This window comes from Lathyrus oleraceus, chromosome 5, assembly GCF_024323335.1.
Source record: "Lathyrus oleraceus cultivar Zhongwan6 chromosome 5, CAAS_Psat_ZW6_1.0, whole genome shotgun sequence".
NCBI classification, from domain to species: Eukaryota; Viridiplantae; Streptophyta; class Magnoliopsida; order Fabales; family Fabaceae; genus Lathyrus; species Lathyrus oleraceus.
In genome coordinates, this window is record NC_066583.1 from 626819577 (window position 1) to 626891665 (window position 72089).

A 72089-nucleotide genomic window follows, 5' to 3' on the forward strand; every position below is an offset into this window, starting at 1 on the left:
TTCTTTAGATCCTTCCTTGGTTGTTCATTGTTTTGTTGACTTGGTCCTTCATATTCCTTGCCACTCATCAATGAAATGACTTTGCATGTTTCAATGCTTTTAGTACCAGAAGTAGATGTTGGTGTTTCATTGGAACTTAGGAGTGCTCTCATGGTCCTAGAACTAACTACATAAGTAATCTGCCCAACTTGGTATTTCATATTTTTGAGGGTCACGCCTTGAGTTCGAAACTAGTTCTTTCTTTCTTATATAAAGGACTTTGAATTAATTTCCAACTGACTGTGACCTTGAGTAACCACTGCATTGTTTGGTACAGAAAAGCCAATAGGAATTATGGTGCTGGAGGCTTTAATTGATTTTAGGTGTTACTCCATGAGAAGTTTGGATAATTACGTTATCCAGGGTTGTATGTGTTGTTGTAGAGGTTGTTATATTTCTTGTTGGCCACATAATTAATAGAAATACGGTTTTCTGAACATTATTAACCAAGTGAGTTCCCCCACAATAAACACAATCAGTTTCATTGGCATCCATTAAAATTTTGACTGGCTCAATAGCTTGCACGTCAAAACTTGTCAACAACTTGCACGTCAAAAATTATCAACATATTTTTCATCATTTGGTGTATTTGGGCCACTTGAACATCTAAGGTTTTGGTCTTAGTGACTTCATGGACATCAACTGCCTTCTTTTGGAAGACTACAATGGCTGCTCATGTGACTGGCCACTGGTAGGTGTTGGCAGTAATGTTCTCAATCAATTTGCACCCTTCTTCATATGATTTAGATACAATGCACCACAATAAGATGCATCCAACATGTTTCTTGATGGTCACATTAGTCCATTATAAAATGTTTCCAACTGAATACAAATTAGGATCCCATGGTGTGGATATTGCCTAAACAACTTCTTGAATCTTTCCAAAGCAGCACACAAAGACTCATCATCTCCTTGCCTAAATGAAGTGATTTCATTTCTCATTTTTGCAATCTTGACAGGAGAAAAATACTTAGCTAAAAATTTTCAGCCAAGGCATTCCATGTGATATTGGAATTATGCTCTAAGAAATTTAGCCAACTTTTGGCTTTATCTCTTAGGCTTTGTTTGGGAGTTTGGAGGGGAGGAGAAGGGAAGACTTTCAAAAATGATTTTTTTAAAAAATATAGCAAAATATTTGATATGTTATTAAAAAAATGATTTTGTACATAATGATAAAAAAAGTGTTAATCATTACTATATTTTTAATTTTTAGAATACATAACAACATAAAAGATATTTGGAAAATTTATGTAAGCCCTCAAAAAGTCTCCAAAACCCTCATTCAATATCAATTTCGAGTTCCCCCAAATTAGGGAGTTTTTGGTGTTATGAATAAAAGCAAACCCTCTAAAATCCTCCCAACCAAAATCCTTCAATTCTTTCCACTTAATCCTTCTTTATTTTTAAAGCCCCCCCCCCCCCCCCCGGTTTCCCTCGAAATTCCCAAACAGACCCTTAAAGAATATGGACGGACACAACCTCAATCTTAAAGCATCACCAGTAATCCCAAGGATTTTGAAATTACTAGCAACCTCAAGAAACTGCCTCAAATGTAGATGTGTATCCTCATTAGAAGCTCATGAATATTGGCAATTAGCTTATCGAATTTGGCATATCATAGGCTTGAAGTTAAACTGTGCCACTGTGATATCTAGTCGTATGATTCTTATATTCATGAAATTAGGATCAAACACAACATAATCTCTAATGTTTTTTTCTCTATCATTGGCAATGCCAATAATGTCATTTTCTGTCATGACTATTTCTTGCTCTAGTTTTAGTTCTTCAAAGTGTTCTTCAAAAATTTTAAACAAATGAGCTGGAAGAGGGCTTCCTAGTAAGTGACTGATAGCTTAAAATATCCTCAGTAATCTAAATGTTTTCTCAGGTTCAGAGTGTCCTTTGTTTACTAGGGTCAGCAACCTGTGCATGCAGTAACCACACATCTGTCGTGTCACTAGAAGACATAAAATGTCAAAATATCAAATGTATTATTCACAAAAAAATTAGAGAATCAAAGTGTTAATGACACAATCTCAATCCCCGTCAATAACCCAAAAACTTGTTGCTCTATTTATAATATATGTTGCAAGATTTTAACAGCTAGTACCATTATTTATTATATTAATATTAATAATACTAACAACAATTAGCTTTCATAGCTCAGTTGGTTAGAGCACCCGTTTAGTAAGCGGGAGGTCTTGAGTTCAACTCTCAATGAAAGCAAATATATGTATATTTTTTAATTTTTCCAATAAAAATTTAATGATGTTTTTATTTATAAAATTTTTTGATTGACAATTTTTTTGGTTAATAACCCAAAAACTTGTTGCTCTATTTATAATATATGCTTCAAGATTTTAACAGCTAGTATAATTAATTATTATATTAATATTAATAATACTATAAACAATTAGCTTTCATAGCTCAGTTGGTTAGAGCACCCGTTTAGTAAGCGGGAGGTCTTGAGTTCAACTCTCAATGAAAGCAACAAAAATATTTTAACAACTGAAGTGATTTTAATATCACTATCTATTTGGAAAGATGATATGATTTTGGAGATCAGAAGAAGTTTTAAAATAAGAGATCGATTCATCATCATCACCGATTTGCATTACTATCAATGTATATCAATTAAATCCTTAAAATAAAACCATTAAAAAGAGAACAATGGTCCGGGGATTAGTTATACAAAGGGAATGTATTAGCACCCTAAACATCCATGGTACTCCATGGGAATCTCTTTGAAAATTTGTCTTTTGGTTTGAAAAAAAGTGTGTTGTTTATAAAAGATTGGAGAGATGGGAAAATATTATGTTTTTATGATTTTAATGTTTACCAAGACTTTTGAAGTCTCATGCCTATGTACCAACAAAGTGCAATGGAGGATCAAAACCTCATAATTCATGGTAAAAATAACAAAGGGAGTTTATTTTTGATTCATTTTTATGAGAAAATATATTTTGTCATTTTAAGCATAGCTCTCACAAATGGAAAAGAATTGTCATCAGTACTCTGGGGATTGGAGAATTATATCTCAACTATGAAAATGACTCATGTCTAATACCTTGAAAAAAGTTTTGAAAGAAAAAGTGCACAGGGGCACAAAATGATTTGAATGAGTTATGCATTTTTTAGTCTTTTGAAATTGGTCTAAACATGCTTAAAATGGATTAACATTTATTAAGAAAAAGGTTTTGAAAATCTCTTGACAAAAGTCAAGGTTTATTAAGAAAGTAGTTCAAGTTAAAAAAACAAAAAGGTTTTTAAAAAGAGAGAAGATTTTGAAAATTAAAGAAGGAGGGATGAGAAGAAGAGACTATCCTAAAGTATAAATTAAAAGCTAGGGAGGAGAGATCTAACAAAGAGATAGCAAACTTTATGATATAAGTCAAGCAAGAATTCACTCATTTGGATTAAGCCTCAAGCAAAATAAGCAAATAATAATCCATGCATCAGATGAAACCAAATTAACTCAACCAAGTCTTCAGAGGAAGTCCAAAGTCAAAGGTATCAGATGAATCCCAAGATCTTAAATCACAAGTCCAAAGCAAAGGTCAAGGTCCTAATTCTAAGTCCATAACTCCACAATGGTGCCAAGGATAGTAACCATAAGTCCATGAGTCAGGATAACCAAGTTTCTTTTTAGGTTTTTCTTATTAGTGTTTTCTTTACAAAGATATAAAAGTAAAGTCCAAATGGACAAAGAACAAATGACATAAATAAAAAATAATATGATAGAATGCTACACATAAAGTATAAAGTAAATAACATAAAAATAAATGAGCATAAAGTAAATGACTTGGAAGTAAAAAGTTAATACAAGTAAAGTGTTAGTAAAGGATGTTAGTAATCAAAGATGAAAAGATGTTTTGGTCACTTTTTGGAGAACACTCAACTATCCACTCACAAGCATGAAAATATGAACCCATGCACCATTCATGAGAAGGGCTCCAACTTGGATAAAATCAACAAGTATGCCACTAGCTCTCACAAATGGAAAAGAAGCAACATTTTCACACAATACCATGAGGAATAGGAGACTTACAATCTCACTTATAAAAATACTTTTCTTCCCTTTGGGACAAATTTTGCGCTGTATATCAATTAAATCCTTAAAATAAAACCATTAAAAAGAGAACAATGGTCCGGGGATTAGTTATACAAAGGGAATGTATTAGCACCCTAAACATCCATGGTACTCCATGGGAATCTCTTTGAAAATTTGTCTTTTGGTTTGAAAAAAAGTGTGTTGTTTATAAAAGATTGGAGAGATGGGAAAATATTATGTTTTTATGATTTTAATGTTTACCAAGACTTTTGAAGTCTCATGCCTATGTACCAACAAAGTGCAATGGAGGATCAAAACCTCATAATTCATGGTAAAAATAACAAAGGGAGTTTATTTTTGATTCATTTTTATGAGAAAATATATTTTGTCATTTTAAGCATAGCTCTCACAAATGGAAAAGAATTGTCATCAGTACTCTGGGGATTGGAGAATTATATCTCAACTATGAAAATGACTCATGTCTAATACCTTGAAAAAAGTTTTGAAAGAAAAAGTGCACAGGGGCACAAAATGATTTGAATGAGTTATGCATTTTTTAGTCTTTTGAAATTGGTCTAAACATGCTTAAAATGGATTAACATTTATTAAGAAAAAGGTTTTGAAAATCTCTTGACAAAAGTCAAGGTTTATTAAGAAAGTAGTTCAAGTTAAAAAAACAAAAAGGTTTTTAAAAAGAGAGAAGATTTTGAAAATTAAAGAAGGAGGGATGAGAAGAAGAGACTATCCTAAAGTATAAATTAAAAGCTAGGGAGGAGAGATCTAACAAAGAGATAGCAAACTTTATGATATAAGTCAAGCAAGAATTCACTCATTTGGATTAAGCCTCAAGCAAAATAAGCAAATAATAATCCATGCATCAGATGAAACCAAATTAACTCAACCAAGTCTTCAGAGGAAGTCCAAAGTCAAAGGTATCAGATGAATCCCAAGATCTTAAATCACAAGTCCAAAGCAAAGGTCAAGGTCCTAATTCTAAGTCCATAACTCCACAATGGTGCCAAGGATAGTAACCATAAGTCCATGAGTCAGGATAACCAAGTTTCTTTTTAGGTTTTTCTTATTAGTGTTTTCTTTACAAAGATATAAAAGTAAAGTCCAAATGGACAAAGAACAAATGACATAAATAAAAAATAATATGATAGAATGCTACACATAAAGTATAAAGTAAATAACATAAAAATAAATGAGCATAAAGTAAATGACTTGGAAGTAAAAAGTTAATACAAGTAAAGTGTTAGTAAAGGATGTTAGTAATCAAAGATGAAAAGATGTTTTGGTCACTTTTTGGAGAACACTCAACTATCCACTCACAAGCATGAAAATATGAACCCATGCACCATTCATGAGAAGGGCTCCAACTTGGATAAAATCAACAAGTATGCCACTAGCTCTCACAAATGGAAAAGAAGCAACATTTTCACACAATACCATGAGGAATAGGAGACTTACAATCTCACTTATAAAAATACTTTTCTTCCCTTTGGGACAAATTTTGCGCTATGTTAAGCAACGTAATTAGACTTATATAGAAGTCACAACTATCTGAGGACGGTCAATTATAATGTTTGTGTTAGTACATGCTAGAGAGATGATATGTAAATCATTCTCCTAAAAGACATGCCACACAAAAAAGAAAAGAAAGGGGATGATCAAGCACAAAGGCTAGGAGGATGGTCCATTGTTTCAATCCACACTTCATGATACCTAGGATGAACTTATGCATCAACCAAAGTACCTTAAAAGATTCATGATCAATTAGGAGGTGGATTTGAAGAGATAAAAGTTCATCAAGTACCAATCCACACATCATGAACAAGATGGACACAAGTCATCCAATTGATCAAAGGGAAAGAAAAGAGATGAAGAAGAGAGACACAAGAGAAGTCACACCCAAATTGAACCAAAAGTTTGATTAAATCATCATCAAAATCAATCATCCATTTTGGTGGATTAGGGTTTTCACCCCATCAACACCCAAGATCCATTGAGTTTGATGAGACTTGAAGACCAAACCATCATGATCCAAGGCCAATATAAGTTCACAAGAGTCGCAGAAATAAAAATGCAATTAAACAAAATAAAAGTGCATCAAAGGTATTTTTTAAATGAATTTTAAAATAGAAATAAAATGGAAAATCCATAAGGTCCTTCAAAACACCAAATAAATGGCCAAGAAAATTATGGAAAATTGGAAACAAAATAAGAAGTACATAATAATTTTTTCAGAATTTTAAAATACAGAAATGTATTTTTAAACCAATTAAAACAAAGGAGAAAAGAGAAAATTCATGAAAAATAGAAAATCAATGAAATAAAATATGGAAAAATAATATCAGGTGAAGAAAAATAAAAGAGAATTTTGGAAATTATTATGAGATTTTTTGGATAAAAAATGAAATTACTATGAATTTTTAAATAAAAAGAAATTTAAAATAATAAAAGAAAAATAATTAAAATCAGAAGAAAACACGGAGCGTTGGATCACGCCTCATTAATTGACGCGACAGATCTAACTCTCCAAGTGTTAAAGAACACGATGGAACGCGCCGCAAGTCAAACACATGATCCAATTTAAATCCAACCAATCAAAACATTTCATTCTGTCAACGTGTCTGATCAAACTCAGACAACCTGTGAAAGCTCCAGTCGTCTTCTTCGATGAGCTCTCACCGGAGTTTCATCGTTTGGTAAATTCAAGATACGAGACCAGCACCATTGCGATCCTCTTCTCATCTCGAATTCAACCTTATGATCCAAATTCATTTATGTGAATTGAGCAAAGGGAATTTCAGAGAAGTTTCAGAAACAAGTAAGCCACAAAAAATTAAATTAAATGATGAACACGATTAATCAACACCAACTAAGTTAGGGGAAAGCATCAGAGAGTGAAGGACTACAATGTGGTAACTTATTTGAGTTAAAATGATGCTCAGAACTACCTTGTCCAAATGGTGATTAGAAGTTGATGAATCTCGATCTGGTTAGAGCACTTCAGAAGGTCTTAGAGCTTGTGATAATGGAATCAATAAATTGAGTTGAAACAAACTGAAAGTCAAAACATAATAATTGAATTTTCTGGAAAATTTTCAAGTTGCAGCAGGGATTTCTTGGCTCTCCAAAGCTTGGAAATGAATGCAATAGCTTCTCTATTGATAGGGAATGTCATTGGACCCAAATAAGTGTGAAATGATGCAGATTTCGCGCAAAATGAATTTTGATCAGAGTGTGAGAAAAGTGTGACTTGAAACTCTTCAAAACTCAGCCAAATGATGCGTTTTAAGGGTCAATTAACTTCTGGAGACTTGGTTAAACATGTTTAGGTCCAAAACACATGCTAATTTGGTTTGGAATTGAGATTAGTAAAGTAAAAAACTCGGGCAATGATAATTTCTTCAGTTACATGTCACCATGTTCAACCCAATGGGGCATCCTACTCAGAAGGCTTTTTGATCCCATTCTTTTTGCAATGTGTTAACATCATGGACAAGATTACAATGTGCCAAGAAATGTTGCATTTGGATGCTTGAGCACAAATTTATGTCATGTTGAAGTTGGCATGAAAAACTAATCATATAACTTCAAAAAATTTGAGTGCTTCATGGCTGAAAATGACATGTAATGTCTCAATGGATTCCATGGCCTTCCAAGCATATTATGACCTTAGTTCTTGAAGAAAACTTGTAAAGGGCATCACAAATGACATTTTGAAAAAATAATAAGCCTCAAATGTTGGAAATTGAAGAAGTTATGATCCTTGAAAGTTGGGAAAAAGTCACTTGAAAATAGTTATGTCCATAAATGACCTATAATGTCTCCAAACTTTTGATGATCCTCCAAGAATAATTGTCTCTTGTAATGTAAAGAGAAGTTGTAGATGATGTTGAGAAGAGTCATATGCAAAAATAAGCATTCAAAAATGTTGAGAATTGTAGGATTTGTGATCCTTGGAACTTTGATTTCAAAATATTGACTTTTTGGTCAAACCTCTTGTAACAAGCCCTTGTACTTGAACCTTTCTTGCATTTCAAAGCACATGGGTGATCATACGAACTCAAAATAAGGTGTCCTTTATTGTCTCTTGATTAAATTTCTCAAAGCTTGAAGTTGCTTGTTGAAGAATGCATAAACACATGAACCTTTGATTTTCTTTGAGAAGTAAGCCACAAAACTTTGAGATGTCATTGGTTAAAAAAAGCCCTTACCTTGCATAATAAATTTAAGGGAAACAAGACATATTTTTGGTATTTTTATTAGTGGTTAGATAAGCAATTAATCATGTAAACGCAAAGGTAAAGCAACAACAAAGAGGTGCTTGGTGATCCCTGCAACAAGCAAACCCAAATATGGATAAGGGGAAGGACCAAGATGTGACCTTGTTTGTGTGCAAATGATGTAGATGACATGTGAGATCTTAGGGTTAAAAATTAGGGTATGACAGATGCCCCTATTTAAAATTCTTCAATTTGGATATATGAAGGTTGAAATCTTTGTCTCGACAAAATTGAAGAGACTTAAATATCAAAGATCTAATTTTTTGCCCTAAGATACCGCAAAATGCTTATGATATGATATGAATGCAAACAAAGATCTCTGTGGGGATGCTGGAAGAGGCTCGATAGGGTTTCTACCATTCTTGCAATTTGATGTTGGGGAGACTGTTATACATGTAACAAAAGAAAATCTGGCCAGGAGAAGTCACTGAATTCCATTCTTCAGGATCTTAACATCCTTGAGATTGCTATTAACATCCTTCTTTTGTATTCACAAGTCGAGGATAATACATTTTTTTTTTTGTAAATTTTCAAAAATGTTATTGATTAGATATTTTTGCTTCAAAAATCATCATAAAAAATAAATGAAATTTCATAAACTGAAACAAAATAAGAATAACGAACAAATGGGCAAAAGGCTCAAATTTTATTAATAGAATGGTAGTCCGCAAATGGTGTGACTCCATGCATCATTACAAAATTGGAAAATGGTAAATACATGGAAAGAGCTACATTGAAATACAATGACCACTATTCTCTCTAACAGCTTTGAATTCCACTATGCTCTAGACTTCAGTCAAGGATGACTGAATAGGAACCTATGACAAGCGTTGTTGCTTCAAACGATCAAGTTTGGCTTGATGCAGTTACTTGCCATAATCCCTAACTTTTGCCTAGATTTACCTTTCGGGTTCAATCTACCGAGATGATTACTTTCTCTTTATGTCTCTAATTTTTTCCTGAACCACCCTTTCGGGTTTTCAATCCACCGAGATGCTTATTTTTGCCTAAGTCGCCCTTTCGGGTTTTCAACTTAGCGAGTTGTTCTTTTATTTTTTAGGCGAAGTATTTCTTGATTGCATTGACATTCACAGGATGATGGAGCTCCTCACCATTCATAGTTGTAAGAATCATCGCACCACCAGAGAAAGCTCTCTTAACAACATATGGGCCTTCATAATTAGGAGTCCACTTGTCCCTAGAATCAGTGTTGAAAGACAAGATCTTCTTGAGCACAAGGTCACCTTCCTTGAATATGTAAGGTCAAACCTTTTTGTCAAATCCTTTCTTCATTCTATTTTGATATAACTGGCCATGACACAAAGCCATCATTCTTTTCTCTTCAATCAAGTTCAACTGATCATACCTACTCTGACACCATTCAACTTCAGACAAATTTTCTTCTATCAAGACTCACATTGATGGGACCTTAACCTCTATAGGGAGCACTGCTTCCATGCCATACATAAAGGATAAGAGGGTTTCTCCTGTTGAAGTGAGGACAAATGTAAAATATCCATGTAAAGCAAACGAGAGCATCTAATGCCAATCCTTATACGTCACAATCATCTTCAAGATAATCTTCTTAATATTCTTATTCGTAGCTTCAACAACCCCATTCATCTTGGATATGTAAGGAGAAGAGTTATGATGTTCAATCTTGAAGTCATCACAAAGCTGTTTCATTATCTTATTATTCAAGTTCGATCCATTATCAGTAATGATCTTACTTGGAAGACCATATCGGCAAATAATTTAACTCTGGATAAATCAGACCACTACATGCTTGGTCAAATTAGCAAAAGATGTCGCTTCAACCCATTTGGTGAACTAATCAATAGCTACCAGGATGAAACGATGTCCATTTGGAGCTTTAGGTTCAATCATACCAATCATATCAATTCCCCACATAGATAAAGGCCATGGAGATGGGATAACATTGAGAAGTGTCGAAGGCACATGAATATTATCAACATAGATCTGACATTTATGGCACTTTTTCACATATTTACAGCAATTAGATTCCATTGTCAGCCAATAGTAACCTTCCCTTAACATCTTTTTAGCCATTGCATGTCCTTGGCATGAGAACCAAAGGATCCTTCATGAACTTCTTGCATTAACATGTATGCTTCGTGTCTATCCACACATTTGAGCAAAACCATGTCAAAGTTTCTCTTGTACATCACATCTTTATTCAGAAAGAAATTTCCAGTTATTCTTCTCAAAGTTTTCTTATCTTTGTTGGATGCCCCAAGCGGGTACTCCTGACTTTGGAGGAAACATTTAATATCATAATACCAATGCTTATCGTCTTTAACTTCTTCTACTGCAAACACGTGAGCATGTCTATCAAGGCGCATAATTATGATACTGGGGGCGTCATTCCAATGATTTACTTTATACATAGAAGATAGAGTAGCCAGAGCATTCACCATTTGATTCTCTTCGTGAGGTATATGATGAAACTCTATTTTATTGAAGAAAGTTGATAACCTACTTGCATAATCTTTATAAGGAATCAAGCCAGGATGACGAGTCTCCTATTCTCCTTTAATTTGATTAACCACAAAGGTTAAATCTCCATACACATCAAGGATTTTAATTCTCAAATCAATGGCCTCTTCAAGACCCATGATACAAGTTTCATATTCTGCCATATTATTCATACAATCAAATATCAATCTTGCAGTGAAAGGGATATGAGAATCCTTAGGAGTAATAATGATTGCCCCAATTCCATTACCATAAGCATTAACAACTCCATCAAACACTAAACCCCACAGGGATTCGGGCTCTGGTCCTTCTTCAGGCAACATTTCATCATAATCTTTAGCTTTTAAGTACACAACATCTTCATCAGGGAAGTCAAACCTGATGGATTGATAAACATTGATTGGCTGGTGAGCCAAATGATCTGTAAGAACACTTCCTTTAATTGCTTTCAGAGTACGGTACTCAATGTCATATTCAGACAATAACATTTGCCAATGAGCTATTCTTCCATTCAAAGCAGGCTTTTCAAAAATATACTTGATTGGATCCATTTTGGATATCAACTAAGAGGTGTGATTAATCATATACAAGCATAGACGTTTGGCATCCAATGCTAAACCACAACAAGTCTTCTCAAGCATAGAATACCGAGACTCATAGTCTGTAAACTTCTTACTTAGATAGTAGATGGCATGCTCCTTTCTACTAGTTTCATCTTGTTGTCCAAGCACATAACCCATGTACTCTTCTAACACAATCAAATACATAATCAAAGGTTTCCTTCCACTGGAGGAGACAAGATAGGAGGTTCAAGGAGATACTCCTTAATGTTGTCAAAAGCTTTCTGGCAGTCTTCTGTCCAAATGCAACCTTGATATTTACGGAGAAGCTTGAAAATTGGCCCACATGTGGCAGTTATGTGAGATATAAATCTGGATATGTAATTCAGACACCTGAGGAACTCTCTGACTTGCTTTTCTGTCATTGGTGCAAAAATTTCTTGAATAGCTCTGACTTTATCAAGATCTACTTCAATACCTTTCTGGATGACAATGAAACCTAATAGCTTTCCTGAACGGATACCGAAAGTACATTTATTACGTTTCAATCGGAGTTTAAACTTTCTCAACCATTGAAACAACATCATCAGATACTCAACATGATCTTCTTCAGTATTCGACTTGGTGATCATATCATCAACATAGACTTATATTTCTTTGTGCATCATGTCATGGAAAATAGTAGTCATAGCTCTTTGGTACATTGCACAAGCATTCTTTAAACCAAAAGGCATCACTCTATAGCATAATGTTCCCCAGGGTGTAATAAATGTTATCTTTTCCATGTCCTCGGGTGCCATTTTGATCTGGTTATAACTGGAGAACCCATCCATAAAGGAGAAGACTTTGAACTTAGTTGTATTATCTACCAACATGTCGATGTGTGGCATAGGAAAATCATCTTTCGGACTAGCTTTGTTCAAGTCTCTATAATCAACACACATCCGAACTTTACCATCTTTCTTTGGAACAGGTACAATGTTAGCCACCCATTGAGGGTATTCAACAGTAATAAGGAATCCAATATTAATCTGCTTCTGAATCTCCTCTTTAATCTTGACAGCCATATCAGGGTGAGTTCTTCTCAACTTCTGCTTAACCGGTGGACATTTTGGCTTCAACGGTAATCGATGCTCCACAATATTAGTATCAAGACCTGGCATATATTGATAAGACCAAGCAAAAATATCCACATATTCTCTAAGAATTTCTACCATCCTCTTCTTAACATCTGGGCAAAGTAGTGCCCCAATCTTGACTTCTTTCTTGTTATCTTCGGAACCCAGATTAATCACTTCCAATGACTCTTTATGAGGCTGAATGATCTTCTCTTCGTGCTCAAGCAATCGAGAAATCTCATTAGGAATCCCTTCATCATCCTCTTCTTCTATTTCGAACATAGGGAATTCAAAGTTGGAGAGGGCATAAGGTCATTTTTTTCAATGGGTTTAACAATTAATCTGCACAAGATTTTATGCTTAATTTTAGAATATGATTAAATAAATGCAGATTGTGATGCAGATATAAAAGTGATTATTATCTTGTTTTTTATGTTACCATTTTTCCAGAAGAAGCAAAAAGGAAAAAAAATACATGATATGGATAAACAAAATAACACTTTATTAATGTTAATGAAATTTGAAACAAAGCCCTCATAGATTCACTTTCACCTTGGGCATAGTGAAAGGATTTTTTTGAAAACAACAAAAAGACATATTACTTCGATAAGTGAATAACAAAAGGAACATCAACAATAATCCAGTTCTGGAACATCGATCCGCATGTCACAAAGTCTGGCATTCCTTGCTCTTCATCATCTTCTAAAATTGTGGCAGCAGTCTGATCTCCAGAATGAATAAAGCTAACATTGTGAAACACTTCCTAAATTCGCTTTAGATCTTTTTGGGTTGCACCAAGTGAAAAACCCAAACCAGCTATGTTCTTTTTCTCTGCAAGCTCAACAACTTGTCTCCACCTAGACGATTGACCATTCTTCAACACATGTTGGGCGTCCTTCAAAGATGACATGGATTCATCGTTCTTCTTAACAACAATATTATCAACAGAAAGGGATTGAAACGATGTTCCCTCAGCTTCGTCGGCATCAATGTATGAAAATGAAGAGAGATGACTCACCAGCATGGCCTGCTCGCCACCTAGGATCACTAACTTCCCGTTCTTCACAAACTTCAGCTTCTGGTGTAAAGTTGATGTAACTGCCCCAACCTCATGAATCCACAGACTTCCTAAGATACAACTGTAGGCGGGATGAATATCCATTACTTGAAAAGTAATCTAAAATAAGAACGGTCCTATCTTTATTGGGAGATCAACATCCCCAATTACAATATTCCTTGAGCCATCGAAAGCCTTCACAACAACTCCATTGAATCTCATCATAGCACCTTGGTAAGCAAGTTTAGACAGTGTAAATTTAGGCAGAACATTCAAAGAGGACCCAATATCCACCAGTACATTGGACAAGGCATCTTCTTGACAATTCATAGAGATATGCAGGGCTAAATTGTGGTTTTTCCTCTGCTCGGGCAGCTCTTCGTCACCGAAGCTTAGATTGTTACATGCGGTAATATTGGCTACAATGTCATCAGATTTATCGATCGTCACGTCATGGTCCACATAGGCATACTCTAGAACCTTCTGCAAAGCTTCTCGATGAGCTTATGAACTCATCAGTAGGGATAATACGGATATCTTGGACGAAATATGCAATAATTGGTCTACCACATTGAAACCACTCTTCTTGATCAATTTCAGCACTTCATCTTGATCAGCATTCTGATTCGCACTGTTGGATTGGATGGCTTGTATAGCAGGAGTTTTCTCTGAAGTTGATTTCTCTATCAAAACATCTTTGGTCCTCTTAGGAGTTGCATCAACAAATATTCGATCACTTTGTGTCACACCACTTACATCGACGATGTTCACAACTGACGAAAAAGAAGGAATATGCACTTCTTTGTCGTCTTCCACCATAGTAACATTTTACTTGTAAGGCACAACTTTATCAGACTCGTAAGACGTAGGACCCGCCAAACGAATAACCAACGGAGAAACATCAGTCTTCCGACCATCATATGCAATCACAAATGGTTATGGGAGGTTAAATGGGGAACCGTGACGTTCACTTCTTGCTCATCTTCATTTTAATCTCTTGTAACCCGAATAAGGTTTTGATCCAGCATTTCTTGTAAGTCTCTTTTCACAATAACACATCCTTGGGGATCTCTGGAACAAACTTGACAAGAAGCATAGTCAGGTTCATTATAGCTCAATTCACATAAAGTAGAGTGCATTTAAACGAAGGATCTTCTGATTAGATTGACATTAAAACTCGGTACTTTCCTGGACATCCTTCGACCATATTAACAGTCGTATTGCCATGTTTGGGTAACAAATTAGCTTGTACATTGGGACTAGAATCTTCAAATGACAAGATACCACTTTTCATTAACCTTCTCACTTCGGATTACAAAGAAAAATAATTCTCAATATTATGGCCAGGTGTTCCTTGGTGGAATGCACAATGTTGATCATGGTTATACCACCACATAAGCTCTTTCGGAACAGTTGGTGAAGTTCTTGTTTGCACCAAATTCTTATGAATTAAAGTAGGAAACAACTCTGTATAAGTCATTGGAATCGGGTCAAATGATTATGTTGGTTATGTTGATTTATGTGTTGCTGGAAACGCGGTTGATAACTCGGTGCTACTTGAATAACCATAGTAGAATTAATCACTGGAGTTATAGATGCCACATGTTAATGACGTTGACTATTCCTCAGAAGCCTTCTATGTTTCTCTTGCGAGATAGTGTTAGCATCATGTTCTTTCTTCTTCGGTAGCCTATCCCCATACTTTCTGGAACTCTCGGCCAAACCATTTTCTTTCAATCGTCCTTCACGAACTCCTTCTTCTAATCTCAAACTCATATTTACCATTTCAATAAAGCCACTAGGCGCACTTGCAACCATCTGGTCGTAATAGAACGGACTAAACGTCTTCAAAAACAACTTTGTCATTTCCTTTTCTTCCAACTGAGGACTAAAATATGCAGCAATCTCGCGCCATCTCTGCGCGTATTTCGTGAAAGTTTCTTTATCTTTTCAGGACATAACACATAGTTGATCCCTGTCTGGTGCCATGTCGATATTATATTTATACTGGCGAATAAAAGCCTCACCTAGGTCATTGAACATTCAGATCTGAGTAATGTCGAGTCGCATATACCATTTCAGAGCGGCACTAGTCAAACTGCCTTGAAAGTAATGGATCAACAATTGATGTTTGTTAGTCTGAGTCGACATCTTACGAGCGTACATCACCAGATGACTCAGAGGACAGAAGTCACATTTATACTTTTCAAAATCCAGAACCTTGAACTTATGCGGAATCTTCACATTAGGAACTAAACACAAATCATGAGCATTCTTCCCAAACAGATCTTTCCCCTTCAAAGCTTGAATCTCTTTCTGCATAGCCTAAAATTGATCTTGGAACTCGTCCATTCTTTCATAAACACCTATTGTCTCTCTCTAGTCAGCGTGAAAGACAGGTTCTTCAACATAAGGAACAACATGAACCACAGGAGGTGGTACTGACATCACTGGTTGAGCCACAAGAACTCCAACAGCAGGTTGGTACCCTTCAGGCGCGAAGTTAGGAGGCATGCCCTAAGGGAAAGTAGAAGGCATGTGATGCTGCGGAGCACTGACAGGAGCCACAGAGATGGGCCTAGATATAACCTCGGAATTCATGGTCCTCTGAAGTGGAGTCTGAGGAGGAGGAGGTGGTTGATTCTAAGCAGCCACCAAAGCTTCCGTCATAGCAGTAAGCCTCTCATAGATGTCCCTCAAGGTTGTCACCTCTTCACGGATTTCATGATTCTCTTGCTCTAGGAGGTCCATCTTGTTCAACTGATTAGCTTAAGTATTGTACTGGTGCAACAACTTGTCTGGATGAAGACCAAGAAAGAAATAAGACCCATGGCGAACCTGATCAAAGCAAGACCAAGATGCAACATGATGCATGATATGCAAATGTGAATGTTATTATTATTTCCCAAGGAACTTTAAGACAGAAATTGCAAACATCATCATAATAATAACACATTTTGATGTACTAAAAATATCATTTTATTAATAGCGTAAAGGATTACAATCAGAAACATAACTTCAATTATCATAAACGGAAATAAACTAGATTTATGGAATCATGTCCGATGATGAACCAACTCTAAGTTGATACTTCCTGCGAAGCCTTTTGATCTCTCTTTCATAACCACTTTTCATAACATCCTTCTCTATCACGAGCTGGTCTACAATGCCTTTCCAAACGCCGAAAGTCGGAAGATGAGTAGATGATGAACTGTTAGAGGAAAATAAATCCTCTTGACCCCTTGATCTCTTCATAGCACGTTGCTAGAGCAATTCTATCAAGTCGTCATTCTCCTTTAGCTGCTTCTGCAATTCTACTTTCTCAAGGTATGAGGTGTAAAAATTTCCTTCCCAATCATCCCTCTCTTGCTTCATCATATCCAAAACCTCTGGCAACTCCTCTATGCCTTTAATAGTGGGCTATTTGACCATTACTAAGGACATAGGTCTTTCATAAGCGTATGGAATCTTTAATTCCTTTGCTCTCTTCTTCACCCAACTAGTGTAAGGCTCAAAAGTCGTAGAAATCTTCAATCCAATCTCACCTTTTCCTTTCCTATGAACATTGTGCCAAGAACGTACCATCCTAAATTGCAACCCTTGAGTGTCTTTCCCTTCTTGGAAAAATAAACCTTTTAACAAAGTGTTATTAGGTTTGTCCTTCATAGAGAACCCAAGTTAACGTCTCGCCAAAGCCGGATTGTAGTTTATTCCTCCTTGTGTAACAAGAAAAGGTAAATTAGAGAACTCCCCAAAAACTATCAATAACCTCAACGTCGTCATAAGCAGAAAAATACCAAGTTATGTCATCATTGGTGAGAGACATAAGTCTTTGGGACCACCAAAATCAATTCTTGTTTTCTATGAAGATAGGAGACTGCGGCAAGTGCAAAATAAACCACTTGTACAGTAAAGGCTGTAGCGGTAAATTCATGACCATCAAGCTATGGATAAGCTAGACATCAATTAAACCAGAGTCGCCACCGCACTTTTATTGTTTCCAAGGGAAAAAGGGAAAAGTATGAACAAAACCCAAAAATAAGAAGTTTTCAAATCAAAACTAATAAAATGCCAGAGATTACAGGTAAGGGGGTTGGTTACATAGAGGGAAGGTGTTAGCACCCAAAGTGTCCTAGGTACTCCTAGGGAGCCCTTTTTTGTGTGCATATGTGTTTTTGTACAAAATGATGTTTGCAATAAATAGAGTGGAGGGATGAGAAAAGAATTCATTAATTATATTTTTGTGTTTGACAAGACCTTCGGACTTGTGCCTACGTACCAACAAAAAGATGAGGGATCAAAATCTCGTAGTTCATGGTATAAATTTCAAAGTGAATGAGTTGCTTTTTAACAAAATTTTGAATTTAACAAAGGCACAAGAGGCCTAAAAAGGTTTGAATGAGTGTTAGTTCTTTTTGGCTTTTGAAATTTTAAGTCAAGCATAGTTAAGTTCATTTACAAGTTTGATTAAGAAAGTGAGTTTGAAAATGCAATGGCATAAGGCCAAAGTTTCTAATTTGCAAAATAATGTAGGTTTTAGAAATCACAAACAAAGAAGATTTTCAAAGGAGGGAGAGATTTGAAATTAAATAAGTGGGGAGGAGATGAAGAGACTAATCCTAAGCATAAATTTAAAAGTTAAGAGTTGAAAAGATCTGACCAATGGGCTGCAATCCAATAGACAAGAATGTCATATAGTAACCCAAATTACCCTTAGACTTTAGAATCAAGCAATATCAATACACAAATAGCAAGGTGAAGAGTAAGGCATCAAATAAAGATAGCCACATTCAAGCTTAGCAACTCCGTGATCTTCTTTATAATTCCCCATGTATCAGATGACTTCAAAGATAAGCATTAGACATAGGTTCAAAATAACAGCTTCAATATGATCATGTTGCCGATGAACTCAGATGGGATCACAATACTTGCTTCAGATGAAGTTTCAAATAACAAGCACTTGGTTTTCATGAAAGTTGGCATTGGCCAAGTGATTTGCATAGGGAGTGTTGCCTAATTCTAAGTCCAATGTCTCAGAGCAAATCCAACAGTCCACACAAATGTTTTTTAGGGTTTTTTTTGTTATTATGTACATTTAGGTCAAAGACTACAAACACAAACAAGTATATACAATCACAATATAATCACAAGATAAGGCTCAAGTGAGCAAAGTGAAAATGAAATTAAAGTAAACAAGTTAAATGGTATGAATAATGGCAAATGAATAAAGACTAAAGATTAAAGTGCATAAAAGTAAATGGCTTGAAATTAAATGTTAGTTGTTAGTTGATTAGAAGTTACTATTGTTTTTGCTTTTGTTTTGTTTAAGTCATTCTTTGGAGAACACTCAACCCACTATTCACAAGCATGGATCCTTGAACCAAGACATCTTCCAAATAAAGGAAAAAAGGCCAAGTTTCCACACAATACCATAAAAGAGGGGAGACTTACAATCTCACTTACTAGAATGTTATGCCTTTCTGTGTCAACAATTTAGCGCTATGTTAAGCAATCGTAATTGGACTTATGTATAAGTCACAACTATTTGAGGCTGGGCAATAGAAATTTTAGTGTTAATGCATGTTAGAGATATGGTATTATGAACCATACCCCTAAAACATACCACACTTAAAAAGAATATGCAAAAGGGGTGGACCTAATCTCATCCCCACTTATGTTGATTTTGCAATCAACTAGCCTTAGGATATAGAGACATCATAGGTCCATGAAATGAATGAGAAAAGAATAGGATTGAGATGAAGAGGGATGGGGAATGGAATCAACACAAATTGGTCAAAGGAGGACTTTTATCAAATTAAAATCATTCATTCATTTTGGGAGATAAAATGTACATTTCATCAATCCCCTAAATCCAATGATTTTAACTCAACAAAGTCAAATCAACCTTGACCAAGGCCCAACAACACAAGTCAAACTCAACAAGTCAAAATTAGAAGCTCAACACAACATACTTTGCATTTAAATAATTAAAATCAACTAAAATAGGCATTAAATTAAATTATGGTTTGTCAAATTCCTAAAACCTCATCAAAACACCAAAGAAATGACCATGAGATTTATCATAGGTTAAACAGGGTCAAAGGGCCTTGGAGAAAATTTTTCATAATTTTTGGAAACTTAAAACTATTTTTAAATAATTAAAAATATTCATAAAATCAATTAAATCATGAAAAATATTAATAATGATTCAAAAAATAATTTTAATTCAGAAAATGAAATAGGAATTTATTTAAATTTTTTTGGTGAAACTCTCATATTTTTTGGATCAATATTAAAATTAATATGAATTAATGAAAATAGAACAAATAAAATGAAAATCAAATAGTCAGAAAAAACGTGGACCACTTGATCTCCCTCATTAATTGAGGTGGCAGATCAAGTGGCCACCAGAATGCAATCTACCATGGTCTTGGGTCAGCGCGCCACACAAACGGTCATTCAAACCAACGCATGAGATTATATCATTTCAAATGGATCATGTGGTTCTGATGATTGCCAACTCACCACCGGAGCCAGAGCTCCGGTCTCCTTCTCCGGTGAGCTTCACCGGACTGGTTCAGTCACAACCATCACCAAAATTAAAAAGGAGGACATGATTTTAAAGTAAAAATGGCACTGAGCTCGAATCTGGTCTCAATTCATCCTAACTCCAGGTATATTGAGAGATACAAGGAGTTGAAATTTGATGTGCACGATCTGAGTTGCTTCAATTTGACCTCAAAGCAACTCAATCTTGTTGCCTACATTGGTAAGACTTCAGACAACCAAAGATCCAAGAGAATTATGGAGAATTGAGTGAGAATCGAAGAGGTTAAAGTTTCTGGAAAATACCTTCAATGTAGGTCTGGATTCGATTATTCTTGCTCTTGCTTGTGCTTGATCTTGCTTTGAATACTTGAAGGAGTAGATTAGAATGGTAAAAAGGCTTTGGATCCTTGGAGTTTTGAATCTCAAAAGAGTGAGATTCAAACTCAATTTCCAATCGAAATTCTCAAGGTTGTCCTTTGAAATGGAAGGGTTTGAAGGTGTGGATTCAAAGTTGGCGCACAGGGTCCTCAATTCTGATGCATATGACCTCTATTTATAGCCAATTCAATTGATATTTGCACACTTGAACATGGAATCCAAAAATAGCAATGAGTGATGCATGGGTGCATGGGCGTGTACATGCCCATGAAATCATGTCATTTGGTCCATAATTGAATACAAATAAGTCTGAGATCATGTTGGAATGTCATGCATTGGTGTGTGGGAGTTTGAAGTTAATCTTGCCAAATGATGATGCAATGTTTAAGCCATGTGCGGCCCATTCAAATCTTGTTCAAAATGGATGAAATTAGACTTTTTGGAAAGTTAGATCAAGAGGAACAACTTTCATGTTGGAAACTTTTTCATTTGAAGCTTGGATCATGATGAATTTTAAGGTGGAAGTTGGGAAAATCAAACATGTCAAAAAAAATTCTAAGTGTCAAGCCATATGTTCACTTATTCCACCTTGGCTAACTTTTTATGTGAGCTTCAAATGAGAAAAGTTCCTTTATAAAAGTTATATCTCCATCAAATTACTTTAAAATAGTCACAAATTTGACCCCATTTGGATTTAATATGAAGGAGTTATGCATTTTTGAACTTGAGGAACATCTCTTATCCAATGACATTGGTCCAAAATGACCTATAATGTATCCTCATATCACATACTCATAAAAGTTGAATTAGATATTCCTCCAAACATAAAGGTTGAAGTATACATCTTGAATTTAAGTGTTCAACTTGGAAATCATTCATCTCATAAAAATTGAGCAAGTTATGGCCTTGGAAAGTTGACCTCCAAATTAGGGTTTAGACAAAATGACCTATAATCTTTCATCATAAAAAATGACTTTACAAGCAAAACTAGATCTAGACCTAAACATTAAAGTTGTTTGTAATGTCATATAGAGTAACTTTTCTCTTGGAATCATTTTCATATGACAAAAATTGTAGGAGATAGGATCTAGGGAACCCCAGTTTTGATCAGTTGAATTCCTCTGGTCAACCACTATGAACCAACTTGCTAGTTTGCAATTCTCTTGACTTTTGGGGATCATGGAGGATCATATATGAAAAATATTATGAAATTTGAAGTATACCTTGAAGCATTTGATCAAGTGTTGAAGAAGCTTATTGAAGAAGTTACACAAGATACCCAGATGGACTAGGGTTTCCAAGGCAAATCAATTCCAAACTCTTGATGAATTCTTGATAAAAATAACATGTAAAGACCATGGGGATTCATATATGATGATTATAGCCATAGTAAACCAATCTTGATTAAGCTCCTTGCACTGAGGGTCTTAAACCCTAGATGTGAGTTTGATAGATCAAAGGTGAGCACACGCCCTACCTACAAAAGAGTTAGTTTATACAAAGACATATTTTTGGTATTTTGGTTAGTAAAAATGGTAAGATACAAAGTATGATACAATCACATGTGCTTGGTGATCTCTCCCAATGTAAACCCAATGAAAGAGGGGTAAGGAGGATGCCAAGATGTGATCCCAATGCCAATGCATATGATGAGAATAACATAAGGGATCTTAGGGTCAAAATTGGGGTCTTACAAAAGAGTACAACAGACAATAGTTTCACCTCCTTTAGAAGTCCTATGATGAATGGATAAATAAGTGTCACCGAGCAAAGTTGGAACCGGATTCCTAATCAAGAAGATCCTTATAACATTAACATCAACGAAGTTGTCAATATTGGGAACAAGACCAAACCATAGATGAGTAATGCAAGAATAGTCTCAAATGCCACCGTGTTACCAGCATTAGAAAAAGAAAAGGCTTTCTCAATGAAAAATTTGGAAGTCAACCCTTTGACACTTCCCTTGATAGTGAGATTGGCATCTATGCCAGACTTCCTCAGGTGAATAACTTCAGCAATAACTTGGGATTTCAGGATTCCTACCATCCCACTAAAAGGAACTCTATCAGAAAATGATACGCCCAAAAGATGAGCATAATACTCCATGGTAGGCAACAAATGATAATCAGGGAAAGTGAAGCACCAGTAAACAGGATCATAGAACTGAACCAAAGTACAAATAAGACCATCCTCAACATCAGTAGATAGAAAAGATAGAAGTTTTCCAAAATGGTCTCTGAAACCCTTAGGAACATCCACAAAAGATGCTAGCTTCCTTAATTCCATAAGATTGGGACATCTAAAATTGTATTTCTGAGTATTCCTTCTTCCAATATCCATGATTAAAATATATGCGATGTTTGCAAAAAGAGTCTCTAAGTTCCTTGAAAACTGAGAAAAATTCTTATGAATGCCATGAGTGCATGATGCAACAACCACAAACAATATCACACAAAGTACACAAACAAGGTCCAAAGGTTCGGAGTCACGAGCATGAAGTTAAGGGTAATAAACAACTCACAATATGTGTATTAAGGATATAATTACCTATAGAACAAGGTTCTAAATTTTTTCCAGAGTCATAATTCCATCTTTTGGATATTACCGGTTTATACGACTACTCGTCAACCAATAATATTCTCAAGAGAAACTCGTCCGAGTGTAGTATCATGTAACAACTAATTCAAGTCTACACCTGAATAGCCATCACACTACGTCTTAAAAGGCCAAGATGGGTTAAGGGTTCTAAGGTCCTCAGTTTCTCGGGCTCCCCGGTCAAAAAAAGTAATGTCAACTACGACTACTCGTGTGACATCAGTAATCCCAAAGGGGCCTCCATTGAGCAGGGGATATCAAGTCAGCTTATTAAGGATTAACTCCATGTAAGCCAAACATAACTATACCACCCTCCTATCATAAGACCTCTCAAGTCCGGGTATAGGACTTATCTCACCACACAGAGATCACCAAGCACCAGACAGAACAATCAATAACAAACAATAGCAAACATAATATATCACAAAAAAACAAAGATGCGATTAACCCACTAGGGATACTCCCTACCAGAGTTGCCACTTTTATGTAGCGGTAAATTTTTTGAGATTAAGCTATTGATTAACTTAACTCATAAATCAAGAGTCGCCACCGTACTTTTATTGTTTCGAAAGGAAAAGGGAAAAAGTACGAACAAAATCCTAAGTTTTAAAACAAAACCACTAAAAAGAGAACAATGGTCCGGGGGTTAGTTATGCAAAGGGAAGGTATTATCACCCTAAACATCCATGATACTCCATGGGAACCTCTTTGAAAATGTGCCTTTTGGTTTTAAAAAAAAGAGTGTTGTTTATAAAAGATTGGAGAGATGGGAAAATAGTATGTTTTTATGATTTTTGTGTTTGCCAAGACTTTTGAAGTCTCATGCCTATGTACCAACAAAGTGCAATGGAGGATCAAAACCTCGTAGTTCGTGGTAAAAATGACAAAGGGAGTTTGATTTAATTCATTTTTATGGGAAAATGCATTTTGTCATTTTAAGGATAATACTCAACTAGTCGCCCACAAGTATGAGTACTTTGCATCATCATGAGAAGAGCTCCAACTTGGATAAGGATCAACAAGTATGTCACTAGCTCTCACAAATGGAAGAGAATTTTCATCAGTACTATGGGGATAGGAGAAGTATATCTCAAATATGGAAATGACTCATGTCTAATACCTTGAGAAAAGTTTTGAAATAAAAAGTGCACAAGGGCACAAAATAATTTGAATGTATTATGCTTTTTTAGTCTTTTTAAATTCGTATAAACATGCTTAAAATGCATTAACATTTATTAAGAAAAATGTTTTAAAAATCTCTTGACAAAATTCAAGGTTTATTAAGAATGTAGTTCAAGTTAAAAAAACAAGAAGGTTTTTAAAAAGAGAGAAGATTTTGAAAATTAAAGAGGGGGGGGGGGGGGGGGGAAGAAGAGACTATCCTAAAGCATAAAGTAAAATCTAGGGAGGAAAGATCTAACCAAGAGATAGCAAGCTTTATGACATAAGTCAACAAAAAATTCCCTCCTTTGGGTTAAGCCTAAAGCAAAATAAGCTAATAATAATCTATGCATCAGATGAAACCAAATTAACTTAACCAAGTCTTCAGAGGAAGTCCAAAGTCAAAGGTATTAGATGAATCACAAGATCTCAAATCACAAGTCCAAAGAAAAGGTTGTTAATACAAGTTAATTCAAGTAAAAAGTTAATACATTTTAAATGTTAGTAAAGGATGTCAGTAATCAAAGATGAAAATATGTTTTGGTCACTTTTTGGAGAATACTCAACTATCCATTCACAAGCATGAAAATATGAACCTATGCACCATTCATGAGAATTCCAACTTGGATAAAATCAACAAGTATGCCACTAGCTCTCGCAAATGGAAAAGGAGCAAAATTTGCACACAATACCACGAGGAATAAGAGACTTACAATCTCACTTATAAAAATGCATTTGTTCCTTTTGGGACAAATTTAGCACTATGTTAAGCAATCGTAATTGGACTTACGTAAAAGTCACAACTATCTGAGATGGGTCAATAATAATGTTTGTGTTAATACATGCTAGAGAGATGATATGTAAATCATTCTCCTAAAGACATGCCAAATAAAAATTAAAAGAAAGGGGATGATCGAGTACAAAGGCTATGAGGATGGTCCATTACTTCAATCCACACTTCATGATACCTGGGATGAACATATGCATCAATCCAAAGTACCTTAAAAGATTCATGATCAATTAAGAGGTATATTTGAAATGATGAAAGTTCATCAAGTACCAACCCATACATCATGAACAAGATGGGCATAAGTCATCCAATTGATCAAAGGGAAAGAAAAGAGATGAAGAAGAGAGACACAAGAGAAGTTACACCCAAATTGGACCAAAAGTTTGATCAAGTCATCATCAAAATCAATCATCCATTTTCGTGGATTAGGGTTTTCACCCCATCAACACCCAAGATCCATTGAGTTTGATGAGACTTGAAGTCCAAACTATCATGATCCAAGGCCAATAGAAGTTCACAAGGGTCACACAAATAAAAATACAATTAAATGAAATAAAAGTGCATCAAAGGTATTTTTAAATGAATTTTAAAATAGAAATAAAATGGAACATCCATAAAGTCCTTCAAAACACCAAATAAATAACCAAGAAAATTATGGAAGATTGGAAATTAAATAAGAAGTATATAATTTTTTTTAGAATTTTAAAATAAAGAAAAGTATTTTTAAACCAAGTAAAACAAAGGAGGAAAGAGAAAATTCATGAAAAATAGAAAATTAGTGAAATAAAATGTGGAAAAATAAAAATCAGGTGAAGAAAAATAAAAGAGAATTTTGGAAATTATTTTGGGATTTTTTGGATAAAAAATGAAATTACTATGAATTTTTAAAGAAAAAGAAATTTAAAATAATAAAAGAAAAATAATTAAAATTAGAAAAAACACAGAGCGTTTGATCACGCCTCGTTAATTGACGTGGCAGATCCAACACTCCAAATGTTAGAGAACACGATGAAACACATTGCAATCCAAACACAAGATCCAGTTTAAACCCAACAAATCAAAACATTTCATTCTTCCAACGTATCTAATCAAACTCAAACAACCTGAGAAAGCTCTGGTCGTCTTCTCGAGTGAGCTCTCACCAGAAATTCATCTTTTGGTAAATCCAAGACACGAGACCACCATCATTGTGATCCTCTTCTCATCCTGAATTCAACCTTATGCTCCAAATTCATTTATGTGAACTGAGCAAAAGGAATTTCCCATAAGTTTTAGAAACAAGCAACCCACAAAAAATAAAATTAAATGATGAACACGATCAATCAACACCAGCTAAGTTAGGGGAAAGCATCAGAGAGTGAATGAGTATATTGTGATAACTTGTTTGAGTTCAAATGATGCTCATAACTACCTTGTTCAAATGGTGATCAGAAGTTGATGAAGCTCAATCTAGTTAGAGCACTTCAGAAGGAAGTTCATGAAGGCTCATTTGGTACTCATGCCGGCGGACATGCAATGGCTAAGAAATTGTTGAGAGCGGGTTATAACTGGATGACCATGGAATATGATTGTTTCAAATATGCTCGGGAGTGTCATAAATGCCAGATTTATGCTGATAAGGTGCATGTGCCGCCAAATCCTCTAAATGTGATGTCTTCGTCGTGGCCGTTTGCTATGTGGGGCATTGATATGATTGGAAAGGTTGAGCCGACTATTTCCAATGGGCATCGCTTCATCCTTGTTGCCATCGACTATTTCACCAAGTGGGTCGAAGCAACGCCAGTTGCGAAGGTCACCAGACATGTGGTAGCCCGATTCATCAAGAAAGAAATCATTTGTCGTTATGGGATTCCCGAAAGAATCATTTGTCGTTGCCCGATTCATCAAGAAATAAATCATTTGTGGTTGCCCGATTCATCAAGAAAGAAATCATTTGTCGTTCGGGCAAAAGTTAGGGATTAAAAAATGAAAAGATTGTACACCTGGTAAGTTGAAAACCTGAAAGGGCAACTTAGGCAAAAATGGGTATCCTGGTGGATTGAAAACCCGAAAGGGCGATCCAGGCAAAAGTTAGGGATTAAGCGAATGATTGCGTTCTGAGTAGTTCTGAATATCATCTCGTGTCGATAACCCGAAACTTCTGAAGGATAGGAAACAGTCCAATCACCTTTTTCAGAAAGCTGATCATCTGGAGGATCTTGAAGACGAGCGATTCATAGCAGAATTGGAACCCGATAGAAATCCATTTCACATTGCCATTAGATTAATTTCTGTTTTTATCTGTTGTGCAATTACCTCTTTCCAGGGATTGCTTCCTGATGTAAATACCTATTCAGAGGCCACTCAATCAATAAAATCATGTTATTCAGTACATCTCTGTGTTCATTTTCATTTTACTATTTTGTTTGCAAAAATGACGTCCGAATTTTTGATAAACATTGCATCATGAAACATAACAGCTTTACAGGTACATGCTTAATAAACATTTAAAATTGCTGTAAATTTTAAGTGTTTTGGATCGTCTATTCAGAACAGGTACACTCAGGGTATTTCCTTAAGGTTCCCAGCAGATGATCGTGGATGTTGTTTTTCCTCAACATTTGGTATTTGGTATCTTATCCCTGCAAAGTTGGTCTGTGATACGGTGAACTGACTTTGTGTTTTTGCTTTGAAAAGCTATGTTGCGGATAGCAAGAGTTGCCACCGACTTTTCTTATATCCAATAAGGAAAGGCGGAAAAGAACAGGAAAGACCTTGATTAGATTTTGAGTTCGGGAGGTACATTATACAAAGGGAAGGTGTTAGCACCCTTTGTATCCATGGTTATCCATGGGCTCTTAATTGCTTAACTCACTTATGTTTTCCTTATTTGAGAAAGTGTTTGAGAAATATGGTGTGTTTAGAAAATATTTTGAAAGGAGAGTTTAACTTTGTAATGATTCTTGTACTAATGTATACAAAGTGTTTATCTCGTTTGATTTTGAAAGATGTTTAGAAAAATATAACTCGGCGATGATTCTGGTGCGAATGTATACCAAGTGGTGATTTTCTAAAAGATGTTTTGAAAAGTGTGAGGTGTGAAAAGTATTTTAAGCTGTGAGCAAGCATTTAAGAGTTATACCTAACCAAGGTCTTTATAGGTATTTCCTATCCTTACGAGGGTAAAACTGTCCTTACTATTGAGAAGTAAGTAGTCTTATCCTTTGGATGTAAAGGGACATCGTGGGGTCGTCGATTGGTCATTAAAGGCAACATTTGTAAGGATACCTTAGCATTCAAAGGGACGATCATCATTTAATCGTAGGCTACAACAAAGGGTCATCGAGGGACAAAGTCATATATTCGAAGACAACGTTCGAGGGGATTCAGATATATTATCTTGAACTAATTTATCTAAGTTCGATTATTTGTCTTTCCATGCAATCCTATTAGCATACATGTAGACAGTTATATTCACGGTATGGAAAAATTAAAGTGCAAAAAATAAGACTACGTTATTACATGGCTTCGGGATGGGGGTACATAATTTAAAAAGGGATATAAAATATCTAAATCTTAATTAACGAGTACAAAATTAAAAGGGCATACAAACTAATAAAACCTAATTAAACTAAAAAAAATTAGATTTTTATTATTCAAAATAGCCCATTTTAATTAATTAAGTGATATATGAAAATTTAATTAATAAACTAGATTAAATTATATCCTAGTTTAAATAACTAATATAATATATTAATTAGAAAATTAATTAATGGGTTTTATTTTAATAATAGAAAAATAGTGGTGAATTAATTATAGTGGAAAGGGAGTAAACATAGTAAAAACACTGAAAAGCTAAAAAAGGGAGCTACCAACAAGCCATATTGGTTCATTCGTTATTAATTCGCCTTCATTAAAATATATATTAATTCTACATGGATTTTTCCCTTTTGACACAACACCACCATGCATGTTACAACTTTCTCTCTTACGGCAAGCTACTTTATTTTTTCTCATGTTGTTTCTTTCATGTGAATATAACAAACCTGTAACTTCATCTTATATCAAACCACACACATAAAATAAGATCATATGTAATCATCATGCAATAATAAAAATAGCCATGCACAAATCAAGAAGCTTATATTATTTTACTCATGTATTAGTTCTCTTTACTGCAAGTGATAATGATAAAACAAACTTTACACATACATGTTAAAGACAACCAAGAATTTATATTATCACCATTATATCATCATCATCATCATTATGTAATAACAACATATGAAATAAACATAATCATGCTAGAAACAACACTCATATAATAATAATTAAATGGCAGATATAATTCTTTAATCATGCAAACAGAATTTCTCCAACATGCTATGACATATCAAGAACAGATGCATACTTGAATAAAGCAATATCAACATCCACCAAACCATGAATACATCATCTCAATATATATATTAAACCAATATTATTCATGCATGAATTAAGGAGTATTGCAAGGTAATCATGTTGGATGCAAATTCCCTAATGAACACTTACTGGGGATTTGATTCTTCTAGCTTGCTCACTGTATGTGTGTTGTTCTTATTCAGGCTATGAGTGCTTTAGGGTTGCTTCTCTTTTCCCTGCCCGTGAACCTTCTTGCTTCTACCTTGCCTTGTGTATCTTCTTCTGCTGTATCTCTCCTCTTTTCCGTCTTCCCCCTCTCGCTGCAGCCATATGAAGTATTTATAATGGTGTGGATTAGGGTTTAACCTTGCTAAATATTTGGATCCCTTCCTATACTTTAGGATCTCACCATATAATTTAGGAGAGTTAGCTCTAACATTTTGCACAATTTAAATTTAAATTTTTGTTATTAAATTAGAGCCAAAATTATTTTTATAAAACAAAACCATCATATGATAAATAATACTATGATTATTTATATATTTTTGGTTTGGATTTGGTCTTAAATATCTATTATTATAAATAAATATTTATACAAATATTATTATAAATAATGAATAATTTAAATAACTTTTAACAAATAAAAATTAATTTAAATTTAGTTACATAATTGAATTAAAATTTAAACCTATTTCTATTTTTACTTTCATCATTTAAAAAAATCAAAATTATTCTTACTTATATCAACCAAAATTATTTTATAATTTATGGGCTTTTAAAAAATGTTACTCTTATAAATAAATTTTATTAAGTAAAAAACGTGAATTACTAAATAAATACTATTTATAAATAATGAATAAATGGAACATGAGTCACTAAATTATAAAAAATAGTTATTATAACTTAATGAGCTTTAACAAATAAAATTAATTTAAAATTTTAATTATACAATTAAAATTCAAATCTATTTTTATTTATCATTAAATTAAAACTATTTTATTTATATATATAAAATTTATTTATATCATACAGATAACCAAAATCATTATTATTTTTTATATCTGTATCACATAATAAATAAATTAAAATTTATAATTTATATGAGAATGTATGCTAATGAATGAATGCAAATGTGAAATGAATGTCATGCATGAATCAATTTATCATAAAAATTAACAGGCAAATTTTGGGGTATGACATGGTCCAAGCATTGGATTCTTCAATCCCCAGCAGGTTCTCACTACTGTACTTCCCCAAGCATTTGTTTCAGATTATACATTCACCAGTAGAGTCGATAGTGTCAGACTGTATATCCCCAGCGGAGTTGACAGTGTCAGACTGTATCTTCCCAGCAGAAGCGGTTGCTCCTCAGAGTTCGATGCCAGATCGATGATCTCGACGCTAGACCCATGGTCTCTTTCCTTGAAGCAGAATCTCGGTACCGTATCGGTGTTTGTTTCCCCTGCTGAGTCATCTCTCTTGCAGATTATGGTTGCCAAAACCACTGTCGCTTTCCTCAGCAGCAAGTTTTCAGTGTCATTCTCTCCCCAGTCAGAGCCTCGGTATTTTGTTATTTGCCAGAACACCGTGGGGCGGGTCATTTCCCCACAGAGTTCTTTGTGTTGTGCATCTCCAACAGCCTTGCTAGGGTCCAGAAGATGGTGATCATTTCCCCAGCAGAATTCCTTGCCTCAGCTTGGCGTTCTCTCTAATCAAGCATTTCGCATCCCTGCATGTAGAATCATATTGCATTGCATCCTCCCAAATTATGTAGCATTTCCATTTTCATGGAGCATTACGACATTGAAAAATTCAAACATACGCATGTAAAGCATAAGGCATTCTCGGTATCCCAAGTGATAAGCCAGAAGTTGTTTCCAGTACTCAGACTAAAGATTGTTCATGACTTATCTTTATTATTCCCAACAGGGGTCGTTGGCCCACACGCCGCCTCAATTATCATTTTCCCTATTTCTGCCGATACTGACAGGCATGAAAGTTTCCGGTATTCAGACCGAAGTGACATTCAGGCCAGTTTTCCGATGTTCAGATCGAAGAAGTTTCCGACGTTCAGGTCGACGCAACTAGTGGCATTCAGGCCAAGTTTCCGGTATTCAGACCAAAGTGACATTCAGGCCAGTTTTCCGATGTTCAGATCGAAGAAGTTTCTGACATTCAGGTCGACGCAACTTGTGGCATTCAGGCCAGTTTTCCGGTATTCAGACCGAAGTGGCATTCAGGCCAGTTTTCCGATGTTCAGATCGAATAAGTTTCCGACATTCAGGTCGATGCAACTTGTGGCATTCAGGCCAGTTTTCCGGTATTCAGACCGAAGTGGAATTCAGGCCAGTTTCCCGATGTTCAGACCGATGTTTGATAATCAAGTATCGTCTGATGCTCAGATCGAAGTCATTTCCGGTATTCAGATTGATGAGCGGCATTCAGGCCATGGTTATTTCTGTGTTACCATTTATTTTGGTATTCAGGCTAACATTCCTTGTTTCGGTGTTCAGACCGACTCTCACCGTACCAGACAGATTCTTTTTCAAGACCACCTCTAGGCCGATTCTGACAGGCATTGTTACTTCATTTTTTCACTTCAGTGTAAATTTTCGGGCTTTTATCGTATTCAATCACTTGATATCTCGAAAGTGCAAAAGTCGTTGCTATCTTCCTTTTGAGTTTCCAGTTGATTGAATAGGGGCAGCTGTAATACACCAAAATTTACCCTTCATTTTTCCTGGAAGCATGGGATTATGTTTTACACTTCATTAGCATCATATTAGGTCATACTCATTGCATACTGCATTAGTGACATGGAGATCAGGTTTTGATCGATCACTCCTTAACAGAAGGAGCCCACACAAAGCAAGATTGAGAATTGGACTTCATTTTCTAAGTATACAAGTCTCAAGGGTCTCAGGGGGGTCCAAGTATCTTATTATGGTCCTTAATTCATCAGTGAAGGATTCAAAGCTATCGGAGTGTTCATCTGGATTTAATCATAAATTAGGGTTTCATGGCTACCTGCAACAGGCAATGTTTGGTTGGAAGTAGAGGACCTCATCCATGTCATGATTAGAGAGGCATCTTGGCCTAGGAAGATTCATGATTATCTCAGAAAGATCCATTGGCAATCAGTGCAATCAGTTCCTATCATTTTGCCCTAAAACTAGGGTTTGGTATAAAATCAGTTTATTTCTGATTCTTTGGGTGAAACTATTTTCCATGGCCCTCCATATGTCCACAAGGGTCTACATACAAAAAAATCAGCTCTTTATTTGAGCTAGAAGTGCTTCAATTGATCAATGGAATCGGGAATCAGATAGTTTGGGAAAAGTCAACTGTGGGGCCATAAAAGTCAACTCCTGACATTTTGAGAGTGGAATCTCAAAATCCATGCCTAGGGGATCCTACATGTGAAATTTGATCAAGGTTGGATCATGGATTCATCATTTAATCAGGAATTGGAAAAGTTACTTAATTTGGAAATGGTTGACTTTCCATTTATGGCAAGTTTTCATGATCGTTGCACTCACTTTAAGCCCATTTTGCATCAAGATAAAAGCTCCATTTGAAAATTTCTCCAACATGAAAGTTGTTCCTCTTGTTCCAAGCTTTCTATAAATATAAAGTTTTCTCCACTTGGATTGGAATTGAGAAAGTTATGCTTAGTCAAAGTAAGACACATTTTTAGGACACTTAGAAAAATTTCTAAGTCCAAAATCTTCAAAATTTGCTAAGACTTCTTGGCCAGTTTTCTTGCACTTCAAGGAATTATTTGAAAATACTTTCTTCATAAAAATTGTACATTGCCATGTCCTCTTTCACATACGTTTGGAATCATCTCATTTGGATCCATGGTTTGAGAGATACATTCATTTAAAGTGGGCACCATGACTTGATTTTCTAGGCAGATTTTGGGCCTGGCTGGCCCAATCAGATTTTCTAAGCATGCTGCACAAACCAGTCACGTTTTTTTACCTCTTTTGGCCATGCATTGGACATCCATTCACTTAAGTTTGGCCCAAAATAACAATATTTTACACCTCACTTCACACTTTTATTCTTATGGATAAATCACTTATTAAAAAGCCCATGAGAACACCTAATCCACCCTATTTAAGAAGCTGAAACCCTAACCCTAAAGGAGCATTGGAATTTCATGGCAAGGAGGCAAAGCTTCATCATATATCAGATTCCATTCCACTTCTATTTTCCATTAGATAATCATCTCTTCCATGGCCATGTTTTGATATATTTGCGCTTGCTTACCATGTTCATCACCATTAATCCATCCATTTTCATATTTCTTTTTCTTATTTAAAATATTTTCTTCGTCCATAAAATTACCCAAAAATATTTTTAACTTTTCTTAACGTTTTATTTAATTTTATATAATTTTTATTTTCGTATTTTTTTAATATTAATATTAATATTTTATTTTAATTATTTATTCTAACTAGTCCATTTTAACACACTTTTTTTATTGATTTTATTTTTATGACTTAAAATTATTGTTAGCATTTGATTTTTGGGATGAAGGTTCACCACTGTCTCATGGTCAACCTGACTTTTTCTTGGAATTTTATTTCACATTTTCAATTTATTTTGGATTTATTTTTTACCTAGTTTGGTTAATTGACTTTTGGTTTGACCTCGGTTTTATTTTAATCAATTTATGTACCAATTTTCGTTATTTTTAAACTATTTTTGGGGGATGATGATTTCCTGACCCCACCTCATTTAGTTTAATTTTTCATAATTTTCTTGATTAATTTACTATTTATTCTTGATTTATTTCTAACCTAGTCTCATTAATTGACTTTTGGTTTGACCTCGGTTTTATTTTAATTAATTTATGTACCAATTTTCGTTATTTTTAAAAAAAAAATGGGGGATGATGATGTCCTGACCCCACTTTATTTATTTTAATTTTTCATGATTTTATTGAATAATTTACTATTTAATCTCGATTTATTTCTAACATAGTCTCATTAAATGACTTTTGGTTTAACCTCGGTTTTATTTTAATTAATTTATGTACCAATTTTCGTTATTTTTAAAATCTTTTTGGGGGATGATGATGTCCTGACCCCACCTCATTTAGTTTAATTTTTCATAATTTTCTTGATTAATTTGCTATTTATTTGTTATTTTTTAAGTTGACTTGAATTTTCAGTTGACTTCTTTATGACCGATGTTTGACTTAAGGATTGCTTATGGAAATTGAAGAGATCTTTTGATACTCCCTTGTTCATCTCATATGCCATGTATTAGAGGCCTTTTACCTTGATTTTATTTGGTCCTTACCTCATTTCCTGATTAAATTATGCAGTGGATCCTTCGTGTGTATATTTTCATCTGTTTGATTCATCTGTTATCTTTTATACTTGTTTCTCTCATTCATGCTTTCTATTGCTTGATTATTTAACATGTTCATGCTCCCATGCATTGTTTAAATGCTCCATTATTTGATTCTTTGGTTTGATTATATATTGTTTATTTATCCGATGATTGATAACTGTTGCCTACTTGTATGATGTATGAGGCATATATTCTTATTGTTTGTTTGCCATGAACAATCCCCATTCATAACAAATGTACCCCTCTCCCATAAAGTGTATAATATTTATTTCTTTATTTCTTTAGTCACCTGTTAATACAAGAATTAAAACGAACATCCGATAACCATTTCAAAATAAGATCAAAAGCTCGATTCAACGTCGAGTAATCATTTTCAAAACTTAACAGAACCAGCACGCATTCATCCATCCTCTTGTAAGTCGATTGCCTCAGGCATTGCCATCTACTTGTAAGTCGATTGCCTCCAGCATCGCCATCTACCCTTATCTGTAACTCCTCTCAGCGCTCCATCTGTCGACTCTTGTTCCGTTTAGGTAGCACCCATTAAGCAGAACCCTTTGTATGATAACATAGGTAGAATTCCCCTATTCTTTGCATGCTAACATTAGGTAGATGTTCCCCTTTGTAAATCCTAACACATAGGTCCATATTGCATGACAACTCTAGAGCAGAGCTTCCCCATTTTTAGACCTTCCGTGCGTCTCCTATCTTGTGGCATGTCAGCCCGTTCTATTGCAAAGAGGTAACTGCCTAAGACTCGATTCAGCGAGCTGCGACACCTACTGCTAGGACGTTGAACACACTGCCCACCCTCCTTTGACACAGCTGGTGTCCTCTTTTGTAAGTCCATGTTCAGATGGCAATCCTTAACCTCTAGTTAGCCGAACTAAGTTTTGCTCTGATTCTTATTCCAGATGAGATACGTAGGCATAAGACACGACGTCTTACCGAGAACACTTCTCTTTAACCCATAGGTAGCCGAGCTACGAAGACTCTGATTCTCATACTCAGATGAGATACGTAAGCAGTGGATGCGACATCCTTGTGAGTCATTTTCTTTTAACCTTCCTTTTAGTAAATAGTACTTTAGATATACCTACACCCTTTAGACTAGAACAACACTTATGAAAAGGGCACCCTAGGAGTACCTAGGATGTTTTGGGTGCTTAAAACCTTCACATTGCATAACCAACCCCCTTACCCAGATCTCTGACATTTTTACTAGTTTTTGATTCGATAAAACTTTTAGGTTTTTGTTCGCTTTCTAACCATTCCTTTGGATAAATAGAAGTGCGGTGGCGACTCGACTTGTATGGTTTACCTTGGATTTAGTCAATATCTCTAATGGTAACGAATACCCCGCTACAGCATTCTTGACATCCAACTGATGAATTTGCCAAGATTTTGAAATAGCAATACTAAGGACAGTACGAATAGTAGCTGGTTTGACCATGGGACTAAAAGTTTCTCCACAATTGATGCCAACCTGTTGACCTGCACCATCACCTACAAGTCGGGCTTTATGCCTCTCAAAAGAACCGTCAGATTTTTCTTTATGTCTAAAAATCCACATAGATCGAATCACATTAACACCGGTGGGTCGTGGCACTAAATCCCACGTCTTATTTTTAATTAGAGCGTTATATTCATCATCCATGGCCATTTTCCAATTTGAGTCTTTAAGTGCAGCCACTGGGTTTTTAGGTATAGGAGATTTTGTAACATCGGCGTGGAGGCCATAATATTTTTGGTTTGGCTTAAAAATTCCATGTTGACTTCTAGTAATAGGTTTTGTATCTGTTTGTAAGGTGGGTTGGAAAATTGCAGGAATGGTATTTTGACTTATGGGTTCAGTATTTGTTGTTGTGAGGTGTGGGGAGAGGGAGTTTGTATTTGATAATGTGATGGGCTGTTATGGAGGAGGAATGGGGATGTGAGACTGAGTGGGTGAGGTTATGGTTGTGGGTGGGTCCGTATGGGATGAGGTGGACCGGTTTGAGGGATGAGGTGGGTCCGTATGGTTGTGTGGGTTATTTTGTGTTTGGGTAATTATGTGGTTTATATAGTAGGGGGACAACTCGTTTTCAAGGAAGTTATATGTAGTAGGTTGGGGGGTGTGCAACTTTGCATATGGAAAATGAGTTTCGTCAAATAGGACATGGCGGCAAATAATAATTTTATTGGATGTTAAATCTAGACATTTATATCCTCGATGATTTTTCAGATACCCAAGAAAGACACACGGAGTGGATCGAGGTTGGAGCTTATGTATCATAGTGGAAGAAAATAGAGGATAACATAAACAACCAAACACTCGTAAATGTGAGTAAAAGGGTTCTTTATGATATAACATTTTAAGTGGTGACTCAAAATTTATGGTTTTGTTTGGCAAAATGTTTAAGAGATATGTTGCCATTTCAAGAGCATGATGCCAAAAAATAGGTGGTAAAGACGCGTGAATTAATAAAGTTCGAATAATATTATTAATGGAGCATATTTTTCATTCGGATTTGCCATTTTGAGATGATGTATAAGGGCAAGACAAACGAAACGACATCCATTAATATCACACATGTTTCGAAAATTATTATTGACGTATTCACTACCATTGTCACATTGAATTGTTTTAATTTCTCGTTGAAATTGGGTGTTGATGTAAGCCTTTAGTTTTTGAAAATTAGAATATACTTGAGATTTGTTTGACATTGGAAAAGTCCACAAAAAAATTGAGTAATTATCCAAGAAAAGAACATAATATTTGTGACCTAAAGAGCTTACAACAGGAGACGTCCATACATCGCTATGTAAAATATCAAACGGCAAAAAACTAGTATTATTTGAATTCATGAAAGGCAACTTGATATGTTTACCAAGAGGACAAGAACGACATAAACGAGAATGTATTTGTCTAGATTTATTACATTCAATAAATTTATTTTGTCTAAGAGAATTTAAAATGTGTTCTCCCGGATGACCCAAGTGATCATGCCACAAAGAAGGCGATAAAGCTGCAAGAGAAAGATTAGGCTTGGATTTATTTTTGGAGTTGGTGTTGGTTGTGATGGGGTATAGATCACCTCAACTCTCACATCTCATTAGAGTCATCCCCGTCTGAAAGTCCTTCACAGAAAAACCAAACGGGTCAAATTCAATTGAAACCTTATTATTTGTGGTAAACTTACGAACCGACACTAAGTTTTTAATTAACTTTGGAGCATGTAGTATATTGTTTAGGACAAAAGTGGGGTGTGGGGGTTTTATGTATGCACTGCCAAGGCCATAAATTGGAATAGAGTGGCCACTTCCGACAATTATATTATTATTTTTGCTCAATTTAAAATAAGACGAAAGATTACCTTACGAGGATGTCATATGAGAAGTGGCTCCGGTGTCCATATACCAAGATTGATCAGGCTGAGCAATATTTAGGGTGTGTAAAGCAGTTTCAATATCAGTTGCGTTGGGTGCATTAACATTGTAAGCAGCTTGTTATGGTCTTGGCCCAAGGACTTCTCCTTGTTAAGTCTGTGCAGCATTAGTGGGCCTACTCCAATTGTAAGATGGATAAGGGCAAGGTGGTATATTCCGTAGAGCCCATTGTTGCCATGGCATCCATTGTTGCCATTGTTGTTGACCCTGACCGTGACCTCCGCCGTTGAAATGATTGGGACTTGTCCGACCGCCCCTCCCGTAGTTCCGGCCACCGTTGTTACGGTTGTTCTTTTTGCCTCGGTTACCACGAGAGGTGTTGGATGGTGGGTTACGGTTTTGATAAGTGTAACCATGAGAGGAATGACGAGGGACATCATCATTTGACAGTGGAGTTTTGGCCATGAGTGCCGCCGGAGTGGAGGAAGAGCCAGAGTCACGAGCGGCTCGCTGAAGCATCGTAGATTCTTCAAGTTCAAACCTTGATTTTGCGGTTGCAAAGGTTGGAAGAGGATTGTGTTGTTGGATGTAAGTTACAAACCCGACATAAGCCTCTGTGAGACCGGAGATCATTTTTAATACCAAACGAGTATTTGTGACTGGAGAATCAACGTTTGCGAGTTGATTGGAGAGGAGCTTGAGACGGTTGCAATAGGCTTTGGTGGAGGGAAAATCTGCCAGATTGGTATTGCTAAACTGGTTTTCAAGTTGAACGGCCTGTAAGTGCTTGTTATCATTGAACATAGCGGCGATACGATTCCAACATAGTTTGGCGGTGTCGTTAATCACAAGAACAGAATGGAGTATATCTTGTTTGACAGTTGCATACATCCATTGCAACACAACGGCATCTAGACGATTCCAAAGGTCGGGATCTTTGGCTTTGATGGTGGCTGCCTCAGCACGAGCTTGCTCGTCAATAGGTGGTATGATGTGATCAAGCACGTTGTGAACACGTGCTTGCACGGTGAATAGAGCGGACCAAGAGAGATAGAGATCGGAGTCATTATCCAACGTCACTGGTATGATGTTTTTGACGTTGGTAATGGCGAAAGCAGAATGAAAGTTGGTTTTCGCCGCATTAGGGGATTGGTTCGTCGTTGACGAAGTGTCGTCACCATTGGATGTGGGAGAATAAGAGGTGTTAGTCATGGTGGAATAGAAGAGTTGCAGTGGTTAAGAGGGATATATTTGGATCGTGTAGTCTAATACCATAAAGAAATATTACTGCATGCCTTTCATTGATGTTATATCACAAATATATACAATTGTTACCAAATCCCTCTATTTAGGAAGGTATTGATGTTTTATGAATATAATTACATATAGAGATATTAACAAATCATTTTCTATTAATATTATATTCTATTACTCTTTGAATTATATTCCTTTGTTTATACAAAAAATCTAGTGGTCATTCCAAAAATATGAACATCACTAGCCTCAACCATATTGATTTTGTGGAGTACCTAACAATTGTATTTGGAGCCATCATTGATAGATTTTACTTCAATTTCCAAATAATAATCAAGATCACCCAGTTGTTTTAAGGAAAACACATTGTGGAATATATATATATATATATATATATATCCACTAAAAATAAGAATTTAATCATGTTTTTAATTATAGAATTTTTTAATTGACAAAAATATATTTTTTAAATAAAATATTTTACTATATTTTTATAGAATATTTTAACCTTAAAATATTCATTATTCATTGTTGTTTTTATTGAGAGAAAAAAAACAATAACAATTTAATCTTAAAATAATTTCCTGTATAATTTCTTTTACTATAGTGCTATGCCCATAGATCTAAGCTGTGTCGTGTATATGATACATATACAGAAGGTCCATTAAATTTTCTTAGTTACATGTCATCTATATACGATTTTACATGTCATCATTGTAAGGAACATTTGATATAAGACAATTTTTATTTGTTTATTAAAAGGGGGGCCTAAGTCTAAGGAAAAGATTACACCATAACTAATCATGGGGTTGGAATTCCTATCAAGTCACTTTCTAATAAGTGAGTAACGAAAGGCACGGTGATTAGTTGATGATGTACTAGAAATTGAGCCCCATTAAAGCCAATAATTTCAATAGAGTATTGTTATCTCTTGATATGAATCCACACATAAATGCCAAAAATAAGAATGCAAAAATATGAGATTTGCGTAGTTACTAATGCACTTACAAAAGTTTGAGATATTATCAAGACTTGTTACTTTTTTTTGTTACCTTTTTTTTAATGTTAATGTATGAAACTCATGGTGCTTTTACTAAATTAGTTACCTTTTTTAATGTTAATGTATCAAACTCATGGTGCTTTTACTAAATTAAATATAATGCGACTCTCTTTGAATTACATTCCTCGACAGAACATGACATCATACATGTTTATATTTGGAATAAATATTGTTCATTAAGTCAAAGAATATTTATATTAAGTAGACATAATTAATTTCCTATTATACAATTGTAATTCTATTATATAATACATGTTTATGATTGATAAAAAGTCACTGAAATATTTTTCTATATGGTATCAAAGAGGTTTTAATCCTTATTCTCTTCTCTTCCGCTCCAAACAATTCTTTTATCTTCTATCATGACTTCAACCACCAAACCTCTTCAAACAACACCACATGCACGAAAACACCATAACTTCAACCTAAATTTCATTATTTCTTTGCAATTGCAAACGTGAAAACTATTATTCCAATCACGTTAGATAACTATTCTAGTCTTTATATCTCTTGGTCTACCCTGTTTCAGATTCAAGCGCGTGTCCGCAACGTCCTTGATCATATTATCCCTTACATTGATGTGGCAACCCAACAAGAAGTCGCACAAACAAAGACCAATGATCCAAACCTCTGGAATCGTCTCGACGCTATTGTTTTATAGTGGATGTATGCCACAGTTACCCAGGATATTCTTAGCTCAATCCTGGTGCTTAACGATACCGCCAAAAGATGTTGGAAACAAATTGTTGCTATGTTTCATGATAACAAGCATTTGAGAGCAGTCCACCTCGAACATCAACTCACCAACACGCACTTAGAAGATTTCCCGTCGACAAAAGCATATTACAATCGCCTCAAACTCCTCGCAGATCAACTCGCAAATGTTGATTCTCTTGTCAACAACACTCGTCTTGTGTTGAAGATGATTTCTGGACTGACAAATTCATATGTAGGATTTGTCACTTACATTCAGCAACATGATTCATTACCAACCTTTGAAACGGCAAAATCGCGATCGGAATTAGAAGAACCGACGATGGCCCAACGTACTCCAAGAGAATCTAGTGATATCCCATCTTCGACAACCCTACTCGTGAAAACCCCAACATCAGACAACTCCTCCACCTCTCCCGACGTGATTTCCGCTCGAAATTTGACCGCACACAATGGAAATCGCGGTAGCAACAACAACAGAGGAAGAAACGACAACCGACGTAAAGGCCGAAGCTCCAACAGAGGAGGACATAACAACCACGGAGGCACACAATTCAATAGTGGTGGTGGACGCGGTGGCCCCAGCTCGGGGTGGCAGCAGTAACCTCCATCTATGTACCCTTGGCAGCAGTGGCAACACCAATATGCACTTTGGGCTCTTCCTCCATCTCTGGCACATCTAGTCCCCTCACACCCCGTGAGATATTTTCACTATTGTTAGATTTTTATATAAGCCTCGCACCAAGACTTCTCCTACAATTTCTAACAACAAAGAAGCATGTCACTTACTTGATTTCACAAATACACCAACAACTATGGTGGACTTTGAATCAAACCAATTCAAAAGAAATTTATCCAATAATCACCAAGACTATGATAATTATCACATACACTTAGAAAGCACACCACTTTCTATTTATAAATAATTGTCATCACACACTTGGTGATCAAGTTACAACTAAATAATACTTTTGAATAAAAAATAAATTTTGAACAATTTCCAAGAATAAATAATTATTCTTCCCCTTTAATATATAATTCAACAATATATATATATATATATATATATATATATATATATATATATATATATATATATACACACACATTAAGTGCTCAGAATATATTATGAAACTTTTTGAATAATTTTAAATTTATGCACAAAGTTTCAACATTTTTGAAAAAGAATGAACACTTAGAAAATTGTTGGAATTAATGTGAAAAAATAATAATAAAAGAGGTAATTTAAAAACTAATGTATTTTGTCTTAAATACATTTTAAAAACCTTTATGAATTGATGCAAAAGTTTGAGACATTTTCATGAAGGTTTGCAATAGTTTAGAATGACAATGGTTAATGAAAAGACAAAATTTTGAATTATGTTCAGGACTTATTAAGTCGCTTAAACGGACACCTGACTTAATAAATGCATGACGAATTTTGAATTTGAAACAATTTTTCAAGTTTCAAACAATAACAGATTTTATTAAGTCAATTAACCATATCTGAATTAAAAAGTGCAACTGATCTGACTTTAAAGGTACTCATAACTTTTTTAAAAATAGACTTTTTATGCCTTTGCTTCAAAGATTTGTATGCATGATAATTTGAGAACTTTAGAGATGAATATGAGTATTATTTTTTGAGAATATAAAGTTTATACATAATAAATTGCAATTGAGTACCTTAGCATCAAGGTCAATTTCATTTACTTCCAAAATATCCATAAACTTATGCATTCTTGATTCTTGATTCCAAACTTTTTCTTCTTTGATATTTATTCTTAGATGTTTCTTCTTTGATAAGATTTTGTCTTCATTAAAACCAAGTTAGGAAGGATGATGAACATCTTCTTCATACCTCTAACTGAAAATACTGTTGCATCCTTTCCTTTATGTCTTGCATGAAATATTGATAACAATGAAAATGAGGTGGAAGAACAAAGTTCAGATGAGGAGAACTCAGGTGCACAAGAAAACTCCAGCGTTGGTCAGATAACAATAAGTAAAAGATTCATTGATGAAAATAAAGACTCTACAAGAGAAATAGAGGACTCCATTGACGAATTAAACACAAATGATCATAAGGAAGGTTTGGCAGAAACATAAATACAAACAGAACCTGAAATCAGAGAAGCAGACCAAGAGAATAGCACGTGAATATGCACCAGAAGCGTAAATGAGATTTACAAGCCAGAGCAACCATGTATTTGGATGGTACAAGGAGACACAGATGAAAAGGAACCATTTAATGTGAGGAAAGCTCTTGTAAACCTGAGTTTAAGAAGGCCTTGAACTCAGAATTCAGGGAACTTATGTCAAATCAAACTTGGATTCTAGTATCAAATCAAGGTCAAGATAACATAATTGATTTAAAATGGGTGTTGAAAAATAAGTACAAGGCATGTGTATCAATTATAAGAAGAAAAGCAAGGTTAGTTGCAAGAGGTTTTCAACAAACAATTGGCTTTGACTTTGAAGAAAAATTATGTTCAATCATTAACGCGAGCACAATGAGAATCATATTTTCAGATGCAGTTCATCTTAATTGGGACATCAGGAAATTGGACATAAATAATGTCTTTCTTAATGGACACCTTATGGACATTGTATTCATGTTTCAACCAGAAGGGTATGCAAATCCAGTAAAACCAAATCACATATGTAAGGTATCTAAGGCAATTTATGGTTTAAAACAGGCCCCAATGGCTTGGTTTGATAGCTTGAAAGATGCCTCATAAACTGGGATTTTCAGAATACTCAAAGTGATTCCTCCCTTTTCATTCTCAAAGGTATTAACCATGCCATTTTTCTACTCATCTATGTTGATGATATATTTGTAATTGGTAGCAACACCAAGTTTCTAGAGGCTTTCATTAAGTAACTCAATGTAGTATTCTCCCTTAAAGATCTTGGGCAATTACATCATTTCTTAGGCATCGAGATACAAAGAGATGCAGGAAGATTGCAATTTAAACAATCAAGGTACATAAGTGATTTGCTAAAGAAATTTAACATGGAGAAATCATCATCTTGTCCAACACTTATGGTTATCGGGAGATAGTTTACTACCGAGGGAGAGCTAACCAACTACGTATAGACAAGCCATATGCGCCTTACAATATTTCACCAACACACGACCAAATATTGCATTCTTTGTGAACAAACTAAGTCAATATATGAGCTCTCCTACTACTGAACATTGGCAAAGAATAAAGAGAATTCTAAGATATCTACGAGGCACAGCAAACTACTGTCTACATATCAAGCCTTCCACTGGCTTAGACATAAATGGATTTTCAGATGTTGGTTGGGCTACAAGTATATATGACAGAAAATCCACGGGAGGACAATGTGTTTTTCTTGGTGAAACATTAATCTCTTGGTCCTCAAGGTAATAGAAAGTTGTGTCAAGATCGAGCATTGAATCTAAATATAGAGCTCTAGCTGATTTAGCAGCTAAAATAACTTGGATTAGATCCCTTCTAAATGAATTAAAAATACCACTACCGAGGAAGCCAATATTGTGGTGTGATAACTTGAGCGCTAAGGCACTTGCATCAAATCTTGTTAGGCATGTTAGGTCCAAACACATTGAAATAGATTTCCACTTCATAAGAGATTAAGTGAAAGGTCAAATCACAGTGTCCTATGTACCAAGTGCAGACTATATTGTAGACTGACTAAATAAATCACTCACTCACTCAAGATTCAACTTCCTAAGGAACAAATTTGGAGTGACTTCACCACCATCAATTTGAGGGGGAGAGTTTGAGAGAGAATCGTGTTTGACCCTAATTCCTATGATCAAACATGTATCAATGAGCATTGATGTATATTATTATATATTATTATACCTAGTTAATAGCCTTTTATTCTATTTTTTTATAGTAATATGCATTTATGAATAGGCATAATGTAAGAAATACATTGGTGTATATATATTCAGTACATGAATGAATAATTTCATCATTCTTAGGGATGGCAATTTGATCCATCTCCAATGGGCATCCGCAAATTTATCCACAACGGGTAGGGTAAAACCCCGCAAAAATGGGTACGGGCATGGGCTCGGATAATTACCTATAAAAATAAGTGGATACGGGTGCGGGTATGAACACCTTGGTACCCACCCCGCCCCATACCCGCACATTATATATTTATGTATTTTTATTTTTATTTATATATTTTAGTTTATATTATTATATAAAAATATATGTGTATCAATTATAAAATGTATATCAATGTTAAATCATTACATATTTAATATAAGTGTCAATTTAATTCAACAATAAATCATTTGAATTTTTTTTATGTTTTTAAAAATTTAAAATTATATGATATTTTATAATTGGTCTATTTATTTTTAATAGGAATGCGGATCACGGGTACGGGTATGGGTACTTACATACTCATAGGGCACGGGCACGGGTGCTAACTTTGACATCCAAGCGGATATGAGTTCGGGTACGGGTACGCGGATTTTTTTAAATCGCGGGTATGGGGATGAATACTATAGTATCCTGCACAAACTCTGCCCATTGTCATCCCTAATCATTCTCTGAGTATTCTCTCTATGATATTTTTTAAGTTAACGTTGATGATGATTTTTTAAACCCAAATCTAGAAATGATGATGATGAGGTTGAACCTAATGTAAAAGAAGAAGAGGAGGTTGTTAACATTAAACAACAATAATAAAATCAAGTTTCTGCTTATGGTCGTTAACATTAAACAACAACAATTAAAAAATATAGTTAAATATATATATATATATATATATATATATATATATATATATATATATATATATATATATATATATTGTAAAAAATAATAACTAAAAATTAGTTTTATTTAATTTAGATTTTATCTTTAAAATATTATAATTTTTATTAATATTAAACAATATTATAAATATTAATTAATATTATAATTTTATTTTTAATCCTAATCATTAATATTATATATTAATTAATATATTTTTTATTTTTTATCTTAATAATTAATAATTAATGTCATATCATTGTCATATGTATAAATTTGGAGATGGGTCGATAAAATTTCAAGTGTGAAAGTTTAGAATAAAAAATTGATTTTTAAAAATAAAAATTAAAAATTAAAAAAAAACATCAAAAATACGAGGAAAAATATCTACTTACAAAGTTATTACGAATGAATTTAATCAAGAAAAATGTTATTCTTCCACTGAGTTCTACACCTACACCATATTCTACTGTTCACCAGTACGGTGAATAGTAGAATATTATAATAATATATTATTTTAAAAAAAATATAAAAAAAATATATTTTTTTAATATTATCTTTTATTATGTAAATGTTTATTAACCAATTTCATAATTTTTTTAACCAACTTTATAACTTGTATTAACCAATTTTGGTGGTTATTCAAAATTATTTTTAATGTCTGGACGTTTATTAACCAACTTCGTCACTTCATTAATCAATTTTTTTCACTATTTTAAGTCAGTGTTCATAGACACTGTTCACGTATACTGTTCACGCATTGTTCATGTACTGTTCAAAAAAACTGTTCATAAAAATATTATTTTATTTTTAAAATACACTGTTCACCGTGTAAATACGGGGAATAGTGTATATGGTGTAAGTATTTGGTGTAGGAAGTGGCGTAATTAATCTAAAAAATGAATTGTTTATTGCCATAATTAATCTAATTTTTCATGGCAAATGAGAAAGACAGTTTTTGTGGCAGCAGAATCTTAAATAAGGTAGGAACTACTAACTAACTACTGTGCAGATCACTTAATTAACTTGGTGCTAAGGAAAAAGATAGATGAATGGTGCTTCATGAAGCATTGATTTTGATGCATCACATTTTTTCTTTTTCTTTTTCATTTTGACAATATATATATATATATATATATATATATATATATATATATATATATATATATATATATATATATATATATATATATATATATATATATATATATATATATATATATATATATATATATATATATATATAATGTAAAAGTAATATTAAAGTTATACAATAAATTTAATTTTGATGAGAGTATTAGTTTTTTTTTAAATCAATGTTTTATGATATTTAAAATAGTCAAAAAGTGATATTTAAAATGGAGTCAAAAATAGATTAGAGTATTAGTGACTCCATAATTTGCAAGATTAATTTCTTACTTAAATATAAGGGCCCACAATTCTCAAAGTCATAATCAATGTGCTTTAAATCTATATATCATGAATCATGAATTATTATGAAGAGTGAATTTTCTACAATTAGATTTTCAACATTAGTTAGGAAAGTGTTATTTAATAAACTAATAAGGCAAAAATGTTTCTATCACTCTCTCTCTAGGGAGTGACACATAAGCAAAAGTAATTGTCAAAATGTTTTCCACCTAAAACTTGTAATTAGTTATGATTGTTACTTGTTAATTTCCTCTTACTCTCTTTAGTAAGGTTACTTTCTTTAATTAAATAAACTTTCTAAGTTTTGTAAGCACACTAATTCATTATCCATCATGCTTATTAATAGTGCATTTTTTCCAACTTTCCATATTATTGTATAAAAATATTATTTGTGGAATGAGAAAACAAAGTCCATTAACTCCACACCAAACCCAGAAAAATAAAGGATTGAAATAGAGTAGGAATAGGGACTCAAACATTTTGATGATTCAAGATTATAATTGTTCCATACACATAATTCACACACCTCTCTTTACTTTTTTCATGAAAGTAAAATTGTGTATAGTAGTATACTAGTGGCAGTAATCCAAGCATGAAAACATCAACATGCATTAACTTTCACATTTATTGCTTCCACCTACACTTACCCCATTTTCATAACTAGCACTTTTATCTCATTTATTGCACCCTCTCTCTTTGTCTTTGCCGGTAACACAACATCACCAGAACCACCTCTTTCAAATCTCTTGTTACAAAAAAAAATGGTGCAAGAACTGTTTCTTTCTGTCAACTTTTGCTTCAAGCTCAAGAACAATAGCTTCTTCACTTGAATAAAAAAAGCACTTATTGGAACTTGAAGTTTGCTTTTTTCTTCTTGGTAAGTTTATCTTTCTAGCTGAATCATCAAAAAGTATGGAACTTTCTCTTTTTACCATCCTAAATGTATACAAGATCCATTAAAAAATTCCTTGCTTTTTGCTTGCAAATAATTCCATAAAAGAAGCCATTTTGAAGATTCTGATTTGGCTTACTATTTTACTTTACTCACCCACCATTTTTTTAAGTCCTTTTCTTCTGCATTGATGCTTTTCCTAGAGAAATTGTGGGAAAAAATTACACCTTTGTTGATGAAGTCATGTTTCTTGCTGAGTAATCAATAGGTATATTTTATTCATCAAGCCAACAAGGGTTTATGTTGTCTCAATTCCAACCAACACTTTTGTTGAAGATTCAACCTTTTTGGTATAAAATATAGTTTTTGGGTCTCTAGGTCTAATGGGGTTCTTAAAAAAACAATTCTCAACCTACCTTTTGAATACTATACTATTTGAGGTGGTTGTTTTTTCATGGCTATGGTTACATGTTACATGTCTTGGTTCCATGTCATCGATTGCTGTGTCTTATGGAGATAAAGGTTCAGCTTTCTGTGGCTTGAAATCTGATGGATCTCATACTGTGACATGTTATGGATTCAATTCGGCTATAGTTTATGGAACACCGTCTCATTTTCCGTTCATCGGTTTAACTTCTGGCGATGGTTTTGTTTGCGGACTTTTGATGAGTTCGAACCAACCGTATTGTTGGGGGAGTAGTAGCCATATAGAAATGGGTGTGCCACAACCTATGGTTAAAGGAGCTCAGTATTTAGAAATCAGTGCCGGAGATTATCATGTTTGTGGATTGAGGAAGCCTTTAACAGGAAGATACAGGAACATTTCTTTTGTTGATTGTTGGGGGTACAACATGACGAATAATTACGAGTTTGATGGACAGATTCAATCGATTTCAGCGGGTTCTGAGTTCAATTGTGGACTTTTTTCGCAGAATAGGACGGTTTTTTGTTGGGGTGATGAGGTTAGTAGTCAAGTTATTAGGTTGATTCCTCAAGGGATGAGATTTCAGAAGGTCTCTTGTGGAGGGTATCATGTGTGTGGAATCTTGGAAGGTGTGAATTCTAGAACTGTTTGTTGGGGGAGGAGTTTGGATATGGAGGAAGAGATTTCATTGATTCCTAATCAAGGACAAGGTGGTAGTGTTGAGTTGGCACCAAATGATCCTATGCTTTCTGTTGTTGGAGGAAAGTTTCATGCTTGTGGAATTAAGAGCTATGATCATGGTGTGATTTGTTGGGGTTTGAGTTTGAAAACAAGCACAGAAGTTCCTAAAGAGATTAAAGTGTTTGAAATTGCAGCTGGTAATTATTTTACATGTGGAATTCTTGCTGCGAAATCGCTTGAACCTATTTGTTGGGGTGTTGGATTTCCAACTTCTCTACCTTTGGCTGTTTCACCAAGAACAAGAAAGTGTTTCTCTGAACCTTGTCCTCCAAGTTACTATGAAATTGAAAAGGATCAACAAAAGGGTCTAATTTGTAAGGATTCCAATTCGCACCTTTGTGTTCCATGCAGTGGTGTTTGTCCGGATGAAATGTATGAGAAAAGTGGTTGCAATTCGAAATCTGATATATTGTGTGAATATAATTGTTCGGTTTGTTCTTCGCCAGAATGTTTCTCGAATTGTTCCTCCTCTTCTTCTTATTCCAATGGTGATAATGGGAAGAAAAGTGAAAGATTTTGGTCTATGCAGTTGATAGTTGTTGTTTCTGAGATAGTGTTTGTTGTTTTCATAGTTAGTGTTGTGTCGATAACCGCGGTTATGTATGTTCGTTACAAGCTGAGAGATTGTGAGTGTTCAACAACAGCGTTAAACTCGGCGACGAGACTCAATGTTGGTTCTTCGGTACAAAAGGATAACGGAAAGATTCGACCGGACGGGGAGGAGTTTAAGATAAGGAGAGCTCAGAAGTTCACCTATGAGGAACTCGAAAATGCAACTAGTGGATTCAAAGAAGAATCCATAGTAGGTAAAGGAAGTTTCTCTTGTGTGTTCAAAGGTGTTCTCAAAGATGGAACAGTTGTTGCTGTTAAAAGGGCTATCATGTCACCAAATATGCAGAAAAATTCGAAAGAGTTTCACACAGAACTCGACTTGCTATCGAGGTTGAATCATGCGCATTTGCTCAATCTATTAGGCTATTGCGAAGAAGGCGGTGAAAGATTACTTGTTTATGAGTACATGGCTCATGGATCATTGCATCAACACCTCCATGGCAAAAACAAAGAGTTGAAAGAGCAAATGGATTGGATCAGAAGGGTAACAATCGCGGTCCAAGCCGCGCGAGGAATCGAGTACTTACACGGCTACGCGTGTCCACCCGTTATCCATAGAGATATCAAATCTTCAAACATACTAATAGATGAAGAACACAATGCTCGAGTTTCGGATTTCGGTTTATCATTACTTGGTCCGACGGATAGTAGCTCCCCGTTGGCCGAGTTACCAGCGGGGACGCTCGGTTATCTCGACCCCGAATACTATAGACTTCACTACCTCACAACAAAATCAGATGTTTATAGCTTTGGTGTTCTACTATTAGAAATCCTAAGTGGAAGAAAAGCTATTGATATGCAATATGAAGAAGGTAACATTGTTCAATGGTCGGTACCGTTAATAAAATCGGGCGACATAGCCTCGATCTTAGACCCTTGTTTGAAACAACCTTCTGATATTGAAGCATTGAAAAGGATAGCAAATGTTTCATGCAAATGTGTGAGAATGAGAGGTAAAGATAGGCCATCAATGGACAAAGTAACAACAAGTTTGGAAAGAGCATTAGCAATGTTAATGGGAAGTCCTTGTATTGATCAACCAATTCTACCAACAGAAGTTGTTTTAGGAAGTAATAGAATGCATAAGAAAACATCTCAAAGATCGTCGAACCGGTCGGCTTCAGAAACCGACGTGGTCGAAGGCGAAGATCAAAGGTTCGAGTTTAGAGCACCTTCTTGGATTACTTTTCCAAGTGTGACATCTTCTCAAAGACGAAAATCTTCGGAATCAGAAGGCGAAGTTGAAGTGAAGATTGAAGGGAGAAACTTTGTTGGTGGGGGTGATGTTTTGAGAAGCCTTGAAGAAGAGATTGGTCCTGCTTCTCCTCAAGAGAGACTCTTCTTGCAACACAACTTTTGATTTTGGATAAAAAAACATCATGGTTTAGATTTAATGTTGCATGTAATTTTTTGTTTTGTTTTAGTTTAGTTTGATTATGAATATGCAATATTTGAGATTGTTTAGTTTTTGTAATTGTATTGTATCTTTTAAAAGCTATGTATTAGAATTTTAGTGGAGCTTTCATTCTTTTCATGCAACTAGGATTTAATGTATTGTAATGTAACTATTATCTCATTTTATTGATTGTAAAGCGTATTTATTATTATTATTATTCAAAATTATATGTATATGCTTAACTCCACAACTTCATTAATTATTAAGGCCAAATAAAATAAAAATTCAAATGTTAATTTTTAAAATGAAAAATATTTAAGAAATGCCCTCACGCGGGATCGAACTGCGGACCTCCAGTTTACAAGACTGGCGCTCTACCACTGAGCTATAAGGGCTAATTGTAATAAGTTATCGCAAGAAACTATAATAAAATAAATTTTGTTGGAAAAATTTATTAATAAATACTAAGCATTACAACTTTTATTATTAAATATTAAAGAATTGTAATTACATTTTTTTTATAATATAAAAGAAGAAATCAAACACTAAAAATAGTTTTGGTACAAGAAAAATATCCTATGATAATTTAAGAAACAACAAATTGTGGATTCATATTCTTATTATTAAAGAAAATGACTTTTTTATTTTTTATTTGAAATGTTGATCATTCTATTTACACTGTTTAATACATTAAGTATTGGAATAGACAGATTACCAAATTAATCATAGCAAAAATTATTAGATTAGATGCAATCAATATTAGACATTTGCAGTTCATTATTTAATCCACCACACCTAGTTTCATGTATTGCAGGTTTAGTGTCAACTTCACCACCTCAAAATCCCAGTTTAATTATACTTTTAGAATAAGGCTGACTCATAATTTTTGTGTATGCTCTCTACTTATCAATAATGAACTGAGTCAAAATAGACAAACCTGAAACTTATTACTATAGTGAAAATCTGTTTGCAAAAATCAACAAAATTAACAATGGAATAATTGAATAAAAGTAGAAAATTGTATCTAAGCATTACAATGCTTGTATGTTATGAGTCGTGTTCATATTGTTAGGATAAATTCACAAGAATGGACTCAAAGGACCTGTACATTGACTGAACTAGTCTCTTCTATTGACTATATTATCAAAGCAATCCAATGAATAATTGAATTCCGTTGAACTAAATAAACTGGAACAACAGAATTCGCTTGACGCCTAATGCTGGACTGAACCAGATACCTAGATCAGCAATTTTATATTATTGCACAATTTATCTATACTACCATTCATCCATTGAAAAAGAATTTCAAGTCTAGATAACAGAGGATTGAAACTATCTAAGACTCTCTTGTTCGTTGGCTTCCATCTCCTTCACACTCTCTACTATGTGTTGTATCTTCCTTGAAACGGATTCATTATGCTCCTCGATGTACTCGTATAACAATTCAAGATTCCTTTTATAGGTTGCAGATCGTTTTTTCTCTAGAGCCAACTGCTGCGATAGTTCTCTAACTCTGTCATGTCCACTCTGCAAATTGCATAATAACAAAGATGTAAGAAGGGGCGACAAAGACATGATACATGAATTGCTCAAGTTACTCATATATAAAGGTTTCAAAAAGACAAATACATGGATATACACCCAATCGGGGATGTGTTGTCAAAATATTTTTGAAGCAAAATTACTCAAAGGATCCCCAAACTTTATTTAAAGCTTCAAATTAGTCTTTTAACTTTTTTCTTCCGAATTGGTCTTTTGATTTTCTTTTCAAAATGCCTCCTTTCATTCTCTTCATATTTTACATTTTCTTCCTCTCTGTTATTGTTCTTATTGTGTTTTTGAACAGTGATGACATGGTGCGTGGAAGGGTTGTCATCGTTCGTAGGAAAGAAAAGGAATTGGAAATTCAATTGATTTGTTTTCTGGAGGAAAGAACTATAAAAAATTGGAGAATTGGAAAATACAAGTGAGGGGAGTGAGGAGGAAACCAAACTCAGCCATTTGTAGATATAGATCGGGTTGGCCCACGGAGCCCGTAGTGGCTGGGCTGGACTTTATAATTTGTAGTCTTGTACAAAGCAGGCTGACCCGATATGGACTGTTCGGGTGTTGTGGCCCTAAATCCTGGATCGGCCAGGAGCTCTGGAGTATTTTTGCCTATTTTCCATGTATATTGATTGATATAGAAACTCGGGCATCAATTAAAATTGAAATCAATAGGCATGGATATAAAACATTGAAAGTCTTGCTTAGACATGATTGATGAACATCTTAATAAAAATCAGTGATGATAACCTTTAAATTCTAATAGTTGTATAAGCAGCTCATTGTTTTTTTATAGTAAAACAAAAGTAAAAATACAACATTTGATGCTGAATTGAAACTACGTCGATGGGCCTGATGAACAATTAGTGGTTCTTCATGAGTAACAATCTAATGCATTAAGCATAAAGTATCGATTAACATGGTAAATATAACCATATATACTTGAATACCACCTATCAATAATGAAAGAACATGAACTAACCGGATATTGCTCATAAACGAAGTCCCTTCTGCCTCTTCCAGGTGTCAGAGGATGTGTGTGCTCCTTTACAAACTTTGTTATAGACCATAGACCGGAATTTAATTTCCTCACCATAATCATTGCCCTGCAACCAACCCTTGTTTCTGCCCTCTGCCTTACAATCTTTTCCCGCTTGTCAGGCATTCTGAAACCTTCTTTGTTACAAACGAGAGCCCGTCCGATAACAGACCCATCACGCCTTGACCTCGAGAGCTTACTTACACGTATGACGAATCCAACACGTGTAGCATATGCATTATAAAATGCATGAGCTTCAGCTTCCGATACAAACTCCTGACCCATGTAGGGTTCATCAACTGTTCTCACAGCCGATAATGCAGTAATTGCTAACGGGATTTGGTCCACTCCAGAAGAATCTTGAGTCATATTATCGTCTTGATCCCGTTCATCAGTTGGATCAAAAGAACTGCAGTCAACTTTGTCAGCTGTGCTACTGCTAACCTCTCCAGTAGTAACATTTCCTACTGCATCACCATTATTGGAGTCATCAATCTCAAACTCCACTGCACCAAAAAAAAAGGTCTGCTATAAGATATTCAGAAGAAAGCTTACCACAGAAAAGGGAAATAAAATGAGCACAGAATGGTTTAAACTAAATACTGCAATGAATCAAAGAGAGAAAACCACACAAGTCAAAGTTGCTGACATGAAACCCTATAAATGACTGTAAATATCTGTTAAATACCTCCACTTAGACAAATAAAACAGATTATCAGTTAAGTTGCCATACTGAATCCAAAAAGACTTTTCACAAGACAATGTGAAGGAAAATTCACATCTTCTGAAGCACACAAAACAAACATGCATAGTATGGAAAACATCAGTCAACTTCAAATAAATATAAGGCCCAAAAACGTTTTTTTTTAAATTACTTTTAATGGATTTGTAAATTTTGGATCCAGATGATTCATGTGTGCGGTGGCGGATCTTCGTAGTGACGGGGGATGGCTAATGGCCACCCAAAAACAATCCTTCTTAATAGGTAGCATTCATATTTTCTATACATATCAGATGTTTGTATTATGGGACATTGTTTTATGACACAGCGGTTATGCGCGCCTTTTGTAACTAAAGTGACAATGTCTCAGGATGAATCCATTATGCAGATTTTGACATTTCAATTATATTTTTTTAGTGTAATCATTAAAAAAAAGGTGGAGACATGATTTGAACCGCGTTCATGATAACAAAAACAGCTGAATCTTATCACTAAAAATTCTTTAAATTTCTAGTGAATTAATTATTTATAATAGCTATAAATCTTTGGCCCCCTCCAAAAACCCACCACATGTATGTAGCCAACCTTAAGTTGGAAAAGACATGGTCGGTGTGGTAGTTTTGAATTATAAGGTCTCGCAATATATTCTTCGTGATTTCTCCTAGCTCAAACAAAAAAGAAGGAAGAGGCAACACACAGCTAAAACATGACTCAAAAAATACAATATTTCTTACTAAAAGAAGCAATCACAATTTATTCTGTTTAACGTTCCATATTTCAGCCTCTTATAGTGAATCAAATATGAATAAATGTTACACAGCCAAACAAAAAATGCCAGAATTTGGGAATACATGGACCAAATTTGAGACTGGTGATGAAACCACTAACATGCATGCCAATTGTTAAAACATTCAAAGAATTAAAAAAATTCTGCAAATTGATTGGCAATTTTAACAACTCATCATATCATAGTGAAGCTTTAATTTAACCCCAAAGTTAAATAGTATCAAAAAACAATAGGGGTGCTTAATGTACTATATATCTATCTCTAATTCACGCAAAATGAGATCAATGGTTTGAATTAGGCTTTGTTAAACCTCAATTAAGCATTGTGATGAAATCAGAAATTCAGAATACATAAATACATAAAACATAAAAGCTTCAATTTTGAGTTACTTGGGTAATTCCGTTTGAAATTCTAAAAACAAATTGAAAGTAAAAAAGTTTGAATAGCTTGAATATAAGAGACGCAATGCAGAAATTGAGAAGAAAGTAAAAACCCTAAAATTGAATTGAATTTGGGAATGGGAAAAAAGGAAAAGCTTACTGAGAAATGAGGGTGACGCAAATTGGATTGTCGTAGGGAGAGAAATGAGGGTGATTTAGAAAAATAAATAATATAATTTTTGTTTTTTTTTTTTTTTTTGAGTTAGGTTGGTTCCGTGCAGTTCAGAGAAGATTCAGTTGTGTTATGTAGGAGAAGGATTCAGGTATGGAAAGGCGTATGTAATCTTCTGTGTGCCGTATCTGTTTCTTTCTTAATATGGGCATGTATATTTCCAACCCGGAACATCGATATGGGCCTCCGTCTATCTCTTAAGAGATTTATCCTGCCACCCTTCAATTTAACATGGCACCCCCATATTTTATGATTTTACCATATTAACCTTGTTAGATATAAAATATTCTTTCACTATACCATTGTAAGATTTTGAAGTTTTTGAAAACCTCTCAAGCATACTGGATATTTCAATCATACTACGAATTTATAATTAGTAAGTATACAATTTTATCGTATTTTTATTAAAAAATCATGTATTTTGTCGGATTTTTAGAAATGTTCGATAAAAACTCATATTTCTTATGTATTTTTATCGAATATTTTGAAAAAACGTGTATGAATTGTGTGGTTTGAAAAAATCCGGTTTTAAAAACTTTTGGGATATGAAATCAGAGTTAAAAAGCATTTTGAAAAACTTAGCTAGAAAAATTAAAGAGCATTAAATAAATTGCAGAAACTAAAAAAGTTTAAGGGAAAAGAAAGACACCAAGAATCATAGAGGTTCAGTCAAAACAAAAAAGACTTACTCCTCTCCCTAAAAATTAATCTTGAGAGTTTCGAATAATACTTAGAGAATTTTTAGCATGAAAGACTCACGAACCCCCTTATACAAGGAATGTTTGTTGAACTTCAACCAAAATATACAAGACGATGGATGTGAGTATTTGCATCTTTTCTTCATAATAAGCTTGAGAGTGAAGGGGTCAATCTTCCTTCCAAAACGGTGGATTGAAGCGGTTAGTCTTCTTTCCACAAACAAGGACCGTGGAGTGGTTAGTCTTCAAGTTACATAACATTTGAGCTCAATATCTTGATTTTACACGGGCTAACCAAAAATCTGAGAGATTTTGACACCTGGTTGATCTTGAATCTATGAAGTTATTAGTACCAGGATGAGTTTTCAGCCTATCTTGGTTTTAACATCTGACTGACCAAGAACCTAGGAGATTTTATATTGACTGGTCTCCAGCCTAAACTAGGACTGAAATACCCAATCTCAAACAATTTTTTTACGGGTTTAGCTTTAACTCAAACAAATCGCTAATTGGGCAGTATTCAACCAAGGTATACACAAAAGGTTCCCCTTGGTGAATTTAAAAATTCTACTCATTCCAAATTACAAAAATGATCTCACTCACAAAAGAACTTTTCTAAGAAAATACTTAGGCTAAAAACATAGTGAGAGAAAGTTAAATAAATGTTTAGAGAGAGAGAGAGAGAGAGAGAGAGAGAGAGAGAGAGATGAAAGTGTTAAAACACAATTCTGGATAATTTTAAATGAGAAACGGAATCTGTATTTATAGTCCTAAGATTGGCTCAAAAAGGAAATTTCAATAAAGGCATTTTGTAAAAGCCTAATCGATTAACATGTGTTCCTAATCAATTAGAATATGGAAACAATCATTTGTAAGTTCTCAAAAAGAAAGTTTAAGATATCAAGCCATTATACATAATCAAGGCACCTTTAAGATAGCTTAAGCCTTAAGTTTGTGCATTTCTAATTGATTGAACAAATGTTCTAATCAATTAGAAAAGTCAAAAAATTGCCAATAGCTATTTTAACTTCTCCCAATTCATCTGACACAACTTCCAGATGTTTTTCAAAGTATTTCCTATTTGTAAAGCATTTTGAAAATGGTTTTGTGTGTGTGTGTGTGTGTGCGTTTTAGCCATATGCTTTTACGATAATGTCCTTTTATCTTACAATTCTTCACTCGTTACTCAATTTGGAGATCACCATATTGCTTCAAGACTTTGTCTGATAGTACTCTTTATGTTGACATGTGCTTGAGTGGCTTGAGATGAGGCTTTAGTTGTAATCTTTGTTTATAATCATCGGATAGTCAAGTTTATCAAACCCTAAAGATGTGTTTGTGTCTTTATCCGTTTAATGTTCATGCTTGACTTATCATTAGTTGTCATCATCAAAAGTCGATGTCCTTGTTAAAAGCATATCACCTGCAAAACTAGGTTCCACATTTCCCTTTTTTTGATAATGACAACATATCTCTCAGGATAGATGGTAAAAGAAATAATATAGATATATTTTGAGTGATAACTTCCCCTGAGTTAGATAGAGAATATACCTTACTCCTATTTAGAGTATACTTCTCCCCTTTTATCAAAATAAAAAAGGCGGGTAAAGATGCATTGCGAGAAGTAAATATGCGGACATGGGTAATTTAGACATCTTATAGGAAGTGAAAAATAATATTACACTTTATTTATAAGAATTTCAAATTACAAGAATTGAATTTGCAAAAATTGAAAGTACATGAAAGTAAATTTTGGAATTTAAAGTACAATAAGGGAAGATGATGAATTAAAAGTTTTAAAAAGCAAATAAGAAAATCTAAGTGAGATTATTCTGCATCAAGATCATCATAGTGGAATAGGTGATATGGTAGTTTGGTTTGGTCAGGAATGAAGTGATGTACTATGAAGTCTATTTTGTCATTGGGTACATCTATGTTTCCATTTCAGATTTTCAGAAAGTCTTTGGTTGTAGTATCTGAGGGGAGTTATCTGAGCTCTCAATTTCTATGGGTATCTGCTATCTTTTGGCTTTTCTTTTATTTTTGTTTGATAGTTCTTTCTCAGTTATCTTTCCATCTTTTAGTTCGTAATGCATTGGTGGTAGGACAAAGCTTTCTATTATGGTTGTTTCTTCCTTGAACTCTTGATCTTCAAATTTGTACCCTATTTCTTCCAGTATTTTTGTGACTAGATTCCCATATGGAAGGTGTGTCCCTTTTGCCTTGTTTTCTATCATGTAGTTAATCACTTGTTATGCCCCATTTACCTTAGCTTTCTTTTCTATTAACCATATTATTTCTACATCTACATGGGATAGGAGACCGAAGTTTCCTTATTTAGGAAAGAGGATGTGATTCATTACATAGTAAGTCATCTTACTCTCAGGGTGGATGTAACCAACACTGAATGAATAAGGCATGTGTTATGATGGTCCATTCATAAGGAAGGATGTAGTGGTGATATAGATGTATATATTGGCTTTGTCTCCAAGCCTAGTGATTAAATATTCATGAGGAAGGTTTAGAAATATTCCAAATTCTTCCACCGAGATATTTATCATGTGTTTTCTTAATTTGCTTTGAAGTATTCCATCAGTGAGATGAAAGTTTAAAAAGAACATCTTCAAAAGGGAGGTGTAGATCATTTTTAAGGCATATAGAGTACGGTGGAGAGGTTGAGTTCTTCAAAGTTTTTGAAAAATTTGCATTCTTTGAAATCTTCTAGGGCTAGGGTATGAATTCTCATAATGGTTCAGTCGGCAAAGTGTTGAAAGTATATAATTTCTTGTTGTTTGGTTGTGAAGTCATCATTGAGAAGGCTGAAGGTGAAACTCAACCTTATGGGATTCATGATATTTTTTGCAAGAATAGTCCCACTTATGTGTTGAATAGAAAGTATGTAATACAAAAGAGTTAGAGTAAGATACCTTTTTACAATGTAATTTTTTAGGATTTTAGTGTAAAACCCCTATTTTTAATTATTAGTTAGGAACCTTTAGTCTTCATCGTTTAGTTAATTATCGAACAATCTATTTTCATTGATTTATTTCGTGACCATAATATGATGAGTTTTTAATTGGTTGTTCTTAATTCTTAATTTATGAGATGTTTGCTTTATTAATTTTTATTTTGTTAATATATTTATTTTATGTAAAATAATATATAATGTTTGATAATTAAATTAAATTTTATGATAATTAAAAAAACTATTTAAATAGATATTATATAGTAAAACATAAATAGTAATAGAAGGAGGAATGATGCGTAGTATGTATTGTGGAATCAGTATTGTGAGTATGATAATAATGATAATAATAATAATATTAATAATAAAACTAAGTCAATTATTTCCCCAAATGAATATATTATTATTCACTCATGATCCCCACTTTCTTTCAACGTCCATCTCTAAAACTCCATAGGTTCAAAGAAGAAAAAACTATCACATAAAATATTCCTACTCAACGACAATTTTAAAATATCAATAATCCTCTTATTTCGTTACGGTATCGTTCTTGAGAGTGTTCTTTGGAGTTGTCGTTTGTAAAATCAGATCGTGGAGTTATTTTTGATTCAGAGGGAAACACATTAAGGTAAGGGTATTTCCTGATGTTATATTTAAATTAGACTTGTGTTAGGAGTTTGTTGAATATTTCTACAAATATCTCAATGTTTTAGAGATTTTATTAATTAATGATAAAATTATATATATATATATATATATATATATATATATATATATATATATATATATATATATATATATATATATATATATATATATATATATATATATATATATATATATATATATATGAGTCAGGATCAAATGATACTAATGTGTCAAATTTAATAACATGACACATCCGATAACTCTTTACTGCATATTTGTAAAACAAAATAAACCGTTGGATTGAAAACTATTATCATATAGATCATGTCTATAAAATTTAATATCAATCGAAAATTATTTGACATGTCAACGAGATACATAAAAACTAATGTCTTATAAAACTTCATGAAAATCGTTAATTTTTATCATTCTCTTTAACATATCAAATGATTTTTGAATGATGTGAAATTTTATATGCGTGACCTATATGATAATAGCTTTCAATGTAATGGCGGATTTTGTTAAACAGACATAGAGTAAAGAATTATCAGAAGTGTCACGTTACTAGTTTGACACATTGGTGTCATTTGATCCTGACTATATATATATATATATATATATATATATATATATATATATATAGAGAGAGAGAGAGAGAGAGAGAGAACAAATTTGGTTCTACAATTGTCCTTGATTTTTTATGGTAACAAAAGTGTACAGGATAATTTTATACTCTAACTATTTTGATGAGTGTGCAGAAAATCGGAAACAAACTCAGACTCTGAATCAAATGATATGATAAAGGCATGCTTGACAAATAAGTCAAGTTTGATGTATGAAGTCGGCTTTGATCTATCAAAAGCCAACATTTCTGAATAGAAACCATCTAACATACTCTAATAAAAGATTATTACTACCAGCTTCTAAAAATCTCAGAACCCATTACTCCAAAGACTCTGAAGTCTCACCAAAGTTCTGAAGGTTGACTATGATCCCTACTCAAACTTTAAATCCACTTGCATAAGAAGCCAATGAATAGAAGATATATATCAAAAGGTTAACGCTTATTGTTGTAACAGAAGTACACAAGTAAATCTACTTTCTATGTAAAGTAGTGTACCTTGTACCAAAGAAACTTTTCACGTCCCATCATCCTCACCAACTCTCTGCTCCTAGCATCACTCTATTGTTGTATATGAAGTGACATTCATACAACTAATACTTTGAGGATAACTCTAACTTCACCCTCCAACGGATCTATTTTCATTTATATAAAGAGGTCCTTGAAGATTGAAATATATACACACACATATACATGCACTAAAAAATCATCAATGCTTACACTCAGGATATGTGTATAGAAAAATATAAAGGAAGTGTTTCTCACACTTATGCATTTAGAATATAAACTCTTTGAATATTTTTGTTAAGTGTAATATTTGATTTAAAAGTTGTGTATCTGCTTATTGAAGCATCTTGTAAACACAAAAACATGTTTTATTAACTTTGGTTAATTTCTTTGAGAGACTAAGTGTATTCAAAATTAGACAATTGGTCTTTGAGTTGTATAATCAGTTTGATTATCGGATTAATTCCTTTTTGAAGGAAAAATCACTCAAGTGGGTGGACTGGACGTAGCTTTGTTAACTACGAACCAGTATAAAATACTTGTGTTCTTATCTTTATCATTGTCGTTGTTGTTTGATATATTGGGTGGAAAAAAGTTTATTAATCTAGAAACCCAATCCAAACCTCATTTTCTTGTGTTTCTTGCACCTTCAGTTGGCATCAGAGCATCGGTTATGATTTTGACTACTTTGTATCAAACACATATCTGTGTCAGATAAAGATCCATTCTTGTAAAACATATTATGGCACAACCAAACAATGATAAAGATCATTATTCTGCTAAACCTTCAATCTTTGATGGAGAAAAGTTTGACTATTGGAAAGATAAAATCGAAAGTTTATTCATAGGTTGTGATGTTGACCTATGGGTATGATGTTAGATGGTTACACACATCCTATAGATGATAATGGCATTAAGCTTAAAATAAGAAAAATGAACGATTAGAAAAAGAAGGATCACAAGAATCATCATAGATCCAGAACTATATTGTTGAATGTCGTTTCCTATTATGAGTATGAAAAGATAACAAATAGAGACTCTGTTAAATCTATATTTGATTCTTTGAAAATGACTCATGAATAAAATGAGCAAGTTAAATAAAGAAAAGCCTTGGCTTTAATCTAGAAATGTGGATATTTCAAAATGGAAAAGGATGAAATGATTGAGGAAATGTTCGAATGATTTCAAACTCTTGTAACTGGATTAAAAGTCTTGAACAAAGGCTATACCACCTCATATCATATAAAGAAAATCATCAGATGTCTATCTAAAAAATGGAGGCCTATGGTGACAACACTAAAGGTGTCAAAAGATTTGAACAAAATAACTTTGGAGGAACTTATAAGTTCTTTGGTGAGTCATGATATTGAACTTGAGAAAGATGAACCTTAGAAAAAGATCAAGGTTGTGGCTCTAAAATCCAAATATAAATCTGAGAAGGCCAAAGCTTTTCAAGCTGAAGAAGAAGAGTATGAATAAAGTTCAAAAGAAGAAGATGAGTTGTCTTTACTCTCCAGAATGGTCAACCATCTTTGGAAGAAAAGAGAGACAAGGTTCAAAGGCCACAGAAGAACAGGTGGACATGTTGAGTCAACCTCTGGGTAGAAGAAGTCTGAAGATGACAAAGAAGTCACTTGTTTTAAGTGCAAGCAACCTGGGCACTACAGAAATGAGTGTCCTAAACTCATGCCTAAAAGGAAACCCTTCAGAGAAAAGAAGAAGGGCATTATGGCTACTTGGGATGACTCAGAAGCTTTAGAGGAAGACATGGAACTAATGGCTAACTCAGAAGCACCTGACTTTGTATCAAAATCAGATTCAGACTCAAATGAGGTATTCTTTAATCTTACTCATTCTGAAGTCGAGTCCTGTCTCACTGAAATTCTTGAAAAGTTTCAGAGTCTTTAGAACAGACACAAGGATCTGAAAAGAATCCATGTAGCTGATTTTGAAGCCCTTAAAGAGCTAGAGAAATAAATTTATAGTATGAAAGAAAAAAGTTTTGTTCTTTATAAAGATAACACTACTTTAACAAGCAAGAGTAAAAAACTCGAAAAGGAAATTCTTTCAGAGACTCCTTTTGAATATGACAATGTCATAAAGATGTATGGCATGACTTTTCAAAAATTCCTTGCACGAAACATAAATATAAGTAAAATGGCTTCCATGATCTATGAAGTACGCATAAATGGGAAAATAGGTCTTGGTTATGTGTCACCCGAACACTCTAGGGACAAACCCAAATGAACTCATGTGATAGGAACCAAATGTGTCTTTAAAAACAAGTTGAATGAGCAAGGAGAAGTGGTAAGGAACAAAGCCAAACTGGTTGCACAAGGCTATAGTCAACAAAAGGGAATTGACTATATTGAAACCTTTGCACCGCTGTCCAGGTTAGAGTCTATTCGTCTTTTCATTTCCTTTATTGTAAATCATAATATCATTCTTTATCAAATGGATATTTGTCATACCCCAAAATTTTCCCTCCCTTTTTCATTTTCGTCTAACCTTTTGGCTTGGAATTACATCTATATATCCATTAGTATCGTAGTACATTCTTTTGCATTAAGAATAAAAAATCATTGATTCAAAGGTATTGATCACATAAAGCATTGATTGGAGGATGAGTTTTAAGCTAAGGGTTCTTCCATGGTATGTTTGTATTTGTGAATCCTTCATCTTAGTTCTATTGATCATGGAGCATAGCTTGAAACCCAAATTCTTGAACCATGGTTTGTGATCACGACATTGGTGATTTTGATATTGAATTGAAAGTATCATCCTGATCAACCAATCCCTAAAACCCTAAGTTCTGATTATGGCACTATCATCCGTTGTGTGTGCATGTAAGTTTGAGGATTCATCTGGACCATTTGGTCATTCATGAGGGATTCATCTGCTTGATTATGATTCATTTTTTGGACTGAGGTTTATGTCATGTTAAGATCTATTTCATGCATGTTCAAGGTCCTAACTGATTGGCTGAGGTTCATGGCATGGCAAGATATTTCATTCATGTTCATGGTCTTAATTGTTCGGTTGAGGTTATTTTCATTCATTCAACCGACATGATTCATAGGCCTTTCATATTAAGACAAGGTTCATTTGTGCAAGTGCATCATTCATTCAAATTCATTCCATTCAAGGTTCATTCCATTAGCTCATGCTTCATTCAAGTTCACTTAATTCAAAATCCATGTTTCATTCAAATTCATTTCATGATTCATTCAAAGTCCACTTCCATGTCAAACGAATATCAAACAATTCAATACATCACAAAGTCATTACATATCATTCCATACAAAAAAATACATTTTTCTACCAAAGTTGACTTTTTGTCAACTGTTGACTTTTTGGTCAACTAGTTGACCAAAGTCAACTGACCAATTTTACCTATCCTAAACCTAATTCCCATCTTTGCTTGAATATTCAAAACTCCACATGTCCTTTTGATTTTTCCTTCACCATGTTGCTTCAAGTGCAACCCATCTTGGATGCCTTATTCAAATCTCCATTTTTATCAAATACCCTACAAAACATTTCAAACCATGTTATCATGTAACATACATACACATTAGCATTCACATTCCTAAGAAAATTCAATATCAAATTACCATTCAATATCATACCATTTAGCCATACTAACTTGATTCAAAAACTCACATTCATTCAATTCGTAACATAGCCTGACTTTAGTTCATTGCAAACTACCATGTAACAGCCCTAACTTACATTCACATACCAACAAAAAATCATTATTTCAAGCTCACATTCACTTCAAGCATTACATAGAAATGAAAAACAACCATAGCAAACTCATGATAAACATTAACATTCGAGCATTAACCCTAATTATCTGCATATTAACTAGTGCATCACATTCATTTCACAAACCATTATTCATTTCAAGCCAATAATGCAAAATAGGAAATCAGAAACAAGTAGATGTTCACATTAAATATGACGAAATTCCATGGTAGACCTAACTGCATAACAACATGCATAACAATAATTAACAGCAATACAAAATCATCTAACATTTCATGATAACAGTTATCCCAAATGCCAAGCATTCATCTAACAACACTAGCAGCAACAAAAAATGCATCATCAGAGCAGTCCATTATACAAACAACACATACAATCAATCCATTACAAACTTTACATAACAGAAAACCTATCATAACTACAATCTAATCATTCACTTCATAACAGGAATCCAAAACTCTAACATAATTTCTCACTAACTGTAACATAATCTTACCAATCCCAACCATAACTTACTCTCACACTCTTCTAAGTATAACTAACTTTCCTAAGTCCTTATGCTCAACCAACTTCACCTTTATAAAAGCTTCACCATCACCCTAAACTTCATCCCTCGGTCATTCACCATTCATTCTCCTTTCATCACTGAGCTTCCAATTATTCATCATCATTGAATCAAAACCTCACACTAAAAATCATTTATCACCATCACCTTCACCATCCAATCAAACTTTGGATTCATCCATCACATTTAATCTTCAACCTCACACTCTCCAAAAATAATTCATTTCTCACCCTCTCAATACACAAAATTCAATCCCTCACTCTCCCTCAACCTCTCAGAAGGCACTAACAAAAAAGTGTAAGTCTGAAATCAGTCTAAGAGGGGGGGGGGGGGGGTGAATTAGAAACCTTGAAATATTCTCGGTGTAAGGATTATTTTTCTGGTTTATAATGGTGTTTAGGAAAGTGGTAAAGTGCAGAAAAATAATGACACGGAGATTTATCCTGGTTCCCTTCACAATCCGAAGGTACATCCATTCCCCTTTCCAACAAGAAAGAGATTTCCACTATTTGTTTGGACTTGTACAATGACCAACAAAGACCACCAAGAACAAACTCTTAGATTTCCAACAAAGTCCACTTATGAGAACAATCCTCTCAAAGTTACTCTCTTGTTTCTAAACAACAAGGAAACCTTCTTAGTTATAAGAGAACAATCCTCTCATATGCATCTCTTACTATCAAACAAGTAAGGATAAAACACTCACTATCTTAATTCCACTAATGCTGGAAAAATTAAGATGTGAAGAACAACAAGTGTATAATTTAAATGGAAGTTTGAATAATCTGGAAATATCTGCACATCAATCAAAGGATTGATCTTTTCCTTTTGAAATAATCAATCTCACAATGTTTATAGAAGTGTTCAAATGATGCATATGAATTTTGGACACTTATCTTTGAAAATAGTAAACAAAGAAAGATTGTGAAAATTAATTTTTAAGGAGGTGATTTGCAATCTGAAAATTTTTAGTTTAAATATCCTTCTATGAACCTCTTTAAACAGGTGCAAACAACCAATGGATGACATGGTTCATAGATAAGAAGCATGAATTGAAAATATGAAAAGTTGCAATTTTTCTACAAAAATTCTCAGTAGTAACCGGTTACCCAAATTGTGTTAACCGGTTACATTAATTGTAACATTAAGAAAAATTCAAATTTTAAACTATGTAACCGGTTACCATGAAAGTGTTAACCGGTTATATGCTAACAAAATCTGCCCAGAAATTGAATTTTGTTTCGGGTTAACCGGTTACCCCAAAAGTGTTAACCGGTTACCACTATTGAAAAAAGGAAAAATTGAGAACTTTTAAAAGCTGTAACCATTTTGAAATAAATTCTAAGTGTCCATATCATATTATGCATGCAACAATCAATTGAACACTTTATATATAAACATTAATTAAGATTAATTTCAATACCTTTGTGATCAATTTCTCGAGCGACTTTGAGCTATGTATGATTGAAACTTTGTGTGAATTTGCTCTATTGAAGTCTTGATCCATTCTTTGATGATTGACCCTGTACGTGCATCGTTGTCTTCATCAAAATACTCGAGAAGCCATGTCTTCACATTCTCCCCCTTTTTGATGATGACAACCCGATTCAAAAGGCGATTCTTGAAAGAGTCATCGGACTTGATGTTCTAACACGTTTGCTCCCCCTATGATAATGCTCCCCCTAAATTCTATATTTATTTGGAGACTTTGAAATTTTGAGTTCCTGCAAGTTTGTTAGATACATACAATATATGCTAGAGAATCTCTTCTCCCCCTTTGTCATTATCGAAAAGGATGGGACAAGACATATTAACAGTTTGGAGATCATGCATATAAAAAGCATACAAAACATCATATAATTAAGAGCCAAATATATTTAAAAGATATGAATTAAAAAAAAAAGAAATTTATTTTTCAAAAAAAAACAGAACAGCAGCGAGGTAACCGGTTACAGGAAATGTGGTAACCGATTACGTTAAACAAAAAGTAACACAGAAGTCAGAAACGCTACTGGTTAACCGGTTAACAGAAATGTGGTAACCGGTTACCTGATAGAAAAAATGCCCCAGAATTCAAATTTGCTACTGGTTAACCGGTTAACAAGGATGTGGTAACCGGTTACTTATTGAAAATTTTGTAAAAAAGTAGCAATTAAGAGTTCAAAACACCATTTTTTCTATTCTTTGATAAGATAATAATGTTTTTGCGTACCTTTGCCCTGGTTCATCATAAGACAGGTTATGACGAGTTTATATGTCACCTTCATCCAATATTCCAAGCTCTTTTCGAATTTTGTAAAACGGTTCCTTTGCGAGAGGCTTGGTGAAAATATCGGCCAGTTGGTTATGAGTATCCACAAATGTAACTTCAACATCCCCTTTGAGCACGTGGTCACAAAGGAAGTGATGGCGGATGTCGATATGCTTCGTTCTTGAGTGCATGACTGGATTTTTCGTAATGTTGATGGCACTTGTGTTGTCACATCTTAGCGGAATACATCCGAGATCTATTCTGAAATCTCGAAGTTATTGCTTTACCCAGAGTATCTGAGCACAAGAGCTGCTTGCTGCTATATATTCTGCTTCGGCTGTACTCAGAGCAACACACACTTGTTTCTTTAATTCCCATGAAACTAGTGCATTTCCGAGAATGTGACATGTTCCACTCGTGCTTTTCCTATCTGTTTTACATCCTGCATAATCCGCGTTAGAGTAACCAATTAAATTGCACATACTACCTTTAGGATACCATAAGCCAACATTTGTCGTTCCCTTGAGATACTTCATGATTCGTTTGACGGCGGTGAGATGTGATTCCTTTGGATTAGCTTGAAAACGAGCACAGAGACATACACTAAACATTATGTCAGGACGGCTTACCGTCAAATACAACAAGGAACCAATCATACCTCGATATTTGGTGATATCAATTGAAGTACCGGATTCGTCTTGATCAACATAAGTTCCGGATCCCATAGGGGTAGACATTTGCTTGCAACTATCCATGTCGAATCTTTTCAAGAGTTCTTTGCAATACTTGGATTGATTTATAAAGATACCATCGTCTAGTTGCTTGATTTGTAAGCCGAGAAAATAATTCATTTTACCCATCATGGACATCTCAAATTCTCCTTGCATCATTGAGGAGAATTCTTCACACATATCTTTGTTTATTGATCCGAATATGATATCATCAACGTATACTTGTACCAACAATGTGTTGTTCTTGATTCTTTTTATGAAGAGAGTTTTGTCAACCTTGCCTTTTTCAAAACCTTTTTCACAAAGAAAGTTGCTAAGTCAATCATACCAAGCCCTAGGCGCTTGTTTCAATCCATAAAGAGCCTTTCTTAGCTTGAAAACATGTGAGGGATTCTTGAAATCTTCAAAGCCCGGGGGTTGCTTTACGTAAACTTCTTCGTTGATGTAGCCATTAAGGAATGCGCTTTTGACATCCATTTGAAAAAGCTGAAAGTTTAGTGAGCAATCATAAGCAAGTAAAAGGCGTATAGCTTCTAACCTTGCTACCGGAGCGAATGTTTCTTCGAAATCAATTCCTTCTTCTTGGTTGTAGCCTTGTGCGACCAGCCTTGCTTTGTTATGAACAATGATACCATTTTCGTCAAGTTTGTTTTTGAATACCCATCGAGTTCCAATGATGTGTTTATTGCTAGGTCTCGAAACAAGTTCCCAAACTTGATTTCTTTCAAATTGATTGAGTTCTTCTTGCATAGCAATGATCCATTGGTCGTCTCCTAAGGCTTCATCAACTTTGGAAGGTTCAATTTGAGAGACAAAAGCCATGTTTAAGCAAGCATCCTTTAAATTCAATCTTGTTGAGACTCCTTGACTAATGTCACCAATAATCTTGTCGATTGGATGGTCTCTATGAGTTCTCCATTCTTTAGGTAGATCATTGATGTTTGCGTCTTGTGGATCTTGTTCTTCATGGTGTTCCGGTTGATTTTCATTACCGGATATGAAATCTATCTCTTGAGGAATATCTACTAAATCATCATCATTATCAACAATAATATCCTCCTTGGAGGGGTTAGTTTCATCAAATGATACATGCATAGATTCCTCAATAGTTAAAGTTCTTTTGTTATAAATCCTATAAGCTTTGCTAGAGAGAGAATAACCAAGAAATATACCTTCGGCGGATTTTTCATCGAACTTACCGAGATTATCTTTGTCATTATTGAGGACAAAGCATTTGCATCCGAAGATATGAAAGTAGGCTATGTTCGGTTTTCTTCCCTTGAAAAGTTCATAAGGAGTTTTCTTCAAGATAGGTTTAATATTGACTCGATTACTTACAAAGCATGCCGTGCTTACCACATCCGCCCAAAAGTATTTTGGAAGATTGGAGTCGCTAATGTCATACCCCAATTTTGTCCGGCCATTTGTGGTTTACCCATGAGATCTTTTTATTTCAAAGACCCATTTGCATAAATGTGTCCATAATCTAAAATGTGGTTTGAATCCTTTTACAATACTAACCCAAAACCTATTTTTTCTATTAGTAAGTATTAAGAGCCGCGTTATTATCACTATTTACTAGTCCATTTACACATCCCAAATATTTATACCAAGTTCTAAGTTCTTCATGGGTTCCCAAATTAAATTTTCATTTTTTAGAAACATGTGTGTCATTTTTTAAATTAAAACTTTCATATTTAGATTTTTTGTATTTAAAATAGAATTGTGTTGTTTTTTAAAGTCCCATATTTAGATTTTTGTATATAAAATAGAATTGTGTTGTTTTTAAATTAAAAGTCCCATATTTAGATTTTTGTATTTAAATTAGAAATTTGTTTTTAAAATTAAGTCATTATACTTAAATTAGAAATTTGTTGTTTTTAAAATTAAGTCATTATACTTAAATTAGAAGTTTGTTGTTTTTAAAATTAAGTCATTATACTTAAATTAAGAATTTGTTGTTTTTAAAATTAAGTCATTATACTTAATTTAGAAATATGTTGTTTTAAAAATTAAGTCATTTTACTTAAGTTAGAAATTTGTTGTTTTTAAAATTAAGTCATTATACTTAAGTTGGAAATTTGTTGTTTTTTAAAAAGTTGAAATTGATTAGCATAAATAAATATTGAGTTAAATTTTGAAAAGCTTAAAAGATAATTACATAATTAAAATTTAATTCAAAAAGTTCCAAATAATCCAAATACATTTTGTCTTTAAAAATTTTTATTAAACTAAATAATTACATTTTTTTGTCTAAGTGGAATTTGCTGCAAAAACAGGTTCCTAATTCTAAATAACCAAGACCAAAATCAATGGACTGGTCACTCCTTTGGACCTAGGCGCAAAAACATGTTTTCTTGAAGCTTGGAGCAGCCACTTTTCCATTCCATCAGGTCATCTCAGAGCTATAACATGCAGAGAAAAATAGCTTATTTAAAAAGCACTTTTTAAAAGCACTTAAAAAACTAAAAAATAACTAAACAAATTACTCAGTTTGAAACTTTACCCAACAGGTTAACTTGAACATCCAAAAAGGCATTGCAATAATAACTTAAAACAGAACAAATCCATAGAAATTAAATCCCACATAATCTGGGATGGGAAAATCGAAAAAGAAAGGAGTTTTTAAAAAACTGATAAAAATTCTTCATAAAAGGTTCATGAGGCGTTAAGAACATCATCACAGTAAGAGACCTTCTCAAAAAACAGAAACCAAAACAACAATAGAATACACATCGAGAGAGATCACAGTAAGAGAATTTTCAAAAGAAACTCTAAACACAACAACAAGAACAGCCATAAACGCAGCAAAAGCTATTTTTTAAAACCCAAAATCAAGAACAACATAAACGCAGCAAAGCTATTTTTTTTTCAAAACCCTAAAAAACGAAATAGAAGAAGGAGGCTTATCTGGAGACGGGAGGCATCATCGCCGGCAACTTCATCTTCTTCTCCTTCCAACAAACCGACCACTCACCCTCCACCACCACAACTCAACGATATCACCCTTCTTCACCTCCGATCAAATCCATTCTACCGGACCACCACCGTTCGTTTCTTCTTCCGCCGTTACAAACCCTTGCGTCCCCAATTTCCATCTCTTCCGGCGCAAAACCTAATCCAGATGCAGATCTTCGT

At 34.1% G+C, this 72089-nt stretch overlaps 6 protein-coding genes and 4 non-coding genes across 10 annotated transcripts in view; 6 read left to right on the forward strand and 4 right to left on the reverse strand.

The window, feature by feature from the left end:
• The first annotated feature begins 877 nt into the window (after positions 1-877).
• LOC127089396 (small nucleolar RNA R71) lies at positions 878-984 on the forward strand. Its single transcript, XR_007790996.1, has one exon. It is a non-coding gene; the product is annotated as a small nucleolar RNA R71 (small nucleolar RNA).
• Positions 985-2191: 1207 nt separating this feature from the next.
• Positions 2192-2265, forward strand: TRNAT-AGU (transfer RNA threonine (anticodon AGU)). Its single transcript has one exon. It is a non-coding gene; the product is annotated as a tRNA-Thr (tRNA).
• A 190-nt stretch (positions 2266-2455) lies between these two features.
• Positions 2456-2529, forward strand: TRNAT-AGU (transfer RNA threonine (anticodon AGU)). Its single transcript has one exon. It is a non-coding gene; the product is annotated as a tRNA-Thr (tRNA).
• Positions 2530-38352: 35823 nt separating this feature from the next.
• LOC127082531 (uncharacterized) lies at positions 38353-39414 on the reverse strand. The gene is made up of 2 exons (XM_051022771.1): positions 39100-39414; positions 38353-39015 (listed from the first exon to the last, which is right to left on the reverse strand). Exons 1-2 carry the CDS (start codon positions 39412-39414, stop codon positions 38353-38355), a joined length of 978 nt encoding a protein of 325 aa, XP_050878728.1.
• Positions 39415-40934: 1520 nt separating this feature from the next.
• LOC127082533 (uncharacterized) lies at positions 40935-41834 on the forward strand (the record flags this gene model as incomplete). The annotated part of the gene is made up of 2 exons (XM_051022772.1): positions 40935-41175; positions 41260-41834. Coding segments are annotated over 2 exons (816 nt in total), but the record flags the coding sequence as incomplete, so codon positions are not given.
• Positions 41835-47930: 6096 nt separating this feature from the next.
• LOC127087272 (serine/threonine-protein kinase-like protein ACR4) lies at positions 47931-51716 on the forward strand. The gene is made up of 2 exons (XM_051028144.1): positions 47931-48304; positions 48588-51716. The coding sequence occupies exon 2, from the start codon at positions 48703-48705 to the stop codon at positions 51454-51456; it is 2754 nt and encodes a 917-aa protein (XP_050884101.1). The 5' UTR covers positions 47931-48304; positions 48588-48702; the 3' UTR covers positions 51457-51716.
• A 99-nt stretch (positions 51717-51815) lies between these two features.
• Positions 51816-51887, reverse strand: TRNAT-UGU (transfer RNA threonine (anticodon UGU)). The gene has a single exon. It is a non-coding gene; the product is annotated as a tRNA-Thr (tRNA).
• A 590-nt stretch (positions 51888-52477) lies between these two features.
• On the reverse strand, positions 52478-56285 carry LOC127087274 (protein FAR1-RELATED SEQUENCE 2). The gene is made up of 3 exons (XM_051028145.1): positions 56125-56285; positions 54020-54582; positions 52478-53019 (listed from the first exon to the last, which is right to left on the reverse strand). Coding segments are annotated over exons 1-3 (759 nt in total). The 5' UTR covers positions 56126-56285; the 3' UTR covers positions 52478-52824.
• Positions 56286-68495: 12210 nt separating this feature from the next.
• On the reverse strand, positions 68496-68975 carry LOC127082534 (secreted RxLR effector protein 161-like). The gene has a single exon (XM_051022773.1). The coding sequence runs from the start codon at positions 68973-68975 to the stop codon at positions 68496-68498; it is 480 nt and encodes a 159-aa protein (XP_050878730.1).
• Positions 68976-71747: 2772 nt separating this feature from the next.
• Positions 71748-72089, forward strand: part of LOC127082535 (ubiquitin-40S ribosomal protein S27a) — an 802-nt gene continuing 460 nt past the window's right edge. Inside the window, exon 1 of the mRNA XM_051022775.1 lies at positions 71748-72089. This exon is cut by the window's right edge and continues 460 nt beyond it. Coding sequence (XP_050878732.1) covers positions 72076-72089 — 14 coding nt within the window. The 5' untranslated portion in view covers positions 71748-72075.

Excerpts from the sequence above, each read along its gene's own strand:
- LOC127087272 (XM_051028144.1), top strand. The coding sequence starts at position 48,703 with ATGGGGTTCTTAAAAAAACAATTCTCAACCTACCTTTTGAATACTATA.
- LOC127087274 (XM_051028145.1), bottom strand. Across the intron at positions 53,020-54,019 it reads TCGTTTATGAGCAATATCCG|AGTGGACATGACAGAGTTAG; the intron begins GTTAGTTCATGT and ends TGCAATTTGCAG.
- LOC127082531 (XM_051022771.1), bottom strand. The coding sequence starts at position 39,414 with ATGACTAACACCTCTTATTCTCCCACATCCAATGGTGACGACACTTCG. Across the intron at positions 39,016-39,099 it reads GTCTAGATGCCGTTGTGTTG|ATCGCCGCTATGTTCAATGA; the intron begins CAATGGATGTAT and ends TGTTGGAATCGT.
- LOC127082534 (XM_051022773.1), bottom strand. The coding sequence starts at position 68,975 with ATGGATAGTTGCAAGCAAATGTCTACCCCTATGGGATCCGGAACTTAT.